Genomic DNA, 60,948 nt, shown 5'->3' with positions numbered 1-60,948 from the left:
CAACGCAAGAGCTGCAGGAGATGCGGGTTTGATCCCTGGGTCAGGAAGATCCCCTGGAGGAGGGCCTGGCAACCCTCTCCAGTATTCTTGCCTGGAGAATCCCAAGGACAGAGGAGCCTGGTGTGGGCTACAGTCCATGGGGTCGCAAAGAGTCGGACACCACTGAAGTGACTTAGCATGCACACGCACATGGAGATGCCCGCGTCTTGAGGGAAGCTGGCGTCTACCCATGTTTGTTCCAAGTTGAAGGGTCTTCTGTTCTGGGGATGCTGGGGATGGGGTTTTGCGACTTTCATCGTATTCCTAGTTCTTTGGCCACTCAGAGCCTGTTGGTGGCTTTTCAAAGCAGAAATCACGACTCAGGAGACTTTGAAGGGTTTCGATAACATTTATTTAGTGCTACTAACATTTATACAGGCCACAGGCAGGACTGGGTGTAGGGGAAGAAAGGGTGAAGGGGCAGCCCCCTCTCGGGCTCTGAGGGGGCCCCAGGATCAGAGACATTCCCTCTCTAGGGCAGGCCTAGAAACTCTCAGGGGAGGATGAAGGTGAATGTCTTCCTGTTCTCACTTCCTCAGACCTGGAGCACTACAATGCTCTAAACAAGTGGGATACGGTGGGTGCCTTGGCCTGGGTGCACGAAGGGGTGTGACTTTGGGCAAGGGCTAGGCAGAAAGTGCACGTGTGATGCCGCCGTGTATCTCTGTGATGTCATCGCCTTGTCTCTGTGTGATGTCACCAAGCTGTCCATGTGATGTCAGTGCATCTGTGACGTCATCACGGTGTCTAGGCGTGAGGGATTGTGTGGTGTGGGTGTGAGTCTGTGTGAGAGTATCAGGGCGTGCAGGGAGGGTGTGGGTAAGGGTGAGCAGAGGACGCCGGCCCGGGGCGCCCATTTTGGTGTGTGTGTGGGGGAGGTCATCTGACGCCACCCTGGCTGTGTCCCACGCTGCGGGCGTCTCGCTGCACCTGGTCTCCAGACAGGTGAGTCGGGCCACCCTCAGTCAGCGGGCCTGGAGCCTCCTCAGCCACTGGAGCAGGAAGGAGATGAGAATACAGTAGTCGGTCAGGCAGAGAACAGGACAAACCTTGCCTGGGCCTGCCTCTTATTCTGGGCCCCTTCTTGCTCCCAAGAACCCTAGGGGTCTTCCTGGTGTCAACCACAAATTGGCATTTGCCATGGGCACTGCCGTCTACCTCTGCAAGGATTAAATCATGTGCTACTGCAGCTGCTGACCTCCAACACCCCCTGAGGGAGCTCGGAGGAGAAAGCAGAAATGAGGCACTCTGTGCTCCAGGAAGCTGGCAGGATGGGCCTTTAATAGTTATATATTCTCAGGAGCTAATTTTATGAGCCCGATTCTTATATCTCCTCATATCTAGAAAAGCACTAAAATCCTTCATGGTGGCAACTGTTTCTCATGACGAGCAGAAGCTTTCTGCAAAAAGTATATGTGCTTGATCTCATGTACTCCCCTTTTGCCAAAATCACATATACACCGTCTTCTTCCTATCTCTTTGGAGTCGTTGCTCAGAGTTATCTGAGCTTCTGTCTCCTGGGCTGCAGCCCTCACATGGCCCCAAATAAAACTTAATTTGCATTTCACATTGTACATTTTTTTTAGTCGACACCAGTATCAACCTCCCCTTAGATTTCGTTTTGTTGAACCTCTGTGGGACTGAGGTATGTGCCTGTCCATTATACAGCTGAAGAGACTGAGGTTCAGAGAGGCCACCTCCAGGTTTCTGCTGCAGTCTGTCTGGCTCTCCCCTTTGCTCCCTAAGGCCCTGGGATCCTGGAAGTTTGTCCAAAGCCCCTGCCGCCCCAGTCCGCCCTCCACCCCCCACCCCCGACTCCCCAGGCAGGGCCTTAGTTTCCCTCTTTTGTCCATACAGAACTGACCTAGAGCCAGCCCCTCACCCATTCCCAGGAAGGTTCTTCTAATGAGCTTGCCCCTTTACACAGGATTCCCTGGCTCCTCTGCACCCTCAGGACAAAGACAGCTCTTTTTAAAGCCAAATCTTCTATATCTGGGATTCAAGGCTCCACCCACTCCACCCCCCACTTCCAGACCTCCCCACTGGGGAATCAAAACCTGTCCAAGCATCGCCCAAATTCTCAGAGCCATCCCTTCAACTCTGCCCCTCCGCCTTGCCTCTGCAGGAGCCGTCCCACTGTCTGGAATGCCCTTCCCCCATCTTGGCCTGGCAAAGGTTCTCGTGAGGGGTCAGAGGTTGACGCGGAGGCTGTTTCCTGATGGGGGAGGTGGGGGCCTCAGCCAAGTCCTGCTTCCGCTGGCCCTCTCCCTTCCTTCCCCGGCTCTTCCCTGGGGCCCCCACAGCCTCACGTTCGTAGATTCCACACCCCCCGCCCCCGCCACCCCCACCCCCGTCCCATAACCAGCTCCAGCCTCTGTCCTTCACCAGGATCCACTGGCTTCGAGCCAACCCCAACAGAGATCAGACATCTTTAACCATTCCTGCCCGCCAGCCTGCAAGGGAGGGTTGTCCCTGGCCAATTTCCAAGCCCCACTGCTCACCTGGACTGGGGCTGTCGCCCTCATACCTGGTCCCAGGTCCTTGCTTTCACCCCGCAGAACAGCAATCAGATACAGCCTGTGCACACCTGAGCCAGGTCATGCCCTCTGCTGTTCACAGCCCCTCGCAGGGCTCCCAAAGTCCTCACCACTGCCCCAAGGCCCTGCCTGATCTGTCCTGCCAGCTCCCTGACCTCACCTCCTCCCACTCCCCTCTCCTCACTCCACTCCAGCCACACCTAACTCCTCACTCACTCACCAGGCATGGATGGTCCTTCCTCAGGACCTTTGCACAGGCTGCCCCACTGCCTGGGGCACCCTGCAGGGAATCCCCTCCTGGCTCCTCCCTCACTTTCAGTTCTCTGCTCCAGTATCACTCCTCAGTGAAGCCTGCCCTGGCCCCTGGTGGAAAATCCCAACCTCGTCAAGCTCCCTCATCCCTTTTCTGTCTCACTCATTACCAAGGGGCCCTGTCATAGCTCATTCATCTGGTTTGTTATCCGTCTCCCCGACTAGACTGGCAGTCATACAGGGAGTGGGAATTTGAATATCTATGCCTTTTTCTTCCCTGTGTCCTTGGCACCCAATAGCTGCTCAAGAAACATGGGTTGAACAATAAAATGAATCATCATAGTGATGGTAGTGAACTTGAATTGACACTTGCTGTCTGCCTGGCTCACTGTCAAGGCTGAAGTTCCATCTTCAACCCTCCACTCTGTGACTTTCTCCATCTTCAACCACAGAGCCTCTAAACCAACATTTACTTAATATTTGTCTTCATGTCCATTGTGGGTTTTTTTAATTATATAAATTGATCTCCAAAGGAAGCTCATTCTTACTAAGTAGAGGAAAGCTGGAACATTTGGCTTCTCTGGTGGCTCAGATGGTAAAGAATCTGCTTGCAATTTAGGAGACCCAGGTTCGAGCCCTGGGTCAGGAAGATCCCCTGGAGAAGGGAATGGCAACCCACTCCAGTATTCTTACCTGGAGAATTCCATGGACAGAGGAGCCTGGTGGGCTACAGTCTATGCGGTCGCAAAAGCCGTCAGACACAACTGAGCAACTAACACTTTCAGTACTCTTTGCCACTATTAGAAAACCACATAACAATGTTCACTTAAGAAGCATGACCTAGTTGTCAAGCCCAGCCATGGCAGAGGCCTGGATGTTCCCTCCCTCTCTAGCATAGGCAAGCTGCAAGGATCTGGGATGCATGGGGGTGATTCAGCAACAGCAGACTTTCTGGAGGCCCAGAAGGAATAAGAGTGGAAAAGCAATCAACAGTCTCCACCACGGGATGGGTGATTTGAAGCCTGCCTCGAATCTACCTCCCTATTGGGTGCCTGTAAAATTCAGATGTTACAACTCAGTCATTCACAGCTTGTCCAGTGAGTAACTGGACGAACTGGGACTCAAACCCAGAGCTGAAGACCCCAGCCTGCCCGTCCCTGGCCCCTCTCTCAGAGGGAGGCAAATCAAGCCGGAGCCCATAGGCCAGAGGCTCTTCCTGCGATCCTGCAGAGAGAAGCAGGAGGGGCCAGGCTTAAGCACACATTGTTTCCTCGGAGGGGAGGGGGTGGGGTGCGTCACTTGGGGTAAACAATGTCAAGAGCTTCCCCATTCTCAGCTGGGACCCAGACACGCTTGGACAGTGAGCCTGGCTCCAACCCTGAGTTGCTGACGCATGACCCCAGGCTGATCACTTCCCTGGGGCCTCAGTTCCCTCCTCTGAGAAATGGGGATAATAATAGAACCTCCTTCCTTGCCATGATGGCTTCAGGCCAAGATGCAGAAAGGAAAGCTCTGTTTGTTCAAAAAGCAGGCTCAAACTCTAGACAAAGAGTGAGGGGACCTGTTCCGCCAGGGGGGTGAGCTCCCCGTCAGGGGCAGTATGTAAGAAGACACAGTGAAGATGGAGCTGGGTGCGGAGAACTCTGGAGAGTCAGTGACAGACTTTTGGAAGCCCTTTGGATCCTATGGGCTTTGTTTAGAACCCTGGGGCTGAAACAGATCTAGCTTGACGATAGCCGCATGGCAAAACCTTGGACAGCACAGGCTGTGGGGTCAGAGGGATCTGAAAAAAATCCCACACACTTCTCTGAACCTCAGGTCATAAACTGCAAATGGAAAGCCAATCCTTGACTCCTAGGTCAGCAGTGTGGTCCTGAAAGGGGGGTGTAGCAGCAACCTTGGTGGGACCACAGGGTGTTCTAGGGGCCACGGCCTGAGTCACCTTCCCCATGACGCACAGGCTGTTGTCCAAAGGATGACTGGGCTCTGGGAGGAGGTGACGGGGTCAAAGGCATGGAGCTATGACCTGATCACGTGCCAGCACCCTTGATGCTCCCCACGGAGGCTCTGGGTCCCTTGTTCTAGCCAGTAGTGGACAGCACTTTATAGCTGGCAAAGCATTTTCATGCCCTTAATCTCAGTGTGCATGCTCAGTTGCTCAGTCATGTCCGACTCTTTTGTGACCCCACGAACTATAGTCAGCCAGGCTCCTCTGTCCATGGAATTTTCCAGACAAGAATACTGGACTGGGTTACCATTTCCTACTCCAGGGGATCTTCCTGACCCAGAGACAAAACCCCTATCTCTTGCATCTCTTGGCAGGCGGGTTCTTTACCACTGCAACACCTGGGAAGATGATTTCAGAGACCCTCACCCCCCAACATTTTTGTAGAGTGAGAAAGTGTGGCTCAGAAGGGTAGAGTGAGAGGGCCAGGGTCACCCTCAGACACTGGTCTCCCTCATACCCTTCCTGGGCTACGTTCACTTCTGCTACCCTCATCTGGCCACAGGGCCTTTGCCGCAGCAGTTCTTGCCACCTGCAGGGACTGTTCCCCCTTGGCGTCACCCAGGTTGCCTCCTGTCCGCCTTCCAGCTCAAAGATCCCTTCCTCACAGAGGCTCTCCCTTGCCTGTCTGGAGTCTGATCACCTAGGTTCACGTCCCAGCTCTGGCTGTGTTACCTGGGGCATGACACACACCCCCTCCGTGCCTCATTTGCTTCTTCCAGAATGTGGGGGTAACTGTAGCTCACCCACGGGTTAGGATTCTAAAGCTTAAATGAGTTAAATGGGCAGAGTGCTTAGGACTACGCCAAGATTACAGTAAGCACCCAATCACGGCGGGTTTTTGTTCACTCTTCTTATCCTGCCTCCTTCATTGTCTCTCTGGCCCAATATTCAGAGACTTTCATGAATGAATGTGTCTTGGTCACAGCTCTGACCCTGGGCCCAGCATGAAGTGTTAGTCACTCAGTCGTGTCCAACTCTTTGCAACCCCATGGACTGTAGCCGCCCAGGCTCCTCTGTCCATGGGATTCTCCAGGCAAGAATACTGGAGTGGGTTGCCATTCCCTTCTCCAAGGGATCTTCCCCACCCAGGAATTGAACCTGAGTCTCCCGCATTGCAGGCAGATTCTTTACCGTCTGAGCCACCAGGGAAGCCAAATGTGCCAGCACAGGGCCTGGTATACAGCAAGTGCTCAATTAAGGAAACAAAAAGTGCGATATGAGCTCCCCTCCCCCCCCACCCCAGTCCTGTACCCAGCCTTGCTCACACCCTGAGACTGCACCATCAGCCTGAGACAGCCCAGAGCCTCACCTGGCTGAGACCAAGACGTTGCTGGCAGGGGCCCGCTGGGAATCCAGGATCCTTCTCTTGAATTCCTCCAGGCTAGCTGGGTCTGCCGAAAGAGGGAAGGGTCAGGCCTAACTGGGTGCCTTAGTAGCCCTGCCTCCAGGGCCAGGGATGGGCTGGCAACCCGGGATACAAGGTGGAATCCGCCCCCCATCTTGGCCCTGCCCTGTCACTCACCGATAGGTGGAGGGTTGGGGACGGGGACTGCAGGTCTTGGCCCAGGAATCGTCAACTGCGACTGTGGGAAGAAGAGTGAAGGGAGGCTGGTGGAGGCCAGTGCCCCCAAACACGAGTCCTAGGGAGTTTCCTGCCTTTCTACACCCTTAGTGACCTGAGGTCCTTCCAGGGCAGAGAAACCGACAGATACCCATGGAAGAAGGACACGCAGGATGATGGATACATAATCACCTGCAGCCATCTGCCCTGAAATGACTGGGAGCTCCCCAGAGACCCCATTCTGCAGGGGTCCTGCCTCGGTCTCCACTACAGCCTCAGTGCCGCCCTGACTCTGACCCGTGGCCCCAGCTGAGCCTACCCGGCCAATCCCATCCCAGACCGAAGCTGACCCGCTCTGCAGACCACCGGGACTTCCGCCCTCAAGGCCATCAAACAGCCCTAAAGGAGCTCCTCCAAACCTGAGATCCAACCAGTCCTGAACTCAGTTACCTAAAGTTGGGTCCTAACTTGAAAACAGGACCTCCCTTAGAATCAAATCCAATCTCAATGACAGATCTGATATATCACTTTACGTCTACCTCTGACCATAACCCATCCCCTAGACCCAGCTGCTATGAAAAATCTACTCCACAACTTCATTCCCTGAGCCCCAGCCCTGTATTCCCCTATGACCACCCATAAATACTTTCCCAATACCACACTCAACCCCAACTCAACCTTTGACCTCAGCCTCTACCTGAGTTAGAATTCTAACCAACCTCAGCCCAAGATCAATAGTCACCCAGCTTCTACACTAGACCCAACACTGACCCTCACTGGAACCCTGGTATATCCCTGCTCTAACTCAGGATCACCTAATCCTTCCCTTCAAATATATCCCAACGCCAACCCAACTTGGCCCCAACCAACCACCCTAAACTCAACTTAGTCTCAACCCCTAACCCACGGTCAATTCCAACCCCAATCTTAATGCCCACAAAGTGCTGAATCTACCCTTAGCCCCAAACTTCTAATCATCCCTAGCCCCACCAACCACCTATAGCAACCTAAACCTCAACTCCAGCCTTAACTCAATGCAATCCCAAAACCACTGAAATTTACTTGACCTGGATACAATGAACACTCTGCATGCAACCTCTGACCCAACTTTTAACCTTTCCTCACAATCCACCTTCCAAACTCAATCTAATTCTAAGACTAATGAAATTCTACTTGAAACCCTTACCTTAACGAAAATCAACTCTAGACACAGGAGTCACCAATAATTCACCTTGATCCAAGTTTACTTGGATGCTAAACTTGTTTAGCATCCACATCAAGCCTTTCCTGTGACCTGCCTTAACCCTCATGCTAACCCCAGTGTCACTCCCAATCCTTAATCCAGCAACCTCTGATCCTTCAACTCAACTCAAATCCATCCCGACCCTGACCCCAACACTGAATCAGTCCCTAATTCTAACCCTAAGCCAATTTTGAGGCCCACCGCCTTCCTAAACTCCCCAATCTTTATCTCTTTCTTAATATCATTTCCAATCCAAACTGCACCACAGTCCTAATGCCAATAAAATCCTGTGTCAATACATGATCATAATCCTAAAGCCATTCTAGACTCATGGGCACCCATGTTTGATCCCAGCCTCAAGTCTAAATCCACCCTCAATGTCTCAACTCACCCCAGTCCCAAAGGAATCACAGTTTTAGATTCACCCCTCACTCAACCCTGGACCTGATGGACACCCTACCTCCGACTCCAATCTTAACCCATCCCCTTTCTCAGTGCTGATACACTTTCTAAGCTCTGCCTCAATCCTAACATCAGTGAAACTCTGAAGCGAGTCCTAACAAACTCAATCTACACTGGGAAGCCAACCTCTAAAAGAAGTTAAAAAAAAAGCCAAGTTCAAACCCAAGTTCAACATCACCATCAACTTGGCCTCCAGACCCATCCCTCCAATGCAACCAGAATCTAGGGCCCCCTACCCACCTTCGCCTTGATACAGGTGTCCAGGGCTGAGTTGCTGACTGCCAACTGCAACTTGAGGTGCTCAGCCTCACGCTTCTTCTCCTCCAGCTCCTTGACCAGCCTGTCCCGTTCCTTCTGCAGTGCCACCTTCTCCTCCAGGGCCAGCTGGGTCTGGCGGGCACATTCTGCTTGGAGCTTGACAGCCTGGGCCTGCGCCTCCTTCTCCACCTTCTCCTTGGCCTCCTGACTGGCGCGTAGGCTCTGCTCGACCTCCAGTTTCTGGCGCTGGAGTTTCTCGTTCTCGAGGGTCACGCTGTCGATGCCAGCCCGCAAACTCCGGGCCAGCTCTTCCACCTTGGAGGTCATGATGGAGGGCAGGCTGTCGCAGGCTCTCTGGATGGAAGGCAGTTCCGAGCCGAGGGGATGGTACAAGTTGAAGCTCAGGGTACTGAGGGTGCGCGGGATGATGGAGTCCCTCCAGAGGTTTCGCAGATCCGTCTCAAACTTGTTCCTGTCCAGGGGGATGCAGAAGGCCTGCACCTTCCGCAGCCGGTCCTCAGCCAGCTGCCGTTCCTGCTGCTGCTGGTCTCGGGTTTTGCCGCACTCGGCCAGCTGTTCCTCTGCCACTCGCTTGCCCACCGTTAGACCGTCCTTGTCTTTGGTACATACCAACTTCTCCTTTGCCAGCTCCACCTCCAGTGTCTTGGCTTTCTGGGTCAGCGTGAGGGCCAAAGCTAGGAGTATAGGACCAGAAGACCCAGGAAGGTTGGGAGCTGCCAAGAGACTGGCCGGGGAATCTTGCCACCTTGCTCTCCACGGCCCATAACCCCGACTCCAGCCCTCACCCACTCACCATCGCAGCTCTTGTTAGCTTCCTTGAGGTGTTCTTGGCACTGCTTCTCACTCAGGATGATGGCGGCCATGTATCGCTGGTTGTTCATGTAAATCACCTGCCAGAATGGGACGCAAGACAGAGCTCAGTGTCCAGCACGTGGGGCCCCTGCCCCCAGGTCCGCCCAGACCGCTGGGACGGGGCACCCAGGTCTGTCAATAAGGTGGTCTGTGTTGGCACAGTTCACAAGGGCAATAGCTTCTTCACAGGGGATGCTGGTCTGATCTTCAAAAGTTGTTACAAGTACAGACAGTGGAATACTACTCAGTCATAAAAAAGAATGACATTTTGCCATAAGTTCCAACACAGATGGACTCGAAGGGCATCTGTGACAAAGATCAACACTGTATGGTATCACCGATAGGCAGAATCTAAAAAATACGACAAACTAGTGAATATAACAGAACAAAAGCAGACTCACAGATGCAGAGAGCAGACTAGTGGTTACCAGTGGGAAGAAGCAAGAGGGAAGGGCCAATATCAGAGTTGGAAATTTTTTTTAAAATGGGTTATTATGGGATTATATGAAATCATGTGTGTGAAACTTTTGAAAATTGTAAAACATTATAGAATTTAAAGAACCTCTCATTCAAAAAAAAAAAAGGTTACAAAAACAAATCCCACCCTTTCCCCTAGGCATTCTAGTCAACTAGGAAAAAAAAAAAAGTTTTGTGATTAATACTATTTGGCAATTAAAAGTTTTATATACTGATGCATTTTACAACCTGGAGCAATCTTGAAAACATTTACAGCCAATCAAAAATAGACGTTTAAGGGCTTCCCTGGTGGCTCAGTGGTAAAGAATTCGGCTGCCAGTGCAGGGGAGATGGGTTCAATCCCTGGAAGACCCCAAATGCCAAGGGGTCTGATCTTGGCCTGCATGCCACAACCACTGAAGCCTGCATGCCCAGAGCCTGCGCTCTGCAACAAGGGAAGGCACTGCAGTGAGAAGCCCATGCACTGCACCCAGAGACCGCCTGCATGCAGCACCAAAACCCAGCACAGCCATAAAGTGAATAAACAAATATCTTAAAAAAAAAAAAAAAGATGTTCAACATGGATGCTAGTATGGGCTGGATTGTGTCCCCTACCCCAGATTTCCATGTCAAAGTCGTAATCCTCAGGACCTCAGAATGTAAATTTTTTTGCAGACAGGATCTTGAAAGAGGTGGTTAAATTAAGATGAGGTCATTAGGGTGGGCCTTTATCCACAATGACTGTAGTTCCTACAAGAGGAAATCTGGACGCCCAGACATGCACGGACGTGACATGAAGACACAGGGAGAAGGCAGCCGTCTGCAAGCCGGGGAGAGAGGCACGCAACGGCTCCTTCAACAGCTCCTTCCCTGACGGTCCTGTGTGTTAGTCACTTTAGTCGTGTCCGACTCTTTGTGACCCTATGACCTGTAGCCCACCAGGCTCCTCTGTGCATGGAATTCTCCAGGCAAGAATACTGGAGCGGGTTGCCATGCCCTTCTCCAGGGGATCTTCCCAATCCAGGGATTGAACCTAGGTCTCCCTCATTGCAGGCAGATTCTTTACCTTTTGAGCTACTTGGGAAGTCTTCAGATCAGATCAGATCAGTCGCTCAGTCGTGTCCGACTCTTTGTGACCCCATGAATCGCAGCACGCCAGGCTTCCCTGTCCATCACCAACTCCTGGAGTTCACCCAGACTCACATCCATCGAGTCAGTGATGCCATCCAGCCATCTCATCCTCTGTCGTCCCCTTCTCCTCCTGCCCCCAATTCCCCCCAGCATCAGAGTCTTTTCCAATGAGTCAACTCTTCGCATGAGGTGGCCAAAGTACTGGAGTTTCAGCTTTAGCATCATTCCTTCCAAAGAAATCCCAGGGCTGATCTCCTTCAGAATGGACTGGTTGGATCTCCTTGCAGTCCCAGGGACTCTCAAGAGTTTTCTCCAGCACCACAGTTCAAAGGCATCAATTCTTGAGTGCTCAGCCTTCTTCACAGTCCAACTCTCACATCCATACATGACCACAGGAAAAACCATAGCCTTGACTAGACGAACCTTTCTTGGCAAAGTAATGTCTCTGCTTTTGAATATGCTATCTAGGTTGGTCAAAACTTTCCTTCCAAGGAGTAAGCATCTTTTAATCTCATGGCTGCAGTCACCATCTGTAGTGATCTTGGAGCCCAGAAAAATAAAGTCTGACACTGTTTCCACTGTTTCCCCATCTATTTCCCATGAAGTGATGGGACCAGATGCCATGATCATCGTTTTCTGAATGTTGAGCTTTAAGCCAACTTTTTCACTCTCCACTTTCACTTTCATTAAGAGGCTTTTTAGTTCCTCTTCACTTTCTGCCATAAGGGTGGTGTCATCTGCATATCTGAGGTTATTGATATTTCTCCCGGCAATCTTGATTCCAGCTTGTGTTTCTTCTAGGCCAGCGTTTTTCATAACGTACTCTGCATATAAGTTAAATAAACAGGGTGACACTATACAGCCTTGACGAACTCCTTTTCCTATTTGGAACCAGTCTGTTGTTCCATGGCCAGTTCTAACCGTTGCTTCCTGACCTGCATACAATTTCTCAAGAGGCAGATCAGGTGCTCTGGTATTCCCATCTCTTTCAGAATTTCCCACAGTTTATTGTGATCCACACAGTCAAAGGCTTTGACATAGTCAATAAAGCAGAAATAGATGTTTTTCTGGAACTCTCTTGCTTTTTCCATGATCCAGCGGATGTTCATGTTTCCATGATCTCTGGTTCCTCTGCCTTTTCTAAAACCAGCTTGAACATCAGGAAGTTCACGGTTCACATATTGCTGAAGCCTGGCTTGGAGAATTTTGAGCATTACTTTACTAGCGTGTGAGATGAGTGCAATTGGGCGGTGGCCGGGAGGACCAACCCCACGTCCAGGAAGCCGTGGCTGCGCGGGCGCAGAAGGGCCTGGAGGAGCTATCCCACGTTGAAGGTCAGGAGGGGCGGCGGTGAGGAGATACCCCTCGTCCAAGGTAGGGAGCAATGGCTGCGCTTTGCTGGAGCAGCCGTGAAGAGATACCCCACGCCCAAGGCAGGAGAAACCCAAGTAAGACGGTAGGTGTTCCAAGAGGGCATCAGAGGGCAGACACACTGAAAACATACTCACAGAAAACTAGTCAATCCAATCACACTAGGACCACAGCCTTGTCTAACTCAATGAAACTAAGCCATGCCCGTGGGGCAACCCAAGATGGGCGGGTCATGGTGGAGAGATCTGACAGAATGGGAAGTCCTAGAAGGAAACAATTCTGCCTACATCTTGATCCTCCGCTTTGTGAAAATAAATTTCTGTTATTTAAGCCACCTCATTTGTGGTTCTTCGTTAGGATGGTCCTAGCAAACTAATACAGGAGACAAGATTATTTCATGGGAAAGATGATTCTTTTCAATAAATGGTGCCGGCACAACTGGACGGTCACATACTAAGAAATAAATTTGGACCCTAACTCACACCATATACAAAAATTAGCTCAAAACACGTCGAAGACCTAAATGTAAGGGCATAAACTAAAAAATTCCATAGAAGAAAACTTAGGTGTTAACTCTGCACGAGTTTGAATTTGGCAGTGCTTTCTTTCCTTTTCTTTTTAAAAAATATTTATTCATTTGGCTGTGCCGGGTCTTAGTTGCATCATGTGGGATCATGTGGGTTTTTTCAGTAGCAGCATGTGGGATCTAGTTCCCCTACTGGGGATTGAACCCAGGCCCCCTGCACTGCGAGCTTGGAGTCTTAGCCACTGGACCACGAGGGAAGTCCCAGCATGTTTTCTTAGGTATGATACTAAAAGCACAAACAGCCAAAGACAAAACAACTAAATAGGACTTCACCAAGATTAAAAACTTTCGTGCCTCAGGGGACAACATCAAGAAAGGGGGAAAAAACTCATAGATGGGAAAAATACTTGCAAATCATGTGTCTGATGATGAGACTAGTAACCAGAATATATAAAAGCAAACTGTTTAGAAATTAATAATAAAGAGCAAGCCAATTGCAAAACAGACCAAGCATCTGAATAGACATTGTTCAGGAGAAGACATAAACAAAATGTCAACCAACACATCAACAAATATTCATCATCTTTAGACAGCAGGAAATGCAAATAAAAACCATGATAAGATATCACCTCAGAATGACATAGAGTGGCCATAAATAAAACAAAAAAGAAGGGACAAGTGTTAGTGTGGATGTGGAGAAACAGAATTCTCAGTCAGTACTGGTGGAACTGTACAAATAATGGAGCCACAGTGGAAAAGAGTCTGGCAGTTTTCCAAAAAGCTAAACATAGAATTACACTGCCGTTGTTCAGTCACTTAGTTCTGTCTGACTTTTTGCAACCCCATGGACTGTAGCATGCCAGGCTTTCCTGTCCTTCACCATCTCCCGGAGTTTGCTCAAACTCATGTCCATTGAGTCAGTGACGCCATCCGACCATCTTGTCCTCTATTGTTCCCTTCTCCTCCTGCCTTCAGCCTTTCTCAGCATCAGGGTCTTTTCCAACGAATTGGCTCTTTGCATCAGGTGGTCAAAGTATTGAGGCTTCAGCTTCAGCACCAGTTCATCTAACGAATAATCAGGGTTGATTTCCTTTAGGATGGACAGGTTGGCTCTCCTTGCAGTCCAAGGGACTCTCAAGAGTCTTCTCCAACACCACAGTTCAAAAGCATCAGTTCTTCAGTGCTCAGCCTTCGCTATGGTCCAATGCTCATATCCATACATGACTACTGGAAAAACCATAGCTTTGACTATACAGATCTTTGTTGGCAAAGTGATATCTCTGCCTTTTAATACTTACTCTAGGTTTGTCACAGCTTTTTCTCCAAAAAACAAGCGTCTTTTAACTTCATGGCTGCAGTTACCATCTGCAGTGATTCTGGAGCCCAAGAAAATAAAGTCTGTCACTGTTTCCATTGTTTCCCCATCTATTTTCCATAGAATTACACTGCTGCTGCTGCTGCTAAGTCGCTTCAGTCGTGTCCAACTCTGTGCGACCCCATAGACGGCAGCCCACCAGGCTCCCCCGTCCCTGGGATTCTCCAGGCAAGAACACTGGAGTGGGTTGCCATTTCCTTCTCCAATGATGAAAGTGAAAAGTGAAAGGAAAGTCGCTCAGTCGTGTCTGACTCTTAGCGACCCCATGGACTGCAGCCCACCAGGCTCCTCTGTCCATGGGATTTTCCAGGCAAAAGTACTGGAGTGGGGTGACCCAACAATTCTAGGTCTAGATATATACACCTGAGAGCAATGGAAGTCTATGTTCAGACAGAAACTTGTACACAAATATTCACAGCAGCAGTAGACACAGTATCCGTAAGGTAGAAAGAACTCAAGTGTTTCTTCAACAGATGAATGGATAAAACGCGACCCAGCCACCCAGTGGAATGTTATTCTGCCACAAAAAAGGAACGAAACGCTGACACACGTGGTAACGTGGATGAACGTTGAAAACATCACGCTGAGTGTGAGAAGTCGGACACAAAAGGTTATATAGTGCCAGACTCTATTTGAATGAAATATCCGGAATAAGTAAATCCATAGAAACAGAAAGCAGATTTGCAGCTGCTGGAGGCGGGGGAGGGAAGTGACTGCTGATACACTTTCTTTTGGGGGTAATGAAATGTTCTAAATCAAACTGTACCGATGGTTACCCAACTCCGTGAGTGTACTAAAAATCATTGTTATGTACATTTTTTTCTTTCATCTACATTTTTTTTGGTTATGTACATTTTAAATGGGTCAACTGTATGGCTTGTGCATTACATTTTAAGTTTACAACGTTTTATAAATAACTTTTCTTTATAAACAAAGGGCGTGCCTTTCAAACTTTGAAACAGAAGCCTCTGTAGAAATATAACAAGAAAAGGTAGGAGAGGGGTGAAGAAGGTTTGCTTTTCTCTCACTTTTTGTCCTTCCTCCTTTCGGAAGCTGACCCTGTGCTAATGACCTGGGGATGGGGGAGAACAAAAGTAGCTCTGGGGGTACTGCCCTCGTGGGCCAGTGGCTAAGATTCCCCCCTCCCAGTGCAGGGGGCCAAGGCTTGTTCCCTGGTCAGGCAACTAGATCCCACATGCCACAGCTAAAGATCATGCAGGCCACAATGAAGACAGAAGATGCCGTGTGCCATAGCTAAGACTCCACGCAGCCAAATGAATTAATTAATTTAAAAAAGAAAAAAGGGCTCTGGAAGTGCTGTTTTCAAAAGCTTTAACTACAGAAAGGGAAGATCTAAGGGTGTAAGTTGGATCCAAAGATGAAGTAAGAAAGGGGTCTTCTTCCAGCTGAAGGAAGTGGCTCCCCAAAATACAAAAGTTCTGTTTCTGTACAGGTTCCCAGATGCCAAGATGATGAGAAGAAAAACATGTACTTAGAAATAATGCAATCTGATGGAGAAGGAAATGACAACCCACTCCAGTATCTTGCCTGGGAAACCTCATGGACAGAGGGGTCTGGAGGGCTACAGTCCATGGGGTTGCAAAGAGTCAGGCTCGACTTTGTGACTAAAAAACAATGGCAAACACAGTCTGAAAATACAAAAAAGCGCCTTCTCTTGTTAGGGAGTGTTGAGGTACATCTTTCTGAAGCAAGTCAGGAGTCCCTCCCTCACTTTCTAGCAGCTGCCCTGAACTAAGAGGAAAAGAACTCACCGATTAGTAAACAAGTATAAACAATCTGAAGCATTTTCTAGAATATTTGTTAGGACATAAAGCCGGGAAAGCGCTTAAAGACACAGGAGCCAGAATGCAGGATACCTAGTGACCTATTTCAGAATAATTTGACCATCAAAAAGATTATCACATACTGTATAGCACTGGGAGCTATATTTAATATCCTATAATAAACTACAATGGAAAAAAATAGGGAAAAGAATATGTTACTATATACATATGTGTAACTGAATCACTTTGCTGTACAATAGATATTAACACAACATGTAAATGAACCGTACTTCAATAAAATAAGATTTTTTAAAAATATTATTACAAATTCCAAATACAGAAAATTCTGGGAACTTCTCTGGTTGTCCAGTGGCTAAGACCCGCTACCATCAGACACATGGGGCTGCCGTGGCGAGGGTGGAGGCTCTTCCCCAGCATTAGCCCTGACTTTCTGGGGATCCTTGGAGAAAATCCTGAGGGGTTCCAGGCCAGAAGAATTTGTCAATTTAAAGGGGAAAAAAGCTATGATTTTCAAATTTCAAAGTTGTAAAGATCCAGATTCTTAGATTTCTAATATTCTACGATGGGGGCATCTGGGATTCAAAGATGTGTAAGTCTATAACTTTATGATAAAAAAATAAACCAACAAAAAAAAGGAACTTCCCTGGTGGCCCAGAGGCTAAGACGCCACACTTCCACTGCAAGGGGTACAGATTCAGTCCCTGGTTAGGGAACTAAGACCCCTGGGCTCGTGCTCAGTCGGGTCCGACTCTGTGACCCTGTGGACTGTAGCCACCCAGGCTCCTCTGTCCATGGGATTCTCCAGACAAGAATACCGAAGTGGGTTGCCATGCCCTCCTCCAGGGGATCTCCTCCACCCGGGGATCAAACCTGCATTTCTTGCATTGCGGGTGGATTCTTCACCACTGAGCCACCTGGGAAGCCCCAAGATCCCTGTGCAGTGGGACCAAAACAGAACAAAAAAGGAAAGCAGAAAAAGAAAAAAACAAAACTATAAAACTTTACGATCCTGCGATCCCTAACAGTTCCTGGACCGGAAGGCCATCTGTGTCCTGAAAGATCCAAACGAGCCAATTGCCCTGGAACGAAGAAGATGGAGGGGCTGCCCTGGCCTGGGGGGCTCTTGGGCGGGTACATGGTCCTGCCCTGAGGTCTGAGGAGGGCCTAGCCTCATGAAGGGTTCTGAGGGGGGACTCACCCCATTCTGGGGGTCTGAGGGGGACCTTCCCTGCCCTGGGGCATGAGAGGGTGGAGACACCGTCTTGACTGGGCAGTTTCATGGGAGTGGGGCACGCACATCCTTCCTGCCCAGGGGCAGGGACTGGGTAGTTTGAAGTCCCAGAAAAGACGTTTTCTTCCCATTTGGGGCTGTCCCCTGCCCCATACAGCCCAGAGACCTCCTGTGGGGGAAAACGAGGCTGTCCCCTCACCCCCCACCAAATGTCCCTTCCCCTGCTCACCCCAGCTCTCACCCCGTTCCAGCCAAAGCCTGAGGAGGCGTCCTTATACCCAGCTGGACCTCCCCAGAGGAGCTGCGTGTGAGAGAGACCCCAGGGGATCTTGTTGAGTGAATTTGACAGGAGCTGAGGGTGTGAAATGGGTGACAGTCTCCACAAGACCCAGGGGTAACTGTTTCTGCTCCCCTGCCTTTCCCTTCACCAGGGGATTGTCCCAACCCAGGGATTGAACCCAAGTCTCCCTCATTGCAGGCAGATTCTTTACCGGCTGAGCCACAAGGGAAGTGCTGTTTCTGCTCCCCTGCCTCCCAAAAACCACTTCCTCTCTTCAGTTCAGTTCAGTCCAGTCGCTCAGACTCTTTGCAACCCCATAGACTGCAGCATGTCAGGCCTCCCTGTCCATCACCACCTCCCCGAGCTTAATCAAACTCATGTCCACTGAGTGGGTGATGCCATCCCACCATCTCATCCTCTGTCGTCCCCTTCTCCTCCTGCCTTCAATCTTTCCCAGCATCAGGGTCTTTTCCAGTGAGTCAGTTCTTCACATCAGGTGGCCATTTCCCCTCTGCAAAAGGGTTTTAAAGCTTCTCCCTACCTCCCGGCCTTCAGTGACAAAATAACATTTCCAAAGGAGACATCCAGCCTCAGGCAGACCTGGGCCATTCATACTAATTATGAAGAACTCAACTCTCTGTGTGGTTTATTAAGTCAGCTCTTATTTGCAGCTAGTGTGTGCTGGCACCTTCTGGGTGCTGTATACATATTAAGTATGTATTTAGCATCTATGTCTGGTAACAGACCGGATGCCCAGTTCAACTTGAATTCCAGACAGACCACAAATCATTTTTTTTCAGTCTAAGTATGTCCCAAATACTCTGCAAAAAGATCACACCAGTCAATCCTAAAGGAAATCAGCTCTGAGTATTCATGGGAAAGGTTGATGCTGAAGCTCCTCCAGTATTTTGGCCACCTGATGCCAAGAGCCAACTCATTGGAAAAGACCCCTATGAGGGAGTCTTGGGTTTGATCCCTGGGTTGGGACGATCCCCTGGTGAAGGGAAAGGCAGGTGAGCAGAAACAGTTACCCCTGGGTCTTGTGGAGACTGTCACCCATTTCACACCCTCAGCTCCTGTCAAACTCACTGGGAAAGATTGACGGGAAAAGGAGAAGGGGGCCGCAGAGGATGAGATGGTTAGATAACGTAGCCGACTGAAGGGACATGAGTTTGAGGAAACTCCGGGAGATAGTGAAGGACAGAGGAACCTGGTGTGCTGCAGTCTATGGGGTTGCAGTCAGACACGAGTTAGTGACAGAACAACAGCAGCAAAGTCCCAAATATTGCATGAGATACAGGAATAAAATACTCATCACTTCTCTACATGGGCTTGTCCTCCAAAATGTCCCCGTCTTCACGGATGAGGAAAGCGAAGCTCAGAGAGGTGAGGTGACCAGCCCGGGGTCCCCAGGGTGAGCGTCTAGCCTGCGGTCTTACCCGATCGGCCTGGCACTGGCGGAAGCTGGCGTTGATTCGGTCCAAGTCTCGGCGGGCGCTGAGCATCATCTGGTTGATCGCCTCCTTGGCGCGGGCAGTGAGGTTGAGCTCCTTGGTCAGGTTGGCCTGGGAAGCCGTGAGCCCCACCACCTGGCCGTACAGGCCGTCGGCCCGGCGCTCGGTGGCCTGCAGGTTGGACTCGGTACTCACGTGCACGTTGCCGTAGACCATGAAGAGGACGAGGCCAAGGATGATGAGGAATTGGATGAGCGAGACGAAGAGGAAAAAGTAGCGCAGATAGTACCAGCAGCCCCTGGAGCTGCTCCCGGCCCGTGAGTAGGGGCTCCCGTGCTCCATCGCCAAGCCCATCTCCTCCCAGCGTCTGCCCCGTGTACTAGCAGTGCTCGGCTGGCTGGCCTGCTCAGGGTGGTGGCCGCTGCCCCTTCTAGACCTCACCACGGCGGGGGGGAGGGGGAAGTGTTTATATTACTCCTCTTAATACTTCCTCTGCCTGGCTCCTTCCTGGCCAGGAGGAAACGGGGGCTGTGGGTTATCACAACACTCCCACCCCGGGCTGTGAAGGGAAGGGGGGAGGGCACCAAGGCACGTCTGGCCTCTCTGATTAACTACGGGTGGGGGCACCGGCTGGAGTGGCCAGGCATCCTTGGTCTTACTGAGCCTCAGTTTCCCCTTCTGCCCTTGCTCTGTACCCAGAGCTGTTCTCAGCTGTGTATGACGTCTTTTCAACATCCCCCTTGTGTGGAAGACACAGACATGCAGGGAGGAGAAAGGACTGTTTTGGGGGGTGGGCGTCGGGTCTCCCTCTGGTCATTCACAGAGCTGGCCTTAACTCCCCTTGGAGAGGGCTGGCTACAGATGTATGCCCACCTCAAGGGACAGTGCTGTTACAGGAGCTAAATTGTGCAGAGCGCGTTGCCAGGGGCCAGGCATACACAGCACTCAGTAATTGGTGCACATCACCAAGGGCTGATCCGTGGACGGCGGTGGCGGGGGCTCCCCAGGCTGTCATCCCACCATCCTACATGCCTGGCTCATGTAGGCACTTAGTAAGTGCAAGCAGCAGTGAACTTGGGGCCAGTGTGCGTGCCCATGATGGGCTTCTCACGTCTGAGTCTCAGTTTTCCCTTCTGCATGGTGCCAGGCCCCAGGGTGGGGGAGGGGGCTGGGAGAAAAGATTTGCCAGTTGCTATTACCACTACCACTTTCTGTTTGAAACCTCATTTTCGAGCTCTGTGAGATGGTGAATGGGAAGCACAAGATAGTGGGGGTCAAACTTCACTGTGGGAAGGGATTCAGGGACCAAGGAGCAAAGGATTCTGGGTATGCCCTCCTGCCCACTCCCCCCCCCCCCCACCAAACAGGCACTCTAGGTAAGCCTCCTCTGTAGGTGACACCAGAACCCTTCCCCAAGAGGAGCGTTGAGAAGTCTTCAGTCTTGGGAAAACAGAGTGGGACACAGACCCTAGCCCCATGGGGTCAAGGCTGATAGCAGGGAGGGGCAGGGGCCAAAGGGAATGAGGCAAGGAGATAGAAAGGGGGCTGGAACATGGGCGGGCAACGATAACGCAGTTGCTGTCTGCTGCCTGTGTGGGGGCATAGCAGGGCGAGAGTGGTGGCATGGGGAAACATCCCGCTATCAGCCAGGGGAACGGGGTGGCAGAGTTGTTGAGGGGGAGGGATCCTCCAGGGTGATGTTCATCAAGGAGGCAGGAGTTGGGTGGGGAAGGAAGAAGTCCCAGCGGTGGGCAGGAAACCCCTGTCTGACCTCTGGCCTTTGCAGCTACCCATTGATTCCTGATTCCGGACCCTCCTCAGCCACTACTGGGAGGAAAGAGAGTTGGGGGCTGCAAGTGATGCCCAACCAGCTCTTTCTCTAGGTTGGACAGGCCCACCCAGAATCCCCTGGAGCTGGTGGGAGGAGGAGATCGCCCCTCTTCATTAACGAGGGCCATGCGGGCACAGGGACTCCATGGTCTTGCTGTAGGCCTCCGGAGTTACGTTCCGGCTGTGCCACCTACTGCTGTGTGACCTGGGACAAGTGACTTCTCCCCCTGCGAGCCTCAGCTTTCTCCTGACAGTCAGCAGTGAAACACTGGTCTCAGTGCCTGGCACACAGTCAGCCTTAATAAACAGCTGTGTTTTTCAAAGGTGGGGCTGGATCATGGGTAGCCTCTGATGTTGGGCTGAGGAACTGAGATGCAATGGTGGGCACTGTTCCAGGTGCTGTTGCCCTGGTCCTATGGGATCACCGGGGGCAAGGGGGCATGACAGGGGGAGAGCCTGAGTGACAAGGGTCCAGTTGAGAGCTCAGGCATGGCGACAGTGCCCGGAGATGTTACAGTCTTGGTGTGAACTTAAGATCCTGGCTATTCTTCATCTTATGTGGAAGATGTTGCACGTAAGCATGTATGAATACTGTATCTGTTGTCAAGAGAAAAAGATAAGCAACCATAAACTCCCAGAAAACTGAAAAGCCACTCTAGAACTGACAGTACCGATGTGCTACAATTTTGAGCAATTGTCACAGTCTAAGAACAAAAGTTTGAAATCTACACACAAATGTCTTTTGGGTCAAGCTCAAAAATAACACTCTTTCTGGCAATTTGGTCTCACAACTTAGATTTGTAATGTTTCTTTTTCAGTAAGTTTTTTTTTTCCTACAATAACTTTTTTTTTTAAGTTGGATTTTTTTTTTTTTAATGGAAACGGTAATGATGAAACTTCTTTTTGCTCAACATTATGACTTTTGAGACTGAGGATTCCTTTGACCACTGTTTAGGTTTTCAGCACATATATTTTACTATCATAATAATTATCAAGGGGAACTTAGAATATTTCTAAATTTTTTTGTTTCAATGAACAGAATAAGATTTGAAGTCAAATCTCCACAAGTGAAATTGCTGGGTGCTGAAGCAATAACATCTTATATTTTGACAGCTGTTATCAATTTGTCCTCCAAAAAGGCTGTTTCCATTGACACCCTTGCCAGCAGTGTCTAAAATTTCTAAAAACAGACTCTTTTGAACACTTTCTGCCTGCATTCCTGACCAGAAAATTCCAGAGGGCGGAGGTGAGTAACTGGTCCTTGAATTCACATGAGGTCAAATACATCAAATGATGGGAGAATTTGGTTTTTTCCTGAAAACCATTTGTCATAGTCACAGGAAATTTTGTGTACGAATCTCTCTGAATTCCCTTGAGGGGTCATCATAAAACCCAACACCAATTAAAAAATTTTTTTTTCTAAATCAAAAACAATCCATTTGGTTTCATTTGATTGTTTGGTCAGAGATGGGAAAACTGTCATGAGGAAGTCAATTCCATGTCACTCTGAAGACTGAACACTGATGTTCTCAAGGAGACACAAGGTTTTTTAAAAACTCTCATGGAGCTTCAGGAAGCTTCAGGAGGAAATGATACTTCTGGTGAAGAAAAATTTCGGCAAAGTTCAGAAAACCCTCCACATTTTTGCCAACGTCTTCGGGTTTTGTTTAACTGCAAAGGAAATGAAGTTTGCGACTTTGGGTGTTGACAGAGGAGGCAAAGAGAGCCCTTTGGAGGGGAAGAGCCTGTCCTCTTTGGGCCTTCTGGTTGAACAACTGGGACTGTTGTTACAAGATCAAGTTGCTGCTGTCCTCCAGTGCCCTCCACCCAGGTTTTCCCTTTTCATCCTCACCCCCGGCCCTCACCCCACCCCACTGACTCCTGTTGCTGCAGCCAGAGAGGGATCCCAGGGTCACCATTAACAGGGAGGCCAGGACAGGGACCTGAGAGACAGGACAAGGTGGAGACACAGAGAAAAGACTCAGAGACAGAGAGATGGAGACTTTGAGTGGTAATTAGACAGGTGGAGACAGGGAAACAGAACGGAGCAAGGGCAGGCGGTGGGGCACCGGCCCTGTGGAGTGGGAGGGATATGAGGTCTGGGAGGCAGGGCAGCTGGGGGATTCTTAGTCCTGGTCTGGGACTGGGGTCTGTTCTCTCCCAGCTGCCCCCAGTCCTCATCCACTCCCTGTCCTTTGGCCTCCCCAGGGGATCCACAGCTTCCAGCCTCCCACCTCCCCTCCCTCTTTTCTCCCAGACACCAGATCTGATGGGTCCCTTTCTGCTCACACACATCCCATGGCTCTCCGTTTCCCTGGAGCTGATTTTCAGTGATCTGACAGTTATGACCAAGGTGAAGTTAGCAGAATAAGTGAATAATAATGATAATATTTTAGGTTTCGGATACAGCGCTGAGTCCAACCCTTTGTGTAGATCAGCCCTGGACCCCACAGCTGCACAGTGAAGGGTCTTAAATCCCTGGGGCCGCAGACAAGGCGAGGCCAGTGTCAAGACCTAGCTGACTCCAGAAGGAGAAGCTGTTTCCTGCTCATTTCTGGATTTACGCCAGAGTTGGAGGGGAGGGCAGGGGGCAGAGGCGGAGGGTGGGGTGAGGGGGAGCGCGTCTCAGACCCATCCTTCCAGCCTCACAAGGTCTGGGCCCTCAGCCAGCAACTAGGTCTGAAGACTGGGGCGACCCCTGGTGGTCGGTAGCGGAACAAAACTGTTAAGACTCATTCCTCTCCTCAACCTCACCTCCTCCTTTGGCGCGAGAGATGGGGTCCAATTCTCCCTCTAGGTGGATCCTTTCCCAGTAAAGGCCCTTAAAGCCACCTCCAAGGTGGGTGGGAGTGGGAGATTATGAGCAGAACTGCCTGAGGTGGAGATCAGAGTTTCAAGGGCTTCTAACACCAGCCTCTTAGATTTTTCAAGACGAATTTTAATTATTTTTAAAGGCAACACATGCATATGAGTTTTAAAACGCAAACTTTACAAACAGAAGGGGACAACAGAGGATGAGACGGTTGGATGGCATCACCGACTCGATGGACTTGAGTTTGAGCAAGCTCCGGGATTGGTGATGGACAGGGAAGCCTGGTGTGCTGCAGCCCATAGGGTCACAGAGAGTCAGACACGACTGAGCGACTGAACTGAACTAATACAAAGGAACATGAGGCTTCCTCCCCGCACTGATCCCTAGATCCCTGATTCCTTTTCCAGGGGCCACTGCTGTATCTAGGGTTTCCTTTAGAGATATCTGGACAAGTTTCCCCCAGTTCCAATTTTTCAAAGATGTACACAGACTATAACGCTTCTGCTTCTTACATTACTGTGTCTCAACGAAGGTCAGTTTTGGCCTTTTTAACAGTTGCACAGTGGGAATTCCCTGCAGGTCCAGTGATTAGAGCTCTGTGCTTTCCCTGCTGAGGGCTCGCGTTCAATTCCTGATGGGGGAACTAAGATCTGTAAGTAGGGCAACTTGCTGCTAAGTCGTTTCAGTCGTGTCCGACTCTGTGTGACCCCATGGACTGCAGCCTACCAGGTTCCTCCGTCCATGGGATTTTCCAGGCAAGAGTACTGGAGTGGGCTGCCACTGCCCCAAACAAAACAATCCCCACCCCCCGCTGCCCCAGTCCATACGAACCAGTTGAACAGCATTCCGTGGTGTGGATGTATGCACACTCATTTAAACAGACTCCAGTTGGTGGACACTGAGGTTGTTTCCAATTTTTTGCAATTACCAAGCATGTGGTAATAATGTCTTCATTTCTCCTCTCCTCCACCCTTACTTTAAAAAAGTAAACTGTTTATTTGGAATGTTTTGTTTTGTTTTTTGGAATGTTTTAAATTTACAGAAAATTTGCAGAGATAATACCGTCTCTGAATAGCCCTCACACAGCTTCTATCATTAACATGTTATATACCATAGTTCATTCGTCAAAATTAAGAAATTAATCTTAGTATATTACAATGAACTGAACTCTAGACTTTATTTGATTTCTTTACTAAATGTTTTTCTGTTCCAATATCCAAAGCCAGGACTCTCCACTGCATGCAGTCCATTATTTTGCATGCGTTTAAATATAGTTGTTGGGAATTTCCTGGCAGTCCAGTGGTTTGGACTCCAAACTTTTACTTCTGAGGGTTACTTCCCTAACCCTGGTCAGGGAAATAGGATTCTTCAGGCTGTGTGGCCAAAAAAAGTGAAAAGTGAATAAAGTACTCTGTTGGGTTCTTAGTATCCAAGACTATAATTAAAAAATGACTGTAGATTAAATTTTTCTTAATAAAAAATATGGCTGCAGGGAAACTGCTTGAAGAAGAACTAATGGGTCAAACACTCTTTTAATTTTGAGAGATTCTAGAAAATGGCCCTCCCAAGTAGTCATACCAACAAGCTGTTTCACCAGTACTGTGTATATTCACAAACTTTTGCTTTTATTTTTATCCTTGCCAAACCAGTGGGCAGAAAGTGGTACCGTGTCATCGTTTCAGTTGGCATTTCTTCTCTAGCAGTGAGACTGGGCACCTTTTTCTGCATGCTTCTTTGAACTGGTTGCCCATATTCTTTGCTTGTTTTCTATCGAGTTATTTTTAAAATTGTATTTATTTGGCTGCGCCAGGTCTCAGTTGCAGCATGCAGGATCTTCACTGTGGCACAGGAACTCTTAGTTGATGTTTGTGGGATCTAGTTCCCCAGCCAGGGTCAAATCCAGGCTCCCTCCATTGGGAGCCCCGAGTCTTAGCCATTGGATCACCAGGGAAGTCCCTCTACTGAATTATTTTTTGAAAATTTAATTTAGAAGAGATTCTTACATAATAAGCAAAGTAGTTTATTCCTGGATATGAAAAACTATGTCAATGGATCTTTCTTTTCTTCCAAACGATTTTCTACCTCGTTGTTTTGGATATAGGAAAGTTTCCGTTAATTCTCTTGGGTTTTCTATATATAGTCATACCACCAGAAGATAATATTAAGTTGAATTGTTTTTGAGGCATTCCTGCCAAAAATGTCAACCTCAAATTAATCATGAGGAAACCACAAAAACCCAAACTCAGACACCACAGAATGACTGGCCTGGGGCTTTAAAAAAAATGCCAACCAATGTCATGAAAGGCAAAGACAGATTGAGAAATGTTCCAGATTAACACGATGTGTAAATCAGGATAATCTTTTGTTACAGAGGACATTATCAAAATAGTTGGCAAAATCTGATTACAGTCTGGAGATTAGAACCTAAGTGTCCACTGACAGATGAATAGATAAAGAAGATATAATATATATATATATATATACACACACACAATTTATATATACACACAATGGAATATTAATTATAATAGTCTCATAAAAAAGAAATCTTGCCATTTGCAACAACATGGATGGATCTAGAGGGTGTTATGTTAACTGCAGTAAATCAGATAAAGACAAACACTGTATAATCTCACATGAAATTGTTGCTATTTTGATGACCTTTTCAGAATGCTTTTCATTTGATCCGTTAGCATGGCAAATTTTATTAACAGAGTTCCTTCCCAATACTGATTTATCTTTGCATCTCAGGCCTATGTTCCTTTGCTATGGTGTATCTTTCAAATGATTACTTGGTTCTCTTCTAAAACTTCATTTGGGAGCTTTGTACCCTCACAGGGAGAGGGGTGCGGAGTTTTCCTATCGTGCCATTTTTGCTAGGTTTTGGTGTCAAGGATATGCTGGTTCTCACCATTCCAATCACTCATTTTACAGACACGGTAAACTGAGGACCAGAGAGGAGAAGCGACCCCTTCAGGTCACTTCCAGATCAGGGCTGGACCCTGAGTCCTCATGTCCGAGGGATGAGGGCAACACTGGCCTTGTCCTTAGAGGGGACCTAAGTCCCGGCTCTGCACTATCTCACCTTGAGACCCAATGGACCTCAGTATTCCCGTCTGTAGATACGCACTAGATGGTCAGAAAGACAAGGTCGTGTCTTCTTTCAGCAGTTTCAGGGTTGCTTCTGGGTCAAAAGCTGAGCGTGGATGGGTGTCGACTGAGCATCTCATCCAGCTTGGGCACCTCTCTGAGTGTCCCTGCAGGGCTCCCAGGGTCTGTCCTCCTGGTCTCGAGCCCCCATTCAGCTGGGGGCCGACTCACCCTCGTGCGCGCCGCGTAGGTCGCCTGCAGCCCCCGGAAGTTCCTGGGCGAGAGCGCGAGCGGGGGCTGGGCCGTGGTCGGGACCCGGCGCGGGTCCGGGGGTGTGAAACTCTGCGCTGGGCGCTCGTCTGGGCTTCCAGGGCTTTACTGCCGGGAAGAGGGTAGAGGGGCCGTCGGCACCAGGACACCTATCCCCAGAGACCCTCCGGGATTCATCTATTCTTCCTGGTATTCCAATCCCCAAAGATTCCAGGCTTCAGGATCCCCCATCCCTTCTCCCCTGGTCTTTTCCAGGACGGGTCCTCCGGGACTCCCAGTTTTTTCCACGGAAGCTCCGCCTCCAGGCCCCCGATCCCTCCCTTGATACTTTTCATTGCAACGTTCACCTTCACTCCCCGCTCCCCTCGGAGCCCCCATATACGCCCGACCCCAGGGACCCATGCCTCAAGAGTGCCAACCCCAATGTGGGCATTCTCGCCCCATAGAGCCCGCCGCTAGGTTCTCACACTCAGACCTTCATCTAGATCCTCTCCCAAGGCCCCGCCCACACGACCAGCCCCGCCCCTCCCCGAGCCCTGGACCCTTCCCTCCCACCCTTCACTCACATGTGATCGCGCAGCGCCGCCTCCCGGGCTGCGCAGGCTTCGCCCTCCGCCTCGGCCGTACGTGCGCGCCGCTGCGCCTCGTCCAGTTGCTGCGCAGATTTAGCGGCCGCGGCCTCCCAGCGCGCCAGGGCTTCTGCGGACGCAAGGCGCGAGATCAGGATGGAGCCCGGGCTCCTACTCCGCACACATCAACTCCGAGTTTATAGTCTGCATACTGTCTATGTGGTTTGTTGTATTGGAATTAAATTTGTGTGCTGTTTGCATGACCTTTACATGTTATTTGCATAGCTTTTCAGAGGTTTACATGTCTTTGGGGAGTCTCTACATAGCGTGTGCATATTTTGTTGCGTTTGCATTGTTCTGTGACATTTGCCTGACCTTTGCATATTATGTGCATTTCTTTCACAAGTTTTCACGTTGCTTTGCTTTACGTTTACACCCGTCTGTGTCTTTTGCCTAGCTAGGAACCGTCTAGGCTCCTCCCATCTCTAGCGTGCCCACCCCTTTGCATCCCAACACACCTGTGAGCGCCCCGTTCTCAGCCCCCATCTGGGTACCCTGTGCCTTGGCTTCTTCCATCTCAGTTTTCAGTGTCATCAGTTGGGTCTGAAGCCGACTCTGTGGAGTAGAAATGACGGGGGAAGGGAGAGAAAGTGAATGGGCTCTGCCCTTTCTAGGGGAGACGAGAACACCTGTTGTTCCTTGAGCTTTATTTGGAATGAGAACACCCTGGTGTTCCTTGAGCTTTATTTGGAATGTCGTTTGGAGTCCTGTAGTTGTAAAACACAGAAGTGGCCTCTGAAGTCTGGGGTGAAAGGTGCCTGCCTGCAAGGAGATCTTTGCCCAGGTCCACTGACCCCTGGGGCATCCCAGATGGCTCAATGATAAAAGAATCTGCCTGCAGTGTAGGAGACTCAGAACACGCAAGTTCGATCCCTGGGTGGGGAAGATCCCCTGGAGGAGGAAATGGCAAGCCACTCCAGTGTTCTTGCCTGAAAAATCCGTAGAGGAGCCTGGTGGGCTACAGTCCGTGGGGTCGCAGAGTCGGACATGACTGAGGGACTGAGCACACTGACCCCGCTCCAGGCCAACTGGATATAGAAAGGTTTAGTTCTGCCGACCGGCTCGGGTTCCAATCCTAGCTATATCTAGATTCCTGGGACTGGGGTTTCAGACCAGCACAAGCCAATATGGTGGTTGATGATTGAGTTTCTAGGGTATCGGTCACCTCTGTAGGACATTCTGCAAAGCAACTGGCTTGGTCTCCTCTGAGACTCTTTCATGGGGGCTGGGGGAGAACCATAATTTGAATCCAGGGCAGGCTGCTTTTAATTTCAGCTGCCCCAGGCCCTTCCCTTAGGCAGGCTGGAAAGGCATAGGGATTAATTTTCAAAAGGCATGAATTTTCCAGAATTCGTATGCTGCCCAACCTCTGCTGGGCCCAGTACACAGGGGTACACAGTAGTTACTCAGTAAATGTGAGTGGTTGGGACTTTGAGGATGGTTCTTCTGCGAGGCCCAGGGTTGAGAAAGAGTTAAGAAAGGGTTAAGAAAGAGTTCGAAGGGGGTAGCAAGAGGAGAAGGGAGGACCTGGCTGGTACCTCCTCCGAGAGGCCAACTTTAGCTTCCTAATTACAGGTGACACGAATGTCCCTCTCTCAAAATAGGGCTGCTGGACACTGACTGGGGGGTGGTTGTTGAGTGGGTACTTAGGGGGAGGGTTAGCACAGGGCCTCCCCAGCGGGGCTCAGGGGTCTGGGGTAGCCTCCACCAGCAAATAGCAGAGGACAGTGGAGCCTTCTTTTTATTTTTTTAAAGTTCATTTATGTCGTATTTTTTTTCAACTGGACTATAATTGCCTTACAGCGTTGTTAGTTTCTGGTGTACAACGAAGTGAATGAGCTGTGTTAGTGGAACCTTCTTGGGCAGAAGGTAGACACAAGGGGGAATTGGCCCTGTAGGAGTTGGAAGGAATGGTGGTGTTCTCATTTTCCTCCCTCAGTTGAAGAACGGGGGAAACCAAGGCACCGAGGGGGAGGGTTGGGTGTGTGTGCGCACCCTCTCCCCCTCGTTTTTGGGGTTCCCCAGCCCTCCAGCCTGCCCACCTACCTGGCGGCCCTCACAGGCCCTTAGGGCCTCCTCCAGCTCCCGGCGGACACGCTCGGCCTGCTTCAGCCGCTTCGTCAGGGCCTCCTCGAGTCGGGCAGCCTCTGCCAGTCGGCGCCGAAGTTCCTCGACTTCGGGTCCGGGGTCTCCAGGCGGCGCCGTGGTGTTGGCGGCCGGCTCTGGGCAGCGGGGCCTCCGGGAGGCCGAGGAGGCCAGATTCCAGGCCAGAAGGGCTGCTCCGGCAGCAACCGCTGCCAGGAAGACTGCGGCCCCGCACAGGGCGAACACCCGCCAGGCGCGCCCCGGCTCGGGCTCCGGCCCGGGCTCGGCCATGCCGCTGTCCATAGCTCTGGCCCCAGACGGCCACGAGCATTTAATTGGCACCTTGGGCAGCCAGGGACACCCACGGTTCCGCCCCTCCTGGCGGTGGTTTCGAGTTTATTGGGAGGGGCTGGACCCACGCCAAGGGCCAGCCCAAGCTACCGGAGCCGAGGACAAGGCTGGGGATCCCGGGTTCCAGTCTTGTTTCTGCATCCCATGTGACCCTCTAAGCCTCAGTTTCCTCCTCTGTAAACTGGGGATGACAGTAGCTCCTGCCTTGTAGGGCTCTGTAGGAATCACCTGAGCATATCTGCGCAAAGCCCCCCTTTGCACCAGGGGCCCTTGGCAAGGGTCTGGGGGTATACTATCCCCCATTCTGTTCATGGAGAGACCAAGCCTAGAAGATGGGAGGCTGTTCGAAACAACTGAGGTCGGCCTGGCTCGGGCGGCCGCACTTTTTTGTGACTGGATGTGCGGGCCAGAGTGCAGACCCAAGGGTAGATGCGTCCCATCTCCCTGCCCGTTCTCCACTAAGCCACCAGGGGGCGACCTTACAACGTGCATCAGAGCCAGGCGCGTCTACACCGTTGCCCTGACTTGCCGGAGTCAAATCCTCCTCTTCCCTCTCTACCCTCTTTCATTTCCATTTCCCCTTCCTCCACCCTACTCCCCGCTTTTCCTCCTCCTCCATCCTTCCCCACTCCCCATCCTCCCCCTCTCCTTTCTCCTTCCCCGGCGAGGCCCCCAGCAGGTCTTCAGTGTCATCCCCGCCCCCTCTAGCCCTGCTGGGTGCTGTTCCGGCCAGCGCATTCCTATCCCGGGGTTGCCGGCCGGACTTTCCTCCCTCTTTGCTCAGCTAACTTCCTTACCAGTTACTTCCCTGTCCACCAGTGTGTCTCTTCTTATCCCTTCCCCACTAACTCTGACCCCTTTTGATCTCTCAGCTCTGCTGTCATTTTACTGTGTTTGATTCCTGAATGCCTCTCCCATCAGACTGGGGTATGTGTGTGTATGTGTGTGTCTGACTCTGCGACCCCCATGGACTGTAGCCCACCAGGCTCCTCTGTCCATGGGATTCGCCAGGCAAGAATCCTGGAGTGGGTTGCCACTCCTCCAGGGAATCTTCCCAACCCAGGGATCAAACCCGCATCTCATGTCTCATGTATGGCAGGTGGATTCTCTACCGCTGAGCCACTGGGGCATCAGACTGGGCAAGCCCTGAAAAAGTAAAGCCTTCGCCTGCCTTGTTCCCACTGCCACCGCGTGGGCTTGGCACACAGTAGCTGTGCAGTAAATGTGAGCTGAGTGAACACTAAGAACAAGAATCCGTGTTCCTCCTGACAGCCCTCCCCCTCCACGGCGCCCCCGCCCATTCCACAGGAAGAAAACAGAGCCCAAAGAGGCCAAGTCTCAGGCCAGGGACACAGAGCAGCTACAAGTCGCTCCCACATTCCTGCTGTAGCTGGAATCCCTCCCCATCCTGCAGGCCCTGCAGCACCCCTCAGGCCTGGTTTCCAACTCCTGGCTGGGTCACAGTCAGACAGGGAAGAGGGACATTTTCAGGAAGGAGAGAAGTTTATACCCCGGCCACTGGGTAGGAGTTTGGGGGAAGAAATTGAGCAGGTCAAACCCATGACATCAGGCAAAACTGCCTTCTCATCTGTGAAACAGTACACATAGAGTAGGGGGAGGGGCAGTGCTGTTTTGGGACTTTCCAGTAGCCCAAGCTGGGAGCGGGGGTGGCGGATGTTGGGTGGAAGTGGCAAAGACTGAAGTCATGTTTTAAGGGCTTCCTGGCAATCAAGAGAACCTGCTAGAAGCAGAGGGCCCTGATGCTGCGAAAGATTGAGGGCAGGAGGAGAAGGGGGTGACAGAGGATGAGATGGTGGGATGGCATCACCGACTCAACGGACATGAGTTTGAGCAAACTCCGAGAGATGGTGAAGGACCGGGAAGGCTGGCGTGCTGCAGTCCATGGGGTTGCAAAGAGTCGGACACGACTGAACGACTGAACACCACTGCCTGAGCAGCTGAGAAACCCTGAGCAAGTCCAGTTACTTCTCTGGACATCAGTTTCCTCATCTGTTAGATGGGGCTGCTGATGGAGGGTAAAATGCCTCAGTCATTGGCAAGGGACTCCACAGGAGCGCCTACTGAGCCCTCCTGTGAGCTGGGGGCACAGAAATGATGGAGACCTGAGCCTCACCTTCTAGAGCTGAGATTCTCACTGGAATTGAATCTGTGCCCCCAGGGGAGATTTGGTAATGTCTAGAGGCCTTCTGTTGTTGTCACAACCTGGCAGTAAGGTGCTACGGGCATCTGGTAGCAAAGGATGGTACTCAGCATCCCACAGTGCACGGGGCAGCCCCACCACAGAGAACGGTCCAGCCCAGATGCTGAGAGTTGAGAGGCCGAGAAACCCTGCTCTAGAACTTCAGAGTGAGGAGCAGGAGCTCCGAGCAGAGGGCAGAGACTGGCCGAGGCTGTGAGGCAGGAAGGAACTTGATGAATCAATATATAGAGAAATGGTCGGGGTGGGTGGAACAGGAGGAAGTTAGGGGACGGGGGTGTTGTCAGGGGGGTCTGTGGTAGGGATGGGGTTTGGGGACACTGGGAAGACAGTAGGAGCCGTGGAAGGGGAGTCTAAGACCATCTGGGTTGGGGCCCATGGGACTAGAGGGCAGTGCAGAATCCTGGGCAAACACAAGCAGCCTGCCCCTAGTGCTACGCACAAAAAGTTGCCTGGACAATAGTTGGAATTCCAGGAAAACTTGGAGGAAGGAAGATAACTGGGGAGGAAGGAAATAGGGGCCATGGGAGGGTCAAGGAAGTGGGTTAAATGGTCTATGAGACAGAACCCCTCAACTTTGAGCCCCTCCCAAGTTTTTTTTTCTTTTCTTTCTTTCTTTCTTTCTCTTTTGGTAGTGCCATGTGGCTTGCAGGATCTCAGTTCTCCAATCAGGGATTGAATCTGGGCCATGGCAGTGAAATCCTGGAATCCTAACTACTAAGCTACCAGGGAACTCCCCATACCTAATCTTCAATTTTGAGAAGCAGAGAGGCTCTCTGGGGGAGGGGTTCCCGGAGCTGGGTACTACAGGATGAATAAGACTTTGGGGACGGAGGTGGCGGGGCAATGTGACACAGGTCTGTCCCGTGTCTGCACATCGAGGTTTAAGTCCCAGCCCTGTACTTTCTACTGGAAGGGACTGGGAATCAGGACAAAGTGCTCCTCATCACAGCCACAGTTTCCTCATGGAACCACTGGATCAGAAGATCCAGCCAGGAGATGAGAGCAGAAACCTGCAGGCAGGGAGCATTGATGAGGGTGTAGGTCCCTGGTAGCTCAGTTGGTAAAGAATCCGCCTGCAATGCAGGAGACCCTGGTTCAATTCCTGGGTCGGGAAGATCCCCTGGAGAAGAGATAGGCTACCCACTCCAGTATTCTTGGGCTTCCCTTGTGGCTCAGGTGGTAAAGAATCTGCCCACAATGCGGGAGACCTGCTTTGGAAGCCTGGGTTTGGAAGATCTGGAGAAGGGAAACACTACCCACTCCAGTATTCTGGCCTGGAGAATTCCATGGACTATAGGGGTCACAAAGAGTTGGACATGACTGAGCGACTTTCTCTCTCACTTTCAGAGGAGAAGAGGGCTGGGGGAGGGGCAGTGGGGTGATGCCTGCCAGCACCCCAGAAATCCCAAGGAACATTCTAGAGCACAGAGGCTGAGTTTGGATGTCAATGGGTGTCCACCCTTGCTCACAGGGCAGGTCCCAGGTGCTTGGGGGTGACACGATAACACTCCAAAAACTTGAGAGTACAATTTTCCCCCCAAAGGGGTGTTTACTTTTTGGAGCCAAATGACGCCAGAAGAAAGTGACTTTCTAGATGTCAGCAGAAGCTGTCAGCAAGAAGCAGGTGCCCTACGCCTCACCCCTGAGCCCTCCCCAACTCTAGGGCAGACTGGGGCAACCCCCTACTTCTCCACGAAAGACATCCCTCCAGAGCCGACCCATTTGGACCCCTTAGGTTACCCCATCCCCCCACCCCCACAACCGTGTTGCCATGTGGTCCCCTCAGAACTGGCCGAGTCAGGAAGCCTCACACAGGGAAGCAGACAGGGAGCCAGACCAGTCCAGGTTATGGCCTAAAAAACATCAAAATAGGGACTCAGGTACTTCCCTGGCTGGTAAAGCCTTTGCACTTCCAATGCTGGGGTTGCGCGTTCGATCCCTGGTCTGGGAATTAAGATCCCGCATGTCATGCAGAGCGACCAAAAACCAAAAATTAAAATAAATTTAAAAAATTTTTTAAAAGAAAAAACAAAATACGGGCTCAGAGGCGGACAGAACACAGGCCCCGCCCCAAGCCCCGCCCCCCACAGGACCTCCCTACTCACTGAGTGCTCCCTCCCTCTCCAAGATCCTTCTCCGTGTCCAGCCCTCCGCCCCACAGACAGGCCACCTCCCCAGACCCTGACCCAGACCAGCTCCCGGCCCCTCCGAGCTTTCTTCTCCCAGGAGCTGCCCAATCCTTACCGGCCGGCTTTCTGGGATCTCAGGTCAGCAGAGCGTTGAGGACCAAGACCGCGATCACAACGAATAGGAAGCTCGAGCAGCTGGACGCGTTGTTTTTGGAGCAGGTCTCACTCTGTCTTCTGGAGTAGAGATCAGGGCCACTCAGGCAGCTGCCGGGCCCGCTCGGGCCGCTCAAAGCTTCTCCCCTAAGAACCTGCACTCCTTCCCGACAAATCGCTGGGGAGAAGAGTGAGCAGCGCCCCCCGCCCCCAGTGGCTGTGTGACAGATGGGACGAGGCTGGGACTTAAACTTGGTCGCCTGAGCATCGAGGTTTTTTGCCCCGTGCCCAGGGGGTCGGGAGTTGGGTGAAAGGGGCGTGCCCCGGGGTGGGGGTGGGGGGCTCCTCTCAGACCTTAGTCGCTCCACCTCGGCCAACGCGTCCTTCAGATTTTGGTTCAGTATCTTCAACTTTCCTGGTTGAGGGGTGGGGTACAGAATCAGGGGCAGGTCGACACGGTGACCACACCCACTCACCTGACCCCCACCCAGGACATGACTCTTCAGGCCCTCATCCAGTCCCTGCTGGGAAATCTGGAGCCCCCCCCCACCTCCCCAACTCCACCCCTCCCTGTCTCTGGACCCCAGCCCTGGGACCCTCCCTCCCTACTTCTTTTCAACACCTGATCCCCACCGCTCCCCACCGTGGAACCCTGGCTGTGTTTTTCTCACCCTGAAACTCTGCCACCTGGGCCTGCTCCTTCTTCAGAGACTCCCTCAGGGTCACCTGGGTCAGAGGGGAGGGTCAGAACATGGACTCCTGTCCCTGGGCGCTGGACCCCTCCCTAGGCCCTCGGATCAGAGGAGCTCAAATCCACACCCCCTTCATTTCCCCGCCAACTCTCTCCCTGCACCTCGGTCTCCCACCGTGAAGAAACGGCACAACCTCCCACCCTCCTCGGGCCACCCATAAGAGCGTGATCCTCAAAGTGTGAGTTTTGAGGCCCCCCGCCCCCGCAAGAGAATTTGGAGGTTTCCTATGCCCTAGAAGAAGTTTCCAGATCCACTGGGGTATTGCACAAAAAAAAATTTTTTAATATTTATTTGAAAAAAATTTTTATTTGGTTGGGCTGAGTATTAGTTGCAACATGCTAGATCTTTAATTGCTGCAAGGGATCTAGTTCCATGACCAGGGATCAAACCCATGTCCCCTGTATTGGGGGTACAAAGTCTTAGTCACTGGATCACCAGGGAAGTCGCTAAAGAACATTAAGAGGTCCTCCTAAAACCAGAAAATGGGGCAGGGTGCAGGTAGGGGAAGATTTCAGAGACCAACTTAGATGTCCCTGAGAGTTTCAAGGTCCTCCATGTTAGAACAGAAGTGAAAATTTCAAAGGCTCTCAGGATGCAGTGGAAGGAGCTGGGGAGGTCCTCTTCCCAGTCCCTAAAGAAGATTTCTGCTCCCCAAGATTGGCCCAAGGGGAGTTTCTAGGTCCCCCCATCCAAGCGCCAGAGTTTAGAGAGCCTTGATACCCTACAGGGATACTGACACCCATAATGGGAGTTTTAAGGCTCCCCACACCAGCAACTCAGGGAGAGTCAGAGGTCCCCAAAGCCTGGTGGAGACATCCAGGGGGCAGTCTCAAAGTCCCTCTGGATCTCCACAAAGACCCTGGGAGAGCCTCTCAAGGACCTGGGCCTGTCTAGGGGCAGCAGTGGCTTACCATAGTATGGTTGCAGGTGGCAGCTTCGGCTTCCTTCTTATGTGAGAATTCCTGGGCCTGGGTTAGCTGGCGCTGCACGTGTTGGTTGACCTCCTGACACTCCTTCTGTGCTTGGAGGCCATCCACGCAGGCCTTGCTGTTGGCAGTGACAGTGAAGTAGATCATGGGCACAAGCAGCCCCACCGCCAGCAGGAGCAGCAGGACCCCCACCCCCAGCGGCAGCTTGCGGTCACACAGCGTTTTTTTGTCTATGGGCATCACGAGCTCACTTATGTCCTCCTCGGTGTTCGTGGGCACTGGTCTGTAGTGCATAGAAGTAGTAGCATCCTGAACTGCTGGAACCCCTATGGGCTAGGACTGCCCCCTGATTAGCATAATAGTGGTGCCGACCAATGAGAAGCTCCAGGAGGATCCTCTGAGTTGGCGGTACTCGAAAGGAGCCTGTGCAGGCAGGGGGCAGTCAGGCTTGCAGTTTAGGTTTCAGTTTCCTATTTCCTTTCCCCGGGGAAAAACGTTGGGTTGGTTTTGCCAAATTCTGGCCTTGGAGCTTTCTGGGTTGGATGCTGGCCAGTGAGATCCTGTGAGAGGGGAGTGGGGCTCCCGGGGAGACCCCATGTCAAGTCCTAGCCCTTCTCCTACATGTTTCTGAGGGTGACCATTGCAGTTACTGAGCGGCCGGTGCACGCCAGCTCTGTGTTCTGTACCACAAAACGGAAGAGGCAGAGGGCTTTGTGGGGGGGCCATGTCCCCAACTGGGAGAAATGAAGGCTGAGACGTGAGTGGTGACTGGGGCGGTGTTGTGTGTGACTGAGGAGACAGGGTTGTGAATTGAGGAATCTCCTGGTGACCTTGAGGGGTTCACTTAGCGACTCTGTCCCCTGCCGAGCGGACCATCAGGAGCCATGGAAGGTGTCAGAGGACCGACCAGAGCCTGCAGGGAGAGGAGAGAAGCGCTGGACCTCAACTACTACTCAGACTGCAGTTGTCCTACATGGCCACCAGGGGACGCACCAGGCAACAAACAACCACCAGGCCCTTGTCCTGGCTCCAGGCAGGAACTTGCTGTTTCTGCCAGCATCTGCCTCTACCACCCCGGGACTCCACAAAAAACCCTCTGAACTGTAACCGAACATTACCCTAAGTGGCCTTCCCAGGGCAGACTCCTCCCCCATATCTTCTGTTTTAGATCCTTTATGAAGTATGGAGATAATAGTATCTAATACCCGTTCCTGAGTTGTTTTCACAGGTGGGAAAATGCCACCCCCCTTCCTGCCACCCAATCCACACACACCAAACGGAAGATGTTAACCACATGAGGATCAGGACATGTAGCCCCCAGACCTACTGGTGGAAAAGGATTGATAATGTTAACCCCTGTGACCTCACCATCAGTCACTCAGAGAATCGTCCCATACCCTGGGCCCACTGGCCCCTCCCCTGGGCCTTGAAAATGCTTTTCAGAGACCTCTGGAGGGGTCAGGATTCACTGGGGGTATAAGCGACCGGCCTCCTTGCGGGGCCCTGCAATGAAGCTTCCTCTGCTGCAAACCCCACAATTTCTGTGTGTCTGTCCTCACTGTGTGCCAGGGTCACGGACTTCAGTTCACGGAAGCTCAGTTTCCTCGTCTGTAACGTGGGGCCATCACAGGAGTGGCCTTGTCAGGAGGGGCCAATGAGGACTTCTGAGTGAAGCGCTCTGCATCCAGTGGGCACTCAGTGCCCGTGTGGCTGGGCGTGTGACTCAGGGCAGACAGACTGGGGGGAAACGTGGAAATCAGGCCCAGGAGTGAGGAGTACATTTTGAGGAAAGCAGATCAGATCCATTTGGGACACTCAGAACCCAAAGGATCTGGGCGGGAGGTGTCTAGGGAGAGACATCCAAAGGGGGTGGGACCCTGGAGTGACATTACAGGGAACTCAGGCTGCACTGATCTCCCTTCCAAATGATCAAGGGAGCCAGATCTTCCTGCTGAAGACTGGCCTGATTACACACTTCCTGTTGCAGGAAGTGACTTCTGGAAGCAGCTGTGCACTTGTCCACTGGCTTCTTTCACCACAGCCTGACCACTACCCAGGTTCTGTAGGCTCAGCCATTTGCAAGGTTTGCAGTCAGCTGGATCAGATGGTACGTGGGGCCAAAGCCAGGGATCCTGGTGTTCAGGATGACACCCCTCTGCCTAGTTACGTGGCTCACAGCAAAGACCCGCTTCCAACAACTCAAGAGATGACTCTACACGCGGACATCACCAGATAGTCTATCTGAAATCAGATTATGTTCTTTGCCCCCAGAGATGGAGAAGCTCTATACAGTGAGCAAAAATAAGACCTGGAGCTGACTGTGGCTCAGATCATGACTCCTTCTTGCCAAATTCAGGCTTAAATTAAAGGAAGTAGTGGAAAACCACTAGGCCATTCAGGTATGACCTAAATCCAATCCCTTACAGTGGAGGCGACAAATAGACTCACAGGGTTAGATCTGGTAGACAGAGCGCCTGAAGAACTATGGAGGGAGGTTTATAACACCATACAGGGGTCAGGGACCAAAGCCGTTCCGAAGCCAAACACATACCTGAAGGCAAAGTGGCTGTCTGTGCTTAGTGACTCAGGCATGTCCGACTCTTTGCCACCCCATGGACTCTAGCCCACCAGGCAGCTCTGTCCATGGGGATTCTCCGGGCAAGAATACCGGAGTGGGTTGCCATGCCCTCCTCCAGGGGATCTTTACAACCCAGGGATTGAACCCAGGTCTCCTGCATTGCAGGCGGATTTTTACTGTCTGAGCCACCAGGGTTGTCTGAGGAAGCCTCACAAACAGTTGAGGAAAGAAGAAAAGTGAAAGGCAAGGGAGAAGGGAGAGAAACCCGACTCAAGGCAGAGTTTCAGAGAACAGCAAGGAGACATAAGAAGGCCTTTTTCAAGGAACAATGCAAAGGAATAGAGAAAAACAGTAGAGTGGGAAAGACTAGAGAGTTCTTCTAAAAAATTGGAGGTATCATGGGAACATTTCATGAGAAGACGAGCACAATAAGGACAGATACAGTAAGGAGCTAAGAGAAACAGAAATAACTAAGAAAAGGTGGCAAGAATACACAGAACAACTATAGAGGAAAGGTCTTTGTGACCTAGATAACCATAATGCTACGGTCACTCACCTAGAGCTGAACATCCTGGAGTGTGAAGTTAAGTGGGCCTTAGGAAGCATTGCTATAAACAAAGCTAGTGGAGGTGATGGAGTTCCAGCTGAGCTGTTTCAAATCCTAAAAGATGATGCTGTTAAAGTGCTGTTCTCAATATGTCAGCAGATTTGTAAAACTCAGATCCAGAAGAGGTCACTTTTCATTCCAATCTCAAGGAAGGCAATGCCAAAGAATGTTCCAACTACCATACAATTGTGCTCATTTCACAAGCTAGCAAGGTTTGCTCAAAGTCCTTCAGGCTAGGCTTTAGCAGTACAGGAACCAAGAACATCCATTGTCTGAGGTGGGTTTCAAAAAGGCAGAGGAACCAGAGGTCAAATTGCCAACATTCTTTGGATTGTGGAGAAAGCAACGGAGTTCCAGAAAAAAATTTACTTTTGCTTCATTGACTGTGCTAAAGGCTTTGACTGTGTGGATCACAACAAACTGTGGAAAATTCTGAAAGAGATGAGAGTGCCCGACCATGTTATCTGTCTCCTGAGAAACCCATATACGGGTCACAAAGCAAACTTAGAATTGGACCTGGAACCCTGACTGGCTCAAAATTGAGAAAGGAGTGAGACATGGCTTTATATTGTCACGCTGCGTGTTTAACTTTATGCAGAGTACAACATGTGAAAGGCTGGCCTGGATGAATGACAAGCAGGAATCAAGACTTCCAGGAGAAATATCAACAGCTTCAGACATGCAGAGGACACTACTCTAATGCAGAAAGGGGAGATGAACAAAGAGCCTCTTGATGAAGTGAAAGAGGAGAATGAAAAACCTGGCTTGAAATACAACAAGCAACAAACTACGGTCAAGGCATCTGGTCCCATCACTTCATGGAAAATAAAATCAGAAAAAGCAGAAACTGTGACAGATTTTATTTTCTTGGTTTCCAAAGTCACTGGGGATGGTTCCTACAGCCATGAAATTAAAAGACATTTGCTCCTTGGAAGAAAAGCTCTGACAAACCTAGACAGGATATTAAAAAGCAGACACATCACGTTTCCAACAGAATTTCGTGTATTTACAGTTATGGTCTTTTCAGTAGTCATGTATGGATGGGAGAGTTGAACCACAAGAAAGGATGAGCGCTGAAGAATCGATGCTTTCGAACTGAGGTGCTGGAGAAGACTCTTGAGAGATCCTTGGACAGCAAGCAGATCAAACCAGTCAATCCTAGAGGAAACCAACCCTGAATATTCATTGGAGGGACTGAAGCTGAAGCTCCAATACTTTGGCCACCTGATTGGAAGAGCCAACTCATTGGAAAAGACCCTGATGCTGAGAAAGATTGAAGGCAAGGGGAGAAGGCGGCAGCAGAGGATGAGTTGGTTCGATAGCATCACTGACTCAGTGGACATGAATGTGAGCAAACTCTGGGAGACAGTGGAAGACAGAGGAGCCTGGCAAGCTGCAGTCCATCAGGTTGCAAATCGAGGGACACCACCGAGTGACTGAACAATGACAATTTCCTCACCCCACCCCCTCAACTCCATTAAAACCACTCAGCAGCCAAATAACCCAGGAATCAGGGATGGACTTGCTGTGGAGACTGACGTGGAGCCTGTGTGTCCCCTGAGTAGGGCCTCCCTCCCAGGCTAGTACTCCAGGTGCAAAGACAGGGCCCTTGGCAAAGCTGATAGGTGTCGGAAGCCGCGTTAGGCATTACTGACAAAATGGAGGCACGGCCCCAGACCCCTCTTCTCATTCCGCAGGCATGGACCCGCGATGAAGGAGTTAGGCCTTGTAACTCTGACTTGTTTTTTCCTCTCCTCAGCTGAGTTGACCAAAAAAGAATATTAAGGTGCTTATTGTTCTTGAGAGGAGCTTGCGAAGGTACAAAGCCTTCTGCAGCAGTGCTCAGAGAATAATTCATAAAGTTAATCATGGACATTTGTTCAAGGACTTTTACAAAAGAGTGTTCCAGGATGAGCACATAGGCCGCAGCTTGAGGCCATGGGAGGGATTGCTATCTGAAGCCTATTTGTGAGGAGAATGTTTATGGCAAAGGAGTTTACTGAATTTAAGGCTTAGAAATAATTAAAATAGTTAGAAGTTGAAGATTTAAAGAATGTTGTAATGTTAGCATATTTTACTGTAGCTTATAGAGGTTAGGAATTTTAGAGATACTATAGCTAGAAGCCTTTTTAAGAGATAGTGAGCTTAGGATGTTAGGGGCAAACGGGATTTAGAAAGATAAATAAACTGAGGAATGTAGCATGAGTTATAATGTAATCACAAATTAACTATAGGACACAGAAGAGGAAGTGGATAATAGACGTAAAGCTGATTCCGAGAGAATCGCTGAAGCAGGAACTCTGTTTGAAGGGCAACAATGATTTATGGAGATAATAAATGTGGCTGAGGGGGAACTGAAAATGTCAAACCTCTGACCTAATGTTTTTGTAAAAGTATAGAGAATCTTAAACTTGAAATAAATAGGCAGTCCAAGAAAACTGAGAGGCTGTCTCATCGCCGACACCGTTCATCTCTTCAGGTTGAATCCCTGGCTGCTGGAGCTGGATACCGGCAGATATCGGGGCTCCAGTGGGCTGAAATTTGAACTTTAGGGTCAGCTTAGGACCATGATTTGAGATAGGGGTCAAGGTTGCATGTGTTCAGCCCTGCCTTCCTGCCAGCCCTGGGCAAGTGATTTCATCCTAGCCTTAGTTTCCATAGCTGTAAAATGGGGATGAACATAATAGAACTTTTGTGCTCCTCCCCCCCCACCACGTTTTGAAACCAAAGCCAGTGCTGTACTAACCTCATTCTAGTCTCAGCCCTGGAAAAAGGAAGTTTGTGAGTTTTCCCTCTAAGATTTCAATTGGAAAAAGTAATGCATATTCTTCTGAATTTATGCTTTAAAAAATATAGGTGTATATATAGTGTCTGTGCCAGGTCTTATTCGTGGCAGGCTGAATCTTTGTTGCGACACATGGAATCTTATTTGTTGCCAGGCTAGGACTCCAGGTGCAAAGACTGTGAGATCTAGTTTCCTGATCAGGGCCAAATCAGGCCCCCCTGCATTGGGAGAGTGGAGTCTCACCCACCGGATCACTAGGAAAGTCCTAATCTATCTTTTTTTCCTTCTGTTTTTTGGCTGTGACTTGCAGAATATGGGATCTTAGTTCCCTGACAACAGATCTCACCCATGTCCCCTGCAGTTTAAGTGAGGTGCCTTAACCACCAGACCACCAGGGAAGTCCCAAGCTTTGTTATTTTTTCAAGACTCACTTTATTTTGGTTTGCACAAATCCAGCAAAGACAGTCCAGAAACATTCCATAGACTCCGTTTCCATTTCCACCACCTTGGTCACCTTTCATCTCTAAGGTGCACGTGTTGCAATGTAGGAACCAGTGCTGACCAGTAACAGGATTAACTGAAATCCACGCATTATTCCCATCTCCTCAGTTTCCCCTAATGTCCTTTTTCTGCCCCCGGATCCTCACAGGACACTGAGTCCTGATGCTTCTGTAGGCTCCCTTGGGTCAGGCAGAGTCTCAGGCTTTCCTGGTCATGATGACCTTGAGAGTGGAGAGTCAGGTGTTCTGTAGGGTGGTCCTCAGGTGGGATTGGTCTGGAGTTGTTCTCATGGTTGGACTGGCCTTTGGTGAGAAGGACTGGAGAGGGCACGTGCCGTTCTCATGACACTCATGCGTCCAAGACACCGGCTATCAGCCTGACTTACCCTGTGATGTTGATCGTGGTGCCCTGGCTGAGGTGGTGTCCGTCAGGCGTCTCCACCAGAAAGCTACCTCCTTCCTCTCTTCCACCTGTGCCTTCTGGAAAGAGGTGACGATTTATAGCCCACACCAAAGCCATGGGACCCACACATCATCCTCTTGAGGGTGAGATATTTGTGTATGTTATTTGATATTCTTCGGCCTGGGAGATTTTTCTCCTCTCTTTCATTTATTGTTTTAGTCAGTCATGTATTTATATTCCTGCGAATTCATGGATATTTATTTTACACGTGATGATATTTATTTTGTCACTCAAACAGTTTCCACTTTGGCTGTTTGTTATTTTTCACAAGCTTCATTCCACTAAAGCATTCGGGAACATTCTTTGTAGTCATGTAGAAACCATACGCTTATAAGGGGCTCAGTTAACGAAAGCCACCATCAAACACCATTTTAGGAGCAGGGGGCACACACAGGGAGAGCATTCTTTCCTTTTTACTGGTCATGTCTCCCAGCTTATGGGATATTAGTTCCTAGACCAGGGACTGAACCCAGGCCACGGGAGCCTGGAATGCTAACCACCAAGTCATCAGAGAACTCTTCGAGGACTTCATTTTGAGAAGCAGAGAAGTCTCTGGGGAGGGGCTCCCAGAGCTGAGTACTGTGGGATGAATAGGAGCTTGGGGGATGGAGGTGGCAGGACAAGGTGACACAGATCTGTCCCAAGTCTGCTCATCCAAGTGTGAGTCCCAGCCCTGCACTTTCTGCCGGAAGGGATTGGGAGCCAGGACAAAGTGTCCCTCGTCTCAGCGTCGGTTTCCTCGTGGAACCATTGTCATCAGAAGATGCAATGGTAATGAGATGAGAGCAGCCAGGAGATGAGAGAAGAAAGCTGCAGGCAGGGAGCTCTGACCAGGGTCCTTTAGAGGCTGCCAGCAGAGAAGAGGGCTGGGGATGCAGGGGGATGGTGCCTGCTGGAACCCCCGAGATCTTGAGGAACATTCTAGAGCACGGAAGGCTGGTTGTGGACGTCAGTGGATGTCCACCTTTGTCTGCAGGGCAGGCCACAGATGCTTTGGGAGGTCACCCAGTAACGCTCCAAACACTCGAGAGTCCAGTTTTCCCCCCAAAAGGGATGTTTCCATTTCGAGTCCAAAGACCCAAGAGGAAAGTGACTTTCTGAGAGCAGTGTCAGCAAGATGGAGGTGCCACAACCCGACTCGCGTGCCATCCCTAGCTCTAGGCGGCCCTGGGCCAGCTCTGCTACTTTCCCACTCTCAAGGCATCCTTTCAGGACTGCCCTGTCTTGGGCCCCTTAGGCTACCCCATCCTCCCTACAACGTGTTGCCATGTGGTCCTGTCGGGACTGGCCAGGTCCGGAAGCCTCAAACCGGGAATCCGAGCTGGAGTCGGCCCAGTCCTGGTTGTGGCCTAAAAGACATCAGAATAGGGAGTCAGAGGCAGACGGATCAGGCTCCGTCCCCAGCCCCACCAGACTCTAGGGCCCCTCCCAACTCACTGAGCCCTCCCTCGGTCTCCAGATTCCACTCCCCGGTGCCCAGCCCCCTGCCCCGCAGGCAGGCCACCACCCAAGACCCTGACCCAGGCCCAGCTCCCCGCCCCTCCGAGCTTTCTTCTCCCTCGAGACACCCCCTTCGTACCGGCCGGCTTTCTGGGACCTCATTTCTTCAGACACTTGCAGATGATGAAGGTACACATAAGCAACATGAAAAACCACACTGAACCGTTGTCCTCCGCTGAGGCCTCACTCTTTCTTCTGGAATAGAAATCGGGGAACTCAGGCTACGGCCCCCTGGGCTCCAGGGGATCTGCGCTCTGCCCTTAAGAATCTACACTCCTCCCCCACCAAGCCGCTGGGCAGGAGAGTGAGCAGCGGCCACCCCAGGGTTGTGTGGCAGATGGGACGCGGTTGGGACTTAAACTTAGTTCCCTGAGCGTCGGGGTTTTTCCGGAGCCGAAGGGACTCGGGAGTCTGGGGGGGTGGAGTGAAAGGGGCGTGGCCGGGGCGTGGTCTCGCACCTTTCCTTCGTCAGAGCGTCTTGCAGTTGTTGGTTCAAACTCGCCAATTCTCCTGTTTGAGGGATGGGGTACAGATTCAGGGGCCTCGTGGACACAGTGATCTCGCTAAGCCACCTGACACCCAGCCGGGACATCACGTGACTTAGCGCGGTGTTCATTCATCCCCAGCTGGGAAACCCGGCTCCGGGCTCCCCCACCCGAAATGGAATCTGGCCCCCCTTCCTCTTGCCTGATCACAACCCTGGGACCCTCCCTCCGGACTCCCTTTCAACACCTGACCTGTCGCTACCCCCCTAGCCCACTGTGAGGAACCCTGGTCATTTGCTTTTCTCACCCTGAAGCTCCTCCACTCGTGCCTGCTCCTTCTTCAGAGAGTCCCTCAGGGTCACCTGGGTCAGAGGGGAGAGTCAGAACCTGGACTCCTGTGCCTGGGTTCTCGCCCCTCCCTGAGCCCTGGGATCAGAGGCGCTCAGATGCACACACCCTTCATTTCCCATTCCCCACCCCACCCCCCGGCCCCTCAGTCTTCTACCTTGAAGAATGGGCACAACCTCCCACCTTCCCCGGGACACCCGTAAGAGTGTGATCCTCAAAATGGGAGTTTGAAGGCCCCCCAGAAGAGAATGTGGAGGTTCCCCATGCCCAGACTCTAGGAGAATTTTCTAGATGCCCTGGGCTATAGCCCAATAAGATTAAGAGTTCCTTCTATAACCAGAAACAAGGGGCTGGGGGTGGGAAGTGGGAATGATTATTTCAAAGCCCAAGTTAGAGGTCCACAGAGTTTCAAGGTCCTCCATGTTAGAACAGAAGTGAAAATTTCAAAGGCTCTCAGGATGCAGTGGTAAGAGCTGGCTAGGTCCTGTGCCCAGCCCCTAGAGGGGATTTCTGCTCCCCAAGATTGGCCCAAGGGGCGTTTCTAGATCCCCCCATTCAAGCGCCAGAGTTTAGAGATCCTTCATATCCTAAAGGGATACTGACGCACATAATTGGGAGTTTTAAGGCTTCCCCCCAACATACCCCAGCATCCCAGAGAGAGTTTGGAGGTTCCCAAACCCTGGTGGTGACAAAAAGGACACAGTTTCAAGGTCTATCTCGATCTCCACAAAGACCCTGGGAGAGACCTCCAAGTCCGGGGCCCTCTCGAGGGGCTGCAATGGCTTACCACAGCCTGTTTGCAGGTGGCAGCTTCAGCTTCCTTCTTGTGTAAGAGTTCCTGGGCTTGGGTTAGCTGGCGCTGCACGTGTTGGTTGACCTCCTGACACTCCTTCTGTGCTTGGAGGCCATCCACGCAGGCCTTGCTGTTGGCAATGACAGCGAAGTAGATCATGGGCACAAGCAGACTTACCGCCGCCAGGAGCAGCAGGAGCCCCAGCCACAGCGGCAGTTTGCGGCCACACAGCGCTGACTCACTCGAGTCCTTTTCTTTGTCTATGGGCATCACGAACTCACTCATGTCCTCCTCGGTGTCCATGGGCACTGGTCTGTAGTGAATAGAAGAAGTAGTGCCATCCTGACTGAACTGCTGGAACCTTTATAGGCTAAGACTGCCGCCTCATTAGCATAATAGCGGTGCCGACCAATGACAAGCTCCAGAAGGACTGGAGTGACTTGGCAACACTCCAGTGGAGCCTGTGCAGCCAGGGGACAGCCCAGGCATTCCGTTTAGGTTTCGGTTTCAGTTTCCTTTTCCCGAGAAAAAAGGCTGAGTTGCTCTTGCCAATTTCTGGCCATGAGGCTTTCTGGGTTGGATGCTGGCCAGTGAGATCCTGAGAGAGGGGAGTGGGGCTCCTGGGACACCCCATGTCATGTCCTAGCCCTTCTCCTACATGTTTCTGAGGGTGACCATTGCAGTTACTGAGCAGCCGGTGCACGCCAGCTCTGTGTTCGTCTGTAACACAAACGGAAGAGGCAGAGGGCTTTTTAGGGGGGCCAAGTCCCCAACTGGGAGAAATGAAGGCTGAGACGAGTGGTGACTGGGGCGGTGTTGTGTCTGACTTAGGAGACTGGGTTTAGAATTCAGGAATCTCCTGGTGACCTTGAGGGGTTCAATTAGCGTCTCTGTCCCCTGCCAAGTGGACCATCAGGAGGCATGGAGGGTGTCAGAGGACCGACCAGAGCCTGCAGGGAGAGGAGAGAAGCACAGGACCTCAAATACTACTCAGACTGCAGTTGTCCTACATGGCCACCAGGGGACGCACCAGGCAACAAACAACCACCAGGCCCTTGTCCTGGCTCCATAACAGGAACTTGCTGTTTCTGCCAGCATCTGCCTCTACCACACCGGGACTCCAAAAAAGCCCTCTGAACTGTAACCGAACATTACCCTAAGTGGCCTTCCCAGGGCAGACTCCTCCCCCATATCTTCTGTTTTAGCTCCTTTATGAAGTATGGAGATAATAGTATCCAACACACGTCCCTGAGTTGTTTTCACAAGTGTGAAAATGCCACCCCCCTTCCTCCTACCCAAGCCACACACACCAAATGGAAGATGTTAACCACATGAGGATCAGGACATGTAGCCCCCAGACCTACTGGTGGAAAAAGGATTGATAATGTTAACCCCTGTGACCTCACTATCTGTCACTCAGAGAATCGTCCCATACCCTGGGCCCACTGGCCCCTCCCCTGGGCCTTGAAAATGCTTTTCAGAGACCTCTGGAGGGGTCAGGATTCACTGGGGGTATAAGCGACCGGCCTCCTTGCGGGGCCCTGCAATGAAGCTTCCTCTGCTGCAAACCCCACAATTTCTGTGTGTCTGTCCTCACTGTGTGCCAGGGTCACGGACTTCAGTTCACGGAAGCTCAGTTTCCTCGTCTGTAACGTGGGGCCATCACAGGAGCGGCTTCGTCAGGAGAGGCCAATGAGGACTTCTGAGTGAAGCGCTTTGCATCCAGTGGGCACTCAGTGCCCGTGTGGCTGGGCGTGTGACTCAGGGCAGATGGACTGGGGGCAAATGTGGAAATCAGGCCCAGGAGTGAGGAGTACATTCTGAGGAAAGCAGATCAGATCCATTTGGGACACTCAGAACCCAAAGGACCTGTGCGGGAGGTGTCTAGGGAGAGCCCTCCAAAGGGGGTGGGACGCTGGAGTGGCATTCCAGGGAACTCAGGCTGCACTGATCTCCCTTCCAAATGATCAATGGCCTGATTACACACTTCCTGTTGCAGGGAGTGACTTCTGGAGGCAGCTGTGCACTTGTCCACTGGCTTCTTTCACCACAGCCCGACCACTACCCAGGTTCTGTAGGCTCAGCCATTTGCAGGGTTTGCAGTCAGCTGGATCAGATGGTACGTGGGGCCAAAGCCAGGGATCCTGGTGTTCAGGATGACACCCCTCTGCCTAGCTACGAGGCTCACAGCAAAGACCCGCTTCCAACAACTCAAGAGATGACTCTACACGCGGACATCACCAGATAGTCTATCTGAAATCAGATTATGTTCTTTGCCCCCAGAGATGGAGAAGCTCTATACAGTGAGCAAAAATAAGACCTGGAGCTGACTGTGGCTCAGATCATGACTCCTTCTTGCCAAATTCAGGCTTAAATTAAAGGAAGTAGTGGAAAACCACTAGGCCATTCAGGTATGACCTAAATCCAATCCCTTACAGTGGAGGCGACAAATAGACTCACAGGGTTAGATCTGGTAGACAGAGCGCCTGAAGAACTATGGAGGGAGGTTTATAACACCATACAGGGGTCAGGGACCAAAGCCGTTCTGAAGCCAAACACATACCTAAAGGCAAAGTGGCTGTCTGTGCTTAGTGACTCAGGCGTGTCCGACTCTTTGCCACCCCATGGACTCTAGCCCACCAGGCAGCTCTGTCCATGGGGATTCTCCGGGCAAGAATACCGGAGTGGGTTGCCATGCCCTCCTCCAGGGGATCTTTACAACCCAGGGATTGAACCCAGGTCTCCTGCATTGCAGGCGGATTTTTACTGTCTGAGCCACCAGGGTTGTCTGAGGAAGCCTCACAAACAGTTGAGGAAAGAAGAAAAGTGAAAGGCAAGGGAGAAGGGAGAGAAACCCGACTCAAGGCAGAGTTTCAGAGAACAGCAAGGAGACATAAGAAGGCCTTTTTCAAGGAACAATGCAAAGAAATAGAGAAAAACAGTAGAGTGGGAAAGACTAGAGAGTTCTTCTAAAAAATTGGAGATATCATGGGAACATTTCATGAGAAGACGAGCACAATAAGGACAGATACAGTAAGGAGCTAAGAGAAACAGAAATAATTAAGAAAAGGTGGCAAGAATACACAGAACAACTATAGAGGAAAGGTCTTTGTGACCTAGATAACCATAATGCTACGGTCACTCACCTAGAGCTGAACATCCTGGAGTGTGAAGTTAAGTGGGCCTTAGGAAGCATTGCTATAAACAAAGCTAGTGGAGGTGATGGAGTTCCAGCTGAGCTGTTTCAAATCCTAAAAGATGATGCTGTTAAAGTGCTGTTCTCAATATGTCAGCAGATTTGTAAAACTCAGATCCAGAAGAGGTCACTTTTCATTCCAATCTCAAGGAAGGCAATGCCAAAGAATGTTCCAACTACCATACAATTGTGCTCATTTCACAAGCTAGCAAGGTTTGCTCAAAGTCCTTCAGGCTAGGCTTTAGCAGTACAGGAACCAAGAACATCCATTGTCTGAGGTGGGTTTCAAAAAGGCAGAGGAACCAGAGGTCAAATTGCCAACATTCTTTGGATTGTGGAGAAAGCAACGGAGTTCCAGAAAAAAATTTACTTTTGCTTCATTGACTGTGCTAAAGGCTTTGACTGTGTGGATCACAACAAACTGTGGAAAATTCTGAAAGAGATGAGAGTGCCCGACCATGTTATCTGTCTCCTGAGAAACCCATATACGGGTCACAAAGCAAACTTAGAATTGGACCTGGAACCCTGACTGGCTCAAAATTGAGAAAGGAGTGAGACATGGCTTTATACTGTCACGCTGCGTGTTTAACTTTATGCAGAGTACAACATGTGAAAGGCTGGCCTGGATGAATGACAAGCAGGAATCAAGACTTCCAGGAGAAATATCAACAGCTTCAGACATGCAGAGGACACCACTCTAATGCAGAAAGGGGAGATGAACAAAGAGCCTCTTGATGAAGTGAAAGAGGAGAATGAAAAACCTGGCTTGAAATACAACAAGCAACAAACTACGGTCAAGGCATCTGGTCCCATCACTTCATGGAAAATAAAATCAGAAAAAGCAGAAACTGTGACAGATTTTATTTTCTTGGTTTCCAAAGTCACTGGGGATGGTTCCTACAGCCATGAAATTAAAAGACATTTGCTCCTTGAAAGAAAAGCTCTGACAAACCTAGACAGGATATTAAGAAGCAGACACATCACGTTTCCAACAGAATTCCATATATTTACAGTTATGGTCTTTTCAATAGTCATGTATGGATGGGAGAGTTTGACCATAAAGAAGGTTGAGCACTGAAGAATCAATGCTTTCCAACTGAAGTGCTGGAGAAGACTCTTGAGAGATCCTTGAACAGCAAGGAGATCAAACCAGTCAATCCTAAAGGAAAGCAACCCTAAGTATTCATTGGAAGGACTGATGCTGAAGCTCCAATATTTTGGCCACCTGATTGGAAGAGCCAACTCTTTGGAAAAGACCCTGATGCTGAGAAATACTGAAGGCAAGAGGAGAAGGTGGCAGCTGAGGATGAGTTGGTTCGATAGCATCACCGAGTCATTTGAGCAAACTCTGGAGGAGAGTGGAAGACAGAGGAGCCTGGCAAGCTGCAGTCCATGGGGCTGCAAAGCCAGGGACACCACTGAGTAACTGAACAATGACAATTTCCTCACCCCACCCCCCACCCCAACTCCATTAAAGCCACTCAGCAGCCAAATGACCCAGGGATCAGGGATGGACTTGCTGTTGAGACTGACATTGAGCCTCTGTGTCCCCAGAGGAGGGACACACAGAGGAGGGCCTGAGGAGGGCCTCCCTCCCAGGCTAGGACTCCAGGTGCAAAGACAGGGCCCTTGGCAAAGCTGGTATCTGAGCTCCACTGGGCTGAATTTTGAACTTTAGGGTCAGCTTAGGACCATGATTTGAGATAGGGGTCAAGATTGCATGTGCTCAGCCCTGCCTCCCTGCCAGCCCTGGGCAAGTGATTTCATCCTAGCCTTAGTTTCCATAGCTGTAAAATGGGGATGAACATAAGAGAACTTTTGTGCCCCCCACCCCACATTTTGCAACCAAACCAGTGCTGTATTCACCTCATTCTAGTCTCAGCCCTGAAAACAGGAAGTTTGTGAGTTTTCCAAGATTTTGATTGGAAAAAGTAACTCATATTCTTCTGAATTTATGCTTTAAAAAACATATGTATATATATAATTGTCTGTGCCAGGTCTTATTCGTGGCAGGCTGAATCTTTGCCTGGACACATGGAATCTTACTTGTTGCCTGTGAGATCTAGTTTCCTGATCAGGGCCAAATCAGGCCCCCCTGCATTGGGAAAGTGGAGTCTCACCCACCGGATCACTAGGAAAGTCCTAATCTATCTTTTTTTCCTTCTGTTTTTTGGCTGTGACTTGCAGAATGTGGGATCTTAGTTCCCTGACAACAGATCTCACCCATGTCCCCTGCAGTTTAAGTGAGGTGCCTTAACCACCAGACCCCCAGGGAAGTCCCAAGCTTTGTTATTTTTTCAAGACTCACTTTATTTTGGTTTGCACAAATCCAGCAAAGACAGTCCAGAAACATTCCATAGACTCCGTTTCCATTTCCACCACCTTGGTCACCTTTCATCTCTAAGGTGCACGTGTTGCAATGTAGGAACCCGTGCTGACCAGTAACAGGATTAACTGAAATCCACGCATTATTCCCATCTCCTCAGTTTCCCCTAATGTCCTTTTTCTGCCCCCGGATCCTCACAGGACACTGAGTCCTGATGCTTCTGTAGGCTCCCTTGGGTCAGGCAGAGTCTCAGGCTTTCCTGGTCGTGATGACCTTGAGAGTGGAGAGTCAGGTGTTCTGTAGGGTGGTCCTCAGGTGGGATTGGTCTGGGGTTGTTCTCATGGTTGGACTGGCCTTTGGCGAGAAGGACCGGAGAGGGCATGTGCTGTTCTCATGACACTCATGTGCCCAGGACACGGGCTATCAGCCTGACTTACCCTGTGATGTTGATCGTGGTGCCCTGGCTGAGGTGGTGTCCGTCAGGCGTCTCCACCAGAAAGCTACCTCCTTCCTCTCTTCCACCTGTGCCTTCTGGAAAGAGGTGACGATTTATAGCCCACACCAAAGCCATGGGACCCACACATCATCCTCTTGAGGGTGAGATATTTGTGAATGTCATTTGATATTCTTCGGCCTGGGAGATTTTTCTCCTCTCTTTCATTTATTGTTTTAGTCAGTCATGTATTTATATTCCTGCGAATTCATGGATATTTATTTTACACGTGATGATATTTATTTTGTCACTCAAACAGTTTCCACTTTGGCTCTTTGTTATTTTTCACAAGCTTCATTCCACTAAAGCATTCGGGAACATTCTTTGTAGTCATGTAGAAACCATACGCTTATAAGGGGCTCATTTAACAAAAGCCACCATCAAACACCATTTTAGGAGCAGGGGGCACACACAGGGAGAGCGTTCTTTCCTTTTTACTGGTCATGTCTCCCAGCTTATGGGATATTAGTTCCTAGACCAGGGACTGAACCCAGGCCACGGGAGCCTGGAATGCTAACCACCAAGTCATCAGAGAACTCTTCGAGGACTTCATTTTGAGAAGCAGAGAAGTCTCTGGGGAGGGGCTCCCAGAGCTGGGTACTGTGGGATGAATAGGAGCTTGGGGGATGGAGGTGGCAGGACAAGGTGACACAGATCTGTCCCAAGTCTGCTCATCCAAGTGTGAGTCCCAGCCCTGCACTTTCTGCCGGAAGGGATTGGGAGCCAGGACAAAGTGTCCCTCGTCTCAGCGTCGGTTTCCTCATGGAACCGTTGTCATCAGAAGATGCAATGGTAATGAGATGAGAGCAGCCAGGAGATGAGAGAAGAAAGCTGCAGGCAGGGAGCTCTGACCAGGGTCCTTTAGAGGCTGCCAGCAGAGAAGAGGGCTGGGGATGCAGGGGGATGGTGCCTGCTGGAACCCCCGAGATCTTGAGGAACATTCTAGAGCACAGAGATCTTGAGGAACATTCTAGAGCACAGAAGGCTGGTTGTGGATGTCAGTGGATGTCCACCTTTGTCTGCAGGGCAGGCCACAGATGCTTTGGGAGGTCACCCAGTAACGCTCCAAACACTCGAGAGTCCAGTTTTGCCCCCAAAAGGGATGTTTCCATTTCGAGTCCAAAGACCCAAGAGGAAAGTGACTTTCTCAGAGCAGTGTCAGCAAGATGGAGGTGCCACAACCCGACTCTCGTGCCATCCCTAGCTCTAGGCGGCCCTGGGCCAGCTCTGCTACTTTTCCACTCTCAAGGCATCCTTTCAGGACTGCCCTGTCTTGGGCCCCTTAGGCTATCCCATCTTCCCTACAACTTTGTTGCCATGTGGTCGTGTCGGGACTGGCCAGGTCCGGAAGCCTCAAACCGGGAATCCGAGCTGGAGTTGGCCCAGTCCTGGTTGTGGCCTAAAAGACATCAGAATAGGGAGTCAGAGGCAGACGGATCAGGCTCCGTTCCCAGCCCCACCAGACTCTAAGGCCCCTCCCAACTCACTGAGCCCTCCCTCGGTCTCCAGATTCCACTCCCCGGTGCCCAGCCCCCTGCCCCGCAGGCAGGCCACCACCCAAGACCTTGACCCAGGCCCAGCTCCCCGCCCCTCCGAGCTTTCTTCTCCCTCGAGACACCCCCTTCGTACCGGCCGGCTTTCTGGGACCTCATTTCTTCAGACACTTGCAGGTGATGAGCACACCCGCGGTCATCACCACACCCGCAAGAAACGCGGGGAAGAACAGGACGGAGAATCTAGAGGGGTAATCCTCTGCGGAAGCCTCACTCTTTCTTCTGGAATAGAAATCGGGGAACTCAGGCTGCGGCCCCCAGGGGTCCAGGGGATCTGCGCTTTGCCTTTAAGAATCTCCACTCCTCCCCCAAGTCGCTGGGGAGGAGAGTGAGCAGTGGCCACCCCAGGGATGTGTGACAGTTGGGACGAGGCTGGGACTTAAACTTAGTCCCCCTGAGCATAGGGTTTTTCTGAGCCGAAGGGACTCGGGAGTCTGGGGGTGGAGTGAAAGGGGCGTGGCCGGGGCGTGGTCTCGCACCTTAATTTCTCCGAAAGGTCATGCAGTTGTTGGTTCAAGGTCGCCAACTCTCCTGTTTGAGGGATAGGGTACAGATTCAGAGGCCTCGTGGACACAGTGATCTCGCTAAGCCACCTGACACCCAGCCGGGACATCACGTGACTTCGCGCGGTGTTCATTCATTACCAGCTGGGAAACCTGGCTCTGGGCTCCCCCACCCGAAATGGAATCTGGCCCCCCTTCCTCTTGCCTGATCACAACCCTGGGACCCTCCCTCCGGACTCCCTTTCAACACCTGACCTGTCGCTACCCCTCTAGCCCACTGTGAGGAACCCTGGTCATTTGCTTTTCTCACCCTGAAGCTCCTCCACTCGTGCCTGCTCCGTCTTCAGAGAGTCCCTCAGGGTCACCTGGGTCAGAGGGGAGAGTCAGAACTTGGACTCCTGTGCCTGGGTTCTGGCCCTCCCTGAGCCCTGGGAACAGAGGCTCAGATGCACACACTCTTCATTTCCCATCCAACCCTCCCCTGGCCCCTCAGTCTTCTACCTTGAAGAATGGGCACAACCTCCCACCTTCCCCGGGACACCAGTAAGAGTGTGATCCTCAAAATGGGAGTTTGAAGGCCCCCCAGAAGAGAATGTGGAGGTTCCCCATGCCCAGACTCTAGGAGAATTTTCTAGATGCCCTGGGCTATAGCCCAATAAGATTAAGAGTTCCTTCTATAACCAGAAACAAGGGGCTGGGGGTCGGAAGTGGGAGTGATTATTTCAAAGCCCAAGTTAGAGGTCCACAGAGTTTCAACGTCTCCATATTAGAACAGAAGTGAAAATTTCAAAGGTTCTCAGTATTCTGTGGAAAGAGCTGGGTAGGTCCTGTTCCCAGCCCCTAGAGGGGATTTCTGTTCCCCGAGATTGCCCAAGGGGCGTTTCTAGATCCCCCCATTCAAGCGCCAGAGTTTAGAGATCCTTCATATCCTAAAGGGATACTGACGCACATAATTGGGAGTTTTAAGGCTCCCCCTCAACGTACCCCAGCATCCCAGAGAGAGTTTGGAGGTTCCCAAACCCCGGTGGTGGCAAAAAGGACACAGTTTCAAGGTCTATCTCGATCTCCACAAAGACCCTGGGAGAGACCTCCAAGTCCGGGGCCCTCTCGAGGGGCTGCAATGGCTTACCACAGCCTGTTTGCAGGTGGCAGCTTCAGCTTCCTTCTTGTGTAAGAGTTCCTGGGCTTGGGTTAGCTGGCGCTGCACGTGTTGGTTGACCTCCTGACACTCCTTCTGTGCTTGGAGGCCATCCACGCAGGCCTTGCTGTTGGCAATGACAGCGAAGTAGATCATGGGCACAAGCAGCCCCACCGCCGCCAGGAGCAGCAGGAGCCCCAGCCACAGCGGCAGCTTGCGGCCACACAGCGCTGACTCACTCGAGTCCTTTTCTTTGTCTATGGGCATCACGAACTCACTCATGTCCTCCTCGGTGTCCACGAGCACTGGTCTGTAGTGAATAGAAGAAGTAGTGCCATCCTGACTGAACTGCTGGAACCTTTATAGGCTAAGACTGCCCCCTGATTAGCATAATAGTGGTGCCGACCAATGAGAAGCTCCAGGAGGATCCTCTGAGTTGGCGGTACTCGAAAGGAGCCTGTGCAGGCAGGAGGCAGTCAGGCTTGCAGTTTAGGTTTCAGTTTCCTATTTCCTTTCCCCGGGGAAAAACGTTGGGTTGGTTTTGCCAAATTCTGGCCTTGGGGCTTTCTGGGTTGGATGCTGGCCAGTGAGATCCTGTGAGAGGGGAGTGGGGCTCCCTGGGACACCCCCTGTCAAGCCCTAGCCCTTCTCCTCCATGTTTCTGAGGGTGACCACTGCAGTTACTGAGCGGCCGGTGCACGGCAGCTCTCTGTTCTGTACCACAAAACGGAAGAGGCAGAGGGCGTTTTGGGGGGCCATGTCCCCAACTGGGAGAAATGAAGGCTGAGACGTGAGTGGTGACTGGGGCGGTGTTGTGTCTGACTGAGGCGACTGGATTTAGAATTCAGGGATCTCCTGGTGACCTTGAGGGGTTCACTTAGCGTCTCTGTCCCCTGCCGAGCGGACCATTAGGAGGCATGGAGGGTGTCAGAAGACCGACCAGAGCCTGCAGGGAGAGGAGAGAAGCACAGGACCTCAAATACTACTCAGACTGCAGTTGTCCTACATGGCCACCAGGGGACGCACCAGGCAACAAACAACCACCAGGCCCTTGTCCTGGCTTCAGGCAGGAACTTGCTGTTTCTGCCAGCATCTGCCTCTACCACACCCGGACTCCATAAAAGCCCTCTGAACTGTAACCGAACATTACCCTAAGTGGCCTTCCCAGGGCAGACTCCTCCCCCATATCTTCTGTTTTAGCTCCTTTATGAAGTATGGAGATAATAGTATCTAACACACGTCCCTGAGTTGTTTTCACAAGTGTGAAAATGCCACCCCCTTCCTCCTACCCAAGCCACACACACCAAATGGAAGATGTTAACCACATGAGGATCAGGACATGTAGCCCCCAGACCTACTGGTGGAAAAAGGATTGATAATGTTAACCCCTGTGACCTCACTATGTGTCACTCAGAGAATGGTCCCATACCCTGGGCCCACTGGCCCCTCCCCTGGGCCTTGAAAATGCTTTTCAGAGACCTCTGGAGGCGTCAGGATTCACTGGGGGTATAAGCGACCGGCCTCCTTGCGGGGCCCTGCAATGAAGCTTCCTCTGCTGCAAACCCCACAATTTCTGTGTGTCTGTCCTCACTGTGTGCCAGGGTCACGGACTTCAGTTCACGGAAGCTCAGTTTCCTCGTCTGTAACGTGGGGCCATCAACTGGAGCGGCTTCGTCAGGAGAGGCCAATGAGGACTTCTGAGTGAAGCGCTTTGCATCCAGTGGGCACTCAGTGCCCGTGTGGCTGGGCGTGTGACTCAGGGCAGATGGACTGGGGGCAAATGTGGAAATCAGGCCCAGGAGTGAGGAGTACATTTTGAGGAAAGCAGATCAGATCCATTTGGGACACTCAGAACCCAAAGGACCTGGGTGGGAGGTGTCTAGGGAGAGCCCTCCAAAGGGGGTGGGATGCTGGAGTGGCATTCCAGGGAACTCAGGCTGCACTGATCTCCCTTCCAAATGATCAATGGCCTGATTACACACTTCCTGTTGCAGGGAGTGACTTCTGGAAGCAGCTGTGCACTTGTCCACTGGCTTCTTTCACCACAGCCTGACCACTACCCAGGTTCTGTAGGCTCAACCATTTGCAGGGTTTGCAGTCAGCTGGATCAGATGGTACGTGGGGCCAAAGCCAGGGATCCTGGTGTTCAGGATGACACCCCTCTGTCTAGTTACGCGGCTCACAGCAAAGACCCGCTTCCAGCAACTCAAGAGATGACTCTACACGCGGACATCACCAGATAGTCTATCTGAAATCAGATTATGTTCTTTGCCCCCAGAGATGGAGAAGCTCTATACAGTGAGCAAAAATAAGACCTGGAGCTGACTGTGGCTCAGATCATGACTCCTTCTTGCCAAATTCAGGCTTAAATTAAAGGAAGTAGTGGAAAACCACTAGGCCATTCAGGTATGACCTAAATCCAATCCCTTACAGTGGAGGCGACAAATAGACTCACAGGGTTAGATCTGGTAGACAGAGCGCCTGAAGAACTATGGAGGGAGGTTTATAACACCATACAGGGGTCAGGGACCAAAGCCGTTCTGAAGCCAAACACATACCTAAAGGCAAAGTGGCTGTCTGTGCTTAGTGACTCAGGCGTGTCCGACTCTTTGCCACCCCATGGACTCTAGCCCACCAGGCAGCTCTGTCCATGGGGATTCTCCGGGCAAGAATACCGGAGTGGGTTGCCATGCCCTCCTCCAGGGGATCTTTACAACCCAGGGATTGAACCCAGGTCTCCTGCATTGCAGGCGGATTTTTACTGTCTGAGCCACCAGGGTTGTCTGAGGAAGCCTCACAAACAGTTGAGGAAAGAAGAAAAGTGAAAGGCAAGGGAGAAGGGAGAGAAACCCGACTCAAGGCAGAGTTTCAGAGAACAGCAAGGAGACATAAGAAGGCCTTTTTCAAGGAACAATGCAAAGAAATAGAGAAAAACAGTAGAGTGGGAAAGACTAGAGAGTTCTTCTAAAAAATTGGAGATATCATGGGAACATTTCATGAGAAGACGAGCACAATAAGGACAGATACAGTAAGGAGCTAAGAGAAACAGAAATAATTAAGAAAAGGTGGCAAGAATACACAGAACAACTATAGAGGAAAGGTCTTTGTGACCTAGATAACCATAATGCTACGGTCACTCACCTAGAGCTGAACATCCTGGAGTGTGAAGTTAAGTGGGCCTTAGGAAGCATTGCTATAAACAAAGCTAGTGGAGGTGATGGAGTTCCAGCTGAGCTGTTTCAAATCCTAAAAGATGATGCTGTTAAAGTGCTGCTCTCAATATGTCAGCAGATTTGTAAAACTCAGATCCAGAAGAGGTCACTTTTCATTCCAATCTCAAGGAAGGCAATGCCAAAGAATGTTCCAACTACCATACAATTGTGCTCATTTCACAAGCTAGCAAGGTTTGCTCAAAGTCCTTCAGGCTAGGCTTTAGCAGTACAGGAACCAAGAACATCCATTGTCTGAGGTGGGTTTCAAAAAGGCAGAGGAACCAGAGGTCAAATTGCCAACATTCTTTGGATTGTGGAGAAAGCAACGGAGTTCCAGAAAAAAATTTACTTTTGCTTCATTGACTGTGCTAAAGGCTTTGACTGTGTGGATCACAACAAACTGTGGAAAATTCTGAAAGAGATGAGAGTGCCCGACCATGTTATCTGTCTCCTGAGAAACCCATATACGGGTCACAAAGCAAACTTAGAATTGGACCTGGAACCCTGACTGGCTCAAAATTGAGAAAGGAGTGAGACATGGCTTTATACTGTCACGCTGCGTGTTTAACTTTATGCAGAGTACAACATGTGAAAGGCTGGCCTGGATGAATGACAAGCAGGAATCAAGACTTCCAGGAGAAATATCAACAGCTTCAGACATGCAGAGGACACCACTCTAATGCAGAAAGGGGAGATGAACAAAGAGCCTCTTGATGAAGTGAAAGAGGAGAATGAAAAACCTGGCTTGAAATACAACAAGCAACAAACTACGGTCAAGGCATCTGGTCCCATCACTTCATGGAAAATAAAATCAGAAAAAGCAGAAACTGTGACAGATTTTATTTTCTTGGTTTCCAAAGTCACTGGGGATGGTTCCTACAGCCATGAAATTAAAAGACATTTGCTCCTTGAAAGAAAAGCTCTGACAAACCTAGACAGGATATTAAGAAGCAGACACATCACGTTTCCAACAGAATTCCATATATTTACAGTTATGGTCTTTTCAATAGTCATGTATGGATGGGAGAGTTTGACCATAAAGAAGGTTGAGCACTGAAGAATCAATGCTTTCCAACTGAAGTGCTGGAGAAGACTCTTGAGAGATCCTTGAACAGCAAGGAGATCAAACCAGTCAATCCTAAAGGAAAGCAACCCTAAGTATTCATTGGAAGGACTGATGCTGAAGCTCCAATATTTTGGCCACCTGATTGGAAGAGCCAACTCTTTGGAAAAGACCCTGATGCTGAGAAATACTGAAGGCAAGAGGAGAAGGTGGCAGCTGAGGATGAGTTGGTTCGATAGCATCACTGAGTCATTTGAGCAAACTCTGGAGGAGAGTGGAAGACAGAGGAGCCTGGCAAGCTGCAGTCCATGGGGCTGCAAAGCCAGGGACACCACTGAGTAACTGAACAATGACAATTTCCTCACCCCACCCCCCACCCCAACTCCATTAAAGCCACTCAGCAGCCAAATGACCCAGGGATCAGGGATGGACTTGCTGTTGAGACTGACATTGAGCCTCTGTGTCCCCAGAGGAGGGACACACAGAGGAGGGCCTGAGGAGGGCCTCCCTCCCAGGCTAGGACTCCAGGTGCAAAGACAGGGCCCTTGGCAAAGCTGGTATCTGAGCTCCACTGGGCTGAATTTTGAACTTTAGGGTCAGCTTAGGACCATGATTTGAGATAGGGGTCAAGATTGCATGTGCTCAGCCCTGCCTCCCTGCCAGCCCTGGGCAAGTGATTTCATCCTAGCCTTAGTTTCCATAGCTGTAAAATGGGGATGAACATAAGAGAACTTTTGTGCCCCCCACCCCACATTTTGCAACCAAACCAGTGCTGTATTCACCTCATTCTAGTCTCAGCCCTGAAAACAGGAAGTTTGTGAGTTTTCCAAGATTTTGATTGGAAAAAGTAACTCATATTCTTCTGAATTTATGCTTTAAAAAACATATGTATATATATAATTGTCTGTGCCAGGTCTTATTCGTGGCAGGCTGAATCTTTGCCTGGACACATGGAATCTTACTTGTTGCCTGTGAGATCTAGTTTCCTGATCAGGGCCAAATCAGGCCCCCCTGCATTGGGAAAGTGGAGTCTCACCCACCGGATCACTAGGAAAGTCCTAATCTATCTTTTTTTCCTTCTGTTTTTTGGCTGTGACTTGCAGAATGTGGGATCTTAGTTCCCTGACAACAGATCTCACCCATGTCCCCTGCAGTTTAAGTGAGGTGCCTTAACCACCAGACCCCCAGGGAAGTCCCAAGCTTTGTTATTTTTTCAAGACTCACTTTATTTTGGTTTGCACAAATCCAGCAAAGACAGTCCAGAAACATTCCATAGACTCCGTTTCCATTTC

General features: G+C 50.7%; 6 protein-coding genes across 8 annotated transcripts in view; all 6 read right to left on the bottom strand.

Annotated features, from left to right (window-relative positions):
• Nucleotides 1-368: 368 nt before the first annotated feature.
• On the bottom strand, nt 369-19,366 carry PLVAP (plasmalemma vesicle associated protein). Its single transcript, XM_061421651.1, has 6 exons — nt 18,848-19,366; nt 9,175-9,271; nt 8,343-9,055; nt 6,359-6,419; nt 6,146-6,227; nt 369-1,031 (listed from the first exon to the last, which is right to left on the bottom strand). Exons 1-6 carry the CDS (start codon nt 19,214-19,216, stop codon nt 1,025-1,027), a joined length of 1,329 nt encoding a protein of 442 aa, XP_061277635.1. The 5' UTR covers nt 19,217-19,366; the 3' UTR covers nt 369-1,024.
• A 4,243-nt stretch (nt 19,367-23,609) lies between these two features.
• On the bottom strand, nt 23,610-33,583 carry CCDC194 (coiled-coil domain containing 194). The gene is made up of 4 exons (XM_061421648.1): nt 29,540-33,583; nt 27,952-28,048; nt 27,431-27,563; nt 23,610-26,972 (listed from the first exon to the last, which is right to left on the bottom strand). Exons 1-4 carry the CDS (start codon nt 29,879-29,881, stop codon nt 26,822-26,824), a joined length of 723 nt encoding a protein of 240 aa, XP_061277632.1. The 5' UTR covers nt 29,882-33,583; the 3' UTR covers nt 23,610-26,821.
• A 91-nt stretch (nt 33,584-33,674) lies between these two features.
• On the bottom strand, nt 33,675-36,677 carry LOC133250429 (bone marrow stromal antigen 2-like). Its single transcript, XM_061421650.1, has 5 exons — nt 36,096-36,677; nt 35,104-35,158; nt 34,787-34,847; nt 34,395-34,513; nt 33,675-34,003 (listed from the first exon to the last, which is right to left on the bottom strand). Exons 1-4 carry the CDS (start codon nt 36,405-36,407, stop codon nt 34,414-34,416), a joined length of 528 nt encoding a protein of 175 aa, XP_061277634.1. The 5' UTR covers nt 36,408-36,677; the 3' UTR covers nt 33,675-34,003; nt 34,395-34,413.
• A 5,814-nt stretch (nt 36,678-42,491) lies between these two features.
• On the bottom strand, nt 42,492-47,141 carry LOC133250427 (bone marrow stromal antigen 2-like). Of its 3 annotated transcripts, none has more exons than XM_061421646.1 (5): nt 46,167-47,141; nt 45,339-45,393; nt 45,005-45,056; nt 44,630-44,741; nt 42,492-44,395 (listed from the first exon to the last, which is right to left on the bottom strand). In XM_061421646.1, exons 1-4 carry the CDS (start codon nt 46,473-46,475, stop codon nt 44,645-44,647), a joined length of 513 nt encoding a protein of 170 aa, XP_061277630.1. In that variant the 5' UTR covers nt 46,476-47,141; the 3' UTR covers nt 42,492-44,395; nt 44,630-44,644. The 3 variants fall into 3 exon arrangements, with proteins under 3 accessions (XP_061277630.1, XP_061277631.1, XP_061277629.1); XM_061421647.1 differs by having other exon boundaries at nt 42,492-43,063; nt 44,626-44,741; nt 46,167-47,140; XM_061421645.1 differs by having other exon boundaries at nt 44,626-44,741; nt 46,167-47,134.
• Nucleotides 47,142-50,858: 3,717 nt separating this feature from the next.
• LOC133250426 (bone marrow stromal antigen 2-like) lies at nt 50,859-56,003 on the bottom strand. The gene is made up of 5 exons (XM_061421644.1): nt 55,373-56,003; nt 54,554-54,608; nt 54,220-54,271; nt 53,817-53,962; nt 50,859-53,586 (listed from the first exon to the last, which is right to left on the bottom strand). The coding sequence occupies exons 1-4, from the start codon at nt 55,661-55,663 to the stop codon at nt 53,836-53,838; spliced, it is 525 nt and encodes a 174-aa protein (XP_061277628.1). The 5' UTR covers nt 55,664-56,003; the 3' UTR covers nt 50,859-53,586; nt 53,817-53,835.
• A 4,062-nt stretch (nt 56,004-60,065) lies between these two features.
• The window catches only part of LOC133250424 (bone marrow stromal antigen 2-like), a 5,141-nt gene continuing 4,258 nt past the window's right edge, over nt 60,066-60,948 (bottom strand). Inside the window, exon 5 of the mRNA XM_061421641.1 lies at nt 60,066-60,948. This exon is cut by the window's right edge and continues 1,842 nt beyond it. The gene's annotated coding sequence lies outside the window, so the exon portion shown is untranslated.

Source organism: Bos javanicus, chromosome 7, assembly GCF_032452875.1.
Source record: "Bos javanicus breed banteng chromosome 7, ARS-OSU_banteng_1.0, whole genome shotgun sequence".
Classification (NCBI taxonomy): domain Eukaryota; kingdom Metazoa; phylum Chordata; class Mammalia; order Artiodactyla; family Bovidae; genus Bos; species Bos javanicus.
The sequence above is the reverse complement of the archived record's forward strand: the minus strand, read 5'-3'. Positions and strand labels throughout refer to the sequence as shown.

Excerpts from the sequence above, each read along its gene's own strand:
- PLVAP (XM_061421651.1), bottom strand. The coding sequence starts at position 19,216 with ATGGGCTTGGCGATGGAGCACGGGAGCCCCTACTCACGGGCCGGGAGC. Across the intron at positions 9,272-18,847 it reads GCCAGTGCCAGGCCGATCGG|GTGATTTACATGAACAACCA; the intron begins GTAAGACCGCAG and ends CCATTCTGGCAG. Across the intron at positions 6,228-6,358 it reads CCCCAACCCTCCACCTATCG|ACCCAGCTAGCCTGGAGGAA; the intron begins GTGAGTGACAGG and ends CTCTTTCGGCAG.
- CCDC194 (XM_061421648.1), bottom strand. The coding sequence starts at position 29,881 with ATGGACAGCGGCATGGCCGAGCCCGGGCCGGAGCCCGAGCCGGGGCGC. Across the intron at positions 28,049-29,539 it reads GGGCCTGTGAGGGCCGCCAG|AGTCGGCTTCAGACCCAACT; the intron begins GTAGGTGGGCAG and ends TCTACTCCACAG. Across the intron at positions 27,564-27,951 it reads TGAGAACGGGGCGCTCACAG|AAGCCCTGGCGCGCTGGGAG; the intron begins GTGTGTTGGGAT and ends TTGCGTCCGCAG.
- LOC133250429 (XM_061421650.1), bottom strand. The coding sequence starts at position 36,407 with ATGCACTACAGACCAGTGCCCACGAACACCGAGGAGGACATAAGTGAG. Across the intron at positions 35,159-36,095 it reads CCACCTGCAACCATACTATG|GTGACCCTGAGGGAGTCTCT; the intron begins GTAAGCCACTGC and ends CCTCTGACCCAG. Across the intron at positions 34,848-35,103 it reads CCAGGTGGCAGAGTTTCAGG|GAAAGTTGAAGATACTGAAC; the intron begins GTGAGAAAAACA and ends CCCCTCAACCAG.
- LOC133250427 (XM_061421646.1), bottom strand. The coding sequence starts at position 46,475 with ATGGACACCGAGGAGGACATGAGTGAGTTCGTGATGCCCATAGACAAA. Across the intron at positions 45,394-46,166 it reads CCACCTGCAAACAGGCTGTG|GTGACCCTGAGGGACTCTCT; the intron begins GTAAGCCATTGC and ends CCTCTGACCCAG. Across the intron at positions 44,742-45,004 it reads GACGCTCTGACGAAGGAAAG|AAGAAAGAGTGAGGCCTCAG; the intron begins GTGCGAGACCAC and ends TTTCTATTCCAG.
- LOC133250426 (XM_061421644.1), bottom strand. The coding sequence starts at position 55,663 with ATGAGTGAGTTCGTGATGCCCATAGACAAAGAAAAGGACTCGAGTGAG. Across the intron at positions 54,609-55,372 it reads CCACCTGCAAACAGGCTGTG|GTGACCCTGAGGGACTCTCT; the intron begins GTAAGCCATTGC and ends CCTCTGACCCAG. Across the intron at positions 54,272-54,553 it reads ACGAGTGGAGGAGCTTCAGG|GAGAGTTGGCGACCTTGAAC; the intron begins GTGAGAAAAGCA and ends TCCCTCAAACAG.